This window comes from Lissotriton vulgaris, chromosome 2_1, assembly GCF_964263255.1.
Source record: "Lissotriton vulgaris chromosome 2_1, aLisVul1.2, whole genome shotgun sequence".
Taxonomy (NCBI): domain Eukaryota; kingdom Metazoa; phylum Chordata; class Amphibia; order Caudata; family Salamandridae; genus Lissotriton; species Lissotriton vulgaris.
Genome location: NC_141687.1, coordinates 1,947,361,363 through 1,947,433,451, shown reverse-complemented (window position 1 = coordinate 1,947,433,451; position 72,089 = coordinate 1,947,361,363).

The following is a 72,089-nucleotide window of genomic DNA, read 5'->3' as shown; positions in this document are numbered from 1 at the left end:
GGCTGCAGGGAGACGCCACGGACCATGTTGGACCTACAAAAGACAGAAAAAAGCTGTCTGAACAGCTTCGACTGACGTCAGAGTGGCAGAGACGCTGAAGTGTAGAAAAGTCACGGACGATCTAAACAGAACAGAGACAAAGAAATACTTAAAAAATGCACAAACAAAACCATTACATCTGAAAAAAAAACATTACATAAAATGCACAGAAAAAGTGTTCTTACCTGCAGAACTTGCCGGAAAGATATCGCTATCTGATGTTCCGTAAAAAATATCCCCCCGCCCGCACGTATTCAAATAAGGTATTCCACGTAATAAACGCCTTACAGCACTTTCGTGAAAAACACAAAACAAATATATTTAAAAAACACATTATTACCAGATAGCAAATAAAGTACCTCCTATAATATAAAAAGAACTCTATAGACTTACAAAAAACAGAAAAGTCATAAAAATAGAAAAAACATAAGATTATTACAATAGAAAAGATGCATGTGGAGAAGTGTGGCTCAGGGGTTAGAGGCGGCAGACCTGGAGCTTGAGTTCGGCCCTGGACCAGTGTTCAATTCCCCGCCTCGGCGGGTCTTGGGCTCAATAATTCCACGGACTCGATAATTCTCGCTCCGGTGCCTTCTCGACTCACAGGTTCACACTCTGCGACTCTGGGCAATAGCTTGCTTAATCTCCACATCGGCCCCTCGCGGTGGGATGCCTGGCTTTCACCTTGTGGATACCCTGCCAGGGTTATCTCACAGGGGAATACCAGGACGGGTTCCCTAAGCAAGCGCAGAGATGCCCCAGGGTAAGTCATGCGCTATATAAGCTTCATACATTTACATTTACAGCTTACCTCAAACTGCAAAAAAGCCTCAGGTCGGAACAACTCCGTGCACAGCAGTGCACATCGCTGCAGGGAGACGCCACGGGCCATGTTGGACCTAGAAAAAAGATAAGAAACATAAGATTAGCCTAAAAAAACAAACATGGCTTACTTTTAGACGAAAACAGCCACAACATACATACCCGTCTGAACAGCTTCATGCACAGCGGTGCACACGGCTGCAGGGAGACGCCACGGGCCATGTTGGACCTACAAAAGACAAAAAAAACATAAGATTATTGCAAAAGAAAAGATAGCTTACCTCAAACTGCAAAAGAGCCGCGGATGGGAACCACTCTGTGCACAGCGGTGCACATATACCCGTCTGAACAGCTTCGTGCACAGCGGTGCACACGGCTGCAGGGAGACGCCACGGGCCATGTTGGACCTACAAAAGACAAAAAAAACATAAGATTATTGCAAAAGAAAAGATAGCTTACCTCAAACTGCAAAAGAGCCGCGGATCGGAACCACTCCGTGCACAGCGGTGCACATCGCTGCAGGGAGATGCCACGGGCCATGTTGGACCTAGAAAAAAGATAAGAAACATAAGATTAACCTAAAAAAACAAACATGGCTTACTTTTAAACGAAAACAGCAACAACATACATACCCGTCTGAACAGCTTCGTGCACAGCGGTGCACACGGCTGCAGGGAGACGCCACGGGCCATTCTAGACCTACAAAAGACAAACAAAACATAAGAATATTGCAAAAGAAAAGATAGCTTACCTCAAACTGCAAAAGAGCCGCGGATCGGAACCACTCCGTGCACAGCGGTGCACATCGCTGCAGGGAGACGCCTTGGGCCATGTTGGACCTAGAAAAAAGAAAAGAAACCTAAGATTAACCTAAAAAAACAAACATGGCTTACTTTTAGACGAAAACAACAACAATATACATACCCGTCTGAACAGCTTCGTGCACAGCGGTGCACACGGCTGCAGGGAGACGCCACGGGCCATGTTGGACTTACAAAAGACAAAAAAACATAAGATTATTGCAAAAGAAAAGATAGCTTACCTCAAACTGCAAAAGAGCCGCGGATCGGAACCACTCCGTGCACAGCGGTGCACATCGCTGCAGGGAGACGCCACGGCCATGTTGGACCTAGAAAAAAGAAAAGAAACCTAAGATTAGCCTAAAAAAAAAAACATGGCTTACATCTAAACGAAAACAACAACAACATACTTACCCGTTTCAAGAGGTTCGTAACAGCGACTTCTAGAAGAGACGATCAGGGGAAAATGGCATTTAGAATCCTACGGCCAATTTCGGACTTGGGGGCGTGGTTTTGAAGTTCTGAGTGACAGACAATGTCACTGTCTAAAGAACATCAAAAATTACGCCCCCAATCCGAAAAGGACGGGGCTACATCGGAGTGATGGATCTCTCCTCCAATGGCTGGCCTCCGTTTAGGAAGCCAGCCAATAAAGGAGAGACAGGGCAGGGAGGCGGGACCTTCTGCGCTACTAAGAGTCATTAAATCTCCGGCCTAAGACTGCGCAAGCGCAGCCTTTTAGGCCTTCGACCTAAAAACGGGGACAGGTCATAGACATAGAAGTAGGACTACGGTTTGCAGTAACCATCGACAAAAAAGTAGGATTATTTGACAGCTGTCATAGACATAGAAAAGGGACTACAATGACAGCTCTCTCCACAGACCGAGATGAAGCATTACAGACAACAAATCCAAGGTCTTTTATTGGCACCCCTCTCCTTTAAACAGCAGCATTAGTACTTCTTATTACATTTACACTTTTAAGGACTATAGCATATATTTGCCAAAAGCTAGCAAACGCCAGTGCAAAGAGAGCTTGCGCGCGCTTGCCCAACAGAACAATGAAAAACAGGGACATTTCTGTGTTTAACCGGGACACTGTTTGAAAACGGGGACATTTGAGTCACTTGGAGAAAAGTGTCGGGACACGGGGACACTTCTCCAAAAACGGGTACCGTTCTGGGAAAACGGGGACGTCTGGTCACCCTAAAGAAGGTGCACCAATGGCATCCTCCTGGCGCCTTATTGTCAATCGCAAATATCAATTAAGGCGCCCAATATGTGGCCTGCTCAGACTACCTCTCACCTGAAGCTGGAGCTCCACTGGAAAACCAGCCCAGGTATTTGGAGATTCTTGAGCCACAGTCTAAAAAAAAAATCGTCCCACATGCTGGCCTCTGCCACAGGCCCCCTCGGGCAGGGGCCCATTGCCCGCCCTGCCAATCCGACCCTGGGTTCAGTACAGGGCAGGGATATCATCTGGTATTGTTTGATGCCCATTACATTCACAGATCCTGCTGTGCCAAACAACTGGCTTCGGGCATGTGCGCGCAATTCCAGGCCACAGTTGCTACACTGATAAGTGGGGGCATATATTGGGGTGTCGGCTAGTGTAGTTGTCACTCCTGCAGATTTTGCACTGCAGAGAACTACTGGATCGGAGTTCCCTTACTTATTTTATTAATGCAAACCGGTTTGTATACTTTGTAAAAAAAAAAAACATTGGCGTATGGCAGCAAACTTGTTGATTCTCTGCAAAGACTGTGTACAGCTGAGCATTGTCGTTTCCGCCACTCGATAATGCTAGTGACATTGTCTCAGGTGGCATGGTGCCTCCTGGTGCTGCAGGGGGTTCTTCTGCCAGGGCCCACGCTCTTGGAAGGAATGGATGGGCTCAGACTGTCCTGGGCGTCATGGAGGTTGTTATCAAGCCCGTCTGTTGCAGAGAGATGTAAAAGGCTGAGCATTAGCATTTGGTTTGCACATCAGAGCTTGAAAGGTCATCCATCTCTGCCCTGCTACTCTGGGTCACCTTTAATATTCGCCAAGGACGTGTTCTTTCCATCTCAAAAATTGTGACTTCTGCTTGTTTCACAAGTAAAACAGCGTTGTTCCTGGTGTATAGTTTTTGCGCACTTTGTTTTCCTATCTGGATCTTGTAGTTTCAGTTTGTCTACTTCATAGCTGTAGGTCAGTGAACACGTGAGCACATTATTCTATTTACTCCTCCCATGCTGACCCCCTTCACAGTTCCGATAGTTTTTTTAACTTAAACCATTGGGCGTGGTCTATGGAAATCATTTGCATTCTCTAAAAAGGCAGTCAAACGTCACTGTGGTTCGTGCCAGACATGTAGGGGGGCAAACCACACAGGTGTGGATTTGCACTTTCCACCTGGTGCACCAATTGAGTGCTGGAAAGGAAATGCCCTGGTTGGTGTTCCTACAGCTTCCAAACCTATGTTCCCGCCTTTCCAGGAAATTAATAATGACTTGTCTGTAATCCCTCTAGCATGAGATATTAATTAACAGCTGGTGACATAAAAATACCTCCCACGCAGTGGAACATCATTTTTGTGTCTGAAGAACCTCATCTTTTTGTGAATATGGCCTATTGTATTAATTCAAGCACTTGTAGATAAAGTTGTCTGAAATTAAAAGGCCTTGCTGCATGTGCTTCAGGATTCTTTTTGGAAGTAAATAAACGTACGCTGGTCACTTCCCTTCATTTTTTTAACATAACAAAAAAAATTCGCATGTGCATCTTTCAGGGCAGTCACTGCTCCCTTTACATCTGTCTTCACTGGTCAGCCAGCGTGACTGTAACTCCTTCACCGGGCTGCGCCTAATGCTGTCACCGTCTCTTAACACTGCTGCAATTTAGCCCTACTTTCAGAGCTCATGCATGGCGTAATGAATGGGTTTGTGTAAACGTCTTACAAGGAATATAACAAGGGTTAATTTAAACAAGGGACGCCTTTTGTGCAGAGAGCTGCTTAAGCACGTTGGCTATGAGATTGGATTTGTAACTGCTGAAATACAGAGTACAGAGGGTTTTCCTTTTAACGTTTAAGCCCTTCTCTAATGAGATGGAATGAATGCATGAGGTCCATGAAGCAGAGAAAACTGAAGAATGTTAAGATTTTAAGTTGAAATCCTCCAGAACTAAGCCCATCGCTTTAAGTTTGCTATGTTGAAATTGAGGGCCTCCACAAGGCACTATATATAATGGAGGTGGAGGTCTGCCTCTGTAGTTAAGGTTGACACCTCACTCCATAGGAAATTTCAATTTTGCACTTTAAATAGCTTTACCTCTTTAACCAGTCTGTGCCACGCATGGAGTAAATGGTGTTCAGTAGCATAAGAGTGTGCCAAATTTGGTGCAGATTTTCGATACAGCTCACATGATGAACCCCAAAAGAGATTTTCTGTCAAAATAAAATAGAATTCCCCACAGGTGAGATCTCCATTTATAACTCTAAAACCGCTGCACGAATGCCCACAACATTTCTATGGCATTACTGTCTTCACATTATTTGCGACTTTTGGCTACTTTGGTAAAAACACTTTTTTGCTCTTTAGGTCAAAATGTGAGTGGCCAGTGTCCATGTGAAGTATGCACATTTTTCACAGTTTGTGATCTACTGATAGTAGATCACAAATGATAAATGACATAGAGGACATTTTTGCTCATATGTATTGGACACTTGGTAACAACGCCTGATAACAGAGGGAGGAAAAAAAAACATAAGTATTCATAAAGTCAATAAGTCTGACCTCGGAAATCGTGTGCAATGGTTATTTATTTATTATATCACAAGCATATGGCACAAAAAAAATACAAATAAAATATGGCAGTCCTATAAATGAGTGCCCTACATTGCAACTGGCAGGAAATGCTATGAATGTTGCAAAGGGCTTCTTCCGAAGTTCTTCGAGAACAGCATGTCAGTACAGAGCATTACCTCCTCGTCCGTCTTCCTCGCCACAGTAATTACTAATGAGCATCCCGCTCCCACAGAAACTCCAAGCAAAAGTTAACTTACTAGTCTTCCTATCCCTCCAATATGGCCCCCAGTGGCAACCACCAATCACATAAAAGGATACAAGAACCACACCACAACCTGTTTTTTTGTTTCTGCACTACTCCGAGTGCTGTTCATGTTCCTGTTCTACAGGTGAGTTGGGAGTGGCGGTCCTGCTTTAGCGGACTCTTGGGCCCCATTCTGATGTGGGGAGGAGTTGGTTTTCACGCTTGTATTGCCTGTTTCAGTCCCCCCTTGGTTGGCGCTTAGGGCGTTTTCCCCTGTCCTGCTCTAGCGGACGCTGGGGATTGCTGTGCCATTCTCTTTTGTTTGTGCTACCGGGTCCTGCTGTTTTCGTGCCTCGGTGGGGGGGGCGCTGGTGTGTCTCATGCGGATTCCCTTCCTCCCACATGCTTGTATCTTTTTACTGTACTACCGAGTCCTGCTTTAGCGGACTCAGTGTTTTTTCACTGTTTTTATGCCTACGCAGGGGGGGGAGAGGGCTGTTGGTTCGCTCGCCGGTCCCCTCCCTCCCACATGCATGTTTCATTTGGCTGTACTGCCGTTTCCTGCTTTGGCGGACTCAGCGTGCCTTGCTTCTTTTCTTACTGTTGCAAGGGGCTCCCTCCTTCCTCGTGGTTGTCCCCGTCCACGTCTCCAGGGGCTGGCTCGGTGGGTTCGTTTGCCAGCCAGGGAGGTGGCGTGGCTTCATACCGTCTTGCTGTTGTTTAGCGCGATGTATGCGGCGCGCCTTCCGGCGGCTGGTGGAGGTGTTGTGCTTGATAAGGCCACTTCTTGGCTTGCTTGTTCGTATGTGGGTATTTCCCCTCTAACGATTCGGAGGGTTGTCGTCCTGCCTCTGGCTTCTGTCATGATTTTCATGAGCGTGCCGATGGCCGGTCTGGGATGTTTTTCTTCTGGTACATGCCTTGATGTAGGGGGCGGTGGTCCTGCTTTAGCGGACTCTTGAGCTCCGTTTTGGTGGGATGCAGTGTCATTTGTTCTGTTTTTATCCCCCCTTCTTGGGCACTTTATGCTGCGCTTCTTGGGATCATACAGTGACATGCCTGCAGCGTGCTGCTCCCGGACTGGGGCTCTTTTCACTGGTTTCCATGGTGATGGTACGCTTTTGGGGTGCTCCTACTTGCCATGGTGATGTTGCTGGTCATTCTTTTTCCGCAGCCGCGGAGGGTTCTTCTGGTTCTCTGGACTCAGTCCCTTGCCTTGCGTTGTTTCAGCAGCTGTTGGGTCCTGCGGTGGCGGCTGCCTTGCATGTTCGGGAATCTCCCTCCCCCTCCCGTGAGGTCCAGCTGTGTTCCGGGTCCTTCCCTTGTCACGGTGAGGGAGGAAGTTGTGGACCTGCATGGTCTTTTTATGCTGGGGTCGGATCTTGGGGTTATTCTTCGATGCATCCGTTCCTGCCTGTTGTTTCCCGAGTCCATGTTGTATTTCCCGCGGTTTCTGATTTGGATGTTGGGATGTCTCACGGAGGCCTATGTCTGGTGATGGCTCTGCATTGGTTGGATTGATGTTTTGGTTCCGTCACATGCCAGTTGGTGTCCTTGGAGGTGTTCCTGCCTCTGCTCATTCATTGGGCTTCTGGATTCCTTTGGTTTGCGGGATGCTTCTCTCCACGCCCCTGTCCTTTTGGCCTCTCATATTGGTTTGCCTTTTGGCCTGTGTTCCTCCCCTCATGTCTTTGCTGCGGTTCTGGCACCTCTGGTTGGGCTTTTTCATGGGAGGGGGATTGTGTTCTTCCTTACCTGGTTGTTTGGTTGAATCTTCTTCTTTTTTCTCTGAGGCAATGCTCCATGTCCGTGAGGGTTGCCTGGTTCTCGTGAGTCACGGTTTCTCTTGCTTCATGATTCCTTCTCTGGATCGGATGTACATTGGGGCTCACTTGGGACGCTGTTGGGTTTGGTTTTCGGGCATCATACACTGACTTTGCCTCCGGAGTCTGTTTTCAGTCCCTGGTGTCGGGGACTTGCCCTCCATTGTGACTTTGGTTGGGGGTCCGGGTATTCTGTCTGCCTGCTTACTGGTGAAAGTGCCTTGGGCTCCTCTCCCTTTGTCTCGTATGATGAGTTATCTTGTTTTTCTCATGGGGCTTCCTGAGCCTGCCCTGGTAAGGGTGGTTCTGTGTTGGTGGCTGGATGTCAGTCATCTGTTCCGATGTTGTCCATTTCTGTTTGTTCCCTCTCGGATGGTCACTGCGCGTGTCTGTCTGTGGCCTTAGGGGGCTTTTCTGGATGACTCTTTGATGCGGACTGGTGGTCGGTGGCTCTGCTTTTTTGTTCTCCGTTGCAGGGGGCTGAAGGCTGTTCTGTTGGGTCGCTGGACGTTTACCAGCCTTGTTGGCGGTTCGCCGTGTTGGTGTCCAGGCGGATTCTCATGTTGTCATGTTCTGCTTCTCTCTGTAGGTGTAGGGAGGGTTACGTTGTTCGTTCCCTCAGTTTCCTCTGTCGACTCCATTGTTCCAGGCCAGGATCATGGTTGACCTCACTGTCTGCAGTTTCTCTCCTGAACTGGGGGAGTGTGTTGACGGGCTGTCTGTGTGGGATCTTCCCTCCATGGAGTCTTTTTATCGGCTATGGATGATATTCCTGCCGTTGATGTGGTGTTTTGAATATCGGATGGTGGACTTGTTTGCTTCTTCGGTCCTTGGAACATTCTGTTGTTTCTCCTCTTTTATGCCTTTTCCGTGGGCTTGGAGGTAGATGCGATGTCCTTCCAGTGGCCGAGGGGCCTGTTGTCCGCCTTCCTCTGGTTCCCCTACTTCCGGCACTTGTGCTGGGGTCTGGGTGTGTTGGGGCTTTGGTGCCTCTGGTGGTTCCGGGTTGGCTTCGCCCCCGTGGTTTCCTCTGTTGTTGGTGCTCATTAGTAATTACTGTGACGAGGAAGACGACGGGGAGGTAATGCCCCGGTTGTTACCGGTAATCTTCATTACTCTGAGTCCTAGTCTTCCTCGCCACAGTATAGTTTCCCTTCCCTCCCGGCCCTTTGTTGTGGCTTCATGTATATGGCTTTGGTTTACAGGTCATGGTGTGGTTCTTGTATCCTTTTATGTGATTGGTGGTTGCCACTGGGGGCCATTTTGGAGGGATAGCGAGACTAGTAAGTTAACTTTTGCTTGGAGTTTCTGTGGGAGCAGGATGCTCATTAGTAATTACTGTGCAGAGGAAGACTAGGACTCGGAGTAATGAAGATTACCGGTAAGTAACCGGGGCATTACACAGTGCAAAGGTTGGTTAAGCGTGATCATTAGAGAAATGAAAACACATCATGGCTACGTTGAAATCCAAGATGGAAGTTAGAGCTAATATGAGCTTCTTTGAGTCAAGCAGCGAAAAATAAAGTACACATTTTTATTAAAAACAAAATCAACTTTCACGCAGACCTGTTTCAAATCATTCGGTTTTCAAATCGTCAAAATGTAATGTGCAGATACCACTCACATCATTATTACCATCTCGGATGATACCAACATTACCCGGGCACATTCTGAGCTTATTTGAGGGTTGTGGTCGAATGAATAAACCGGAACTGTCATCAGCTCAATGACAATAACACAGAGCTTCTGCTATTTGGAAAGCAGACATCAGTATAGCCACCTGACTGGTAGCCATTAGATCTTGGAAATACTTGCATTTCTTTCTCTTCTATTAGATATTCAGGAGTCACCTTTGACCACAGCTTCATTTTTGCAAATCGGATTAATCTGGTAACATCCAGTTGTTTTTCACTTCTAAGAACTCTCAAAAAAATCATTCCTTTTCTTCCATCATCCTCCCAGATATCAGTAGTACAATCTCTCACTAATGCCAGGTTAGATTACACCAACTCCTCGTACTTTGGTCTCTCTCTATCTCCATCATCATTTCAGGTTGTTTAAAATGCTATGGCCCACCCCCTGTGCAATTTACCCAAAAGTCAGTCTGTCTTCTTCCATCTTGCCATCCTTACTCCCTTCATTGGCTCTCTATTAGCAAAAGGTAATTTTTTTTAATCACTCTGTACAGTTCTGAACAGCCTTGTAAATTGTAGGCCATACTACATAAAGGAACACATTTTTCCCTACCACCCTACTCGAGTTCCTTGCTCTTCTAATGCTAATTTGATCATTATTCCACGGTTCTAGGTAGGGGCACTGGTAGGGGCTCTTTCTTTTATTTATCCGCCAGGCACTGGAATTATAACTCTCAAGATATTAGAATCACTACATCCCATTTATTGAGAAAGAAACTTAAAAATCTGGCTCTTTAAACTAATTTTTTTTCTCAAATTTTGGCATTGTTTTGGCTTTTCTTTGTGCCGGGACGAACCTTGGGACAGCAGTTTGCTTTACAAAACCTAACCTGATCTTTGTTGAACTCTAAACTGTTTGTCTCGCAGTAGTTTTCCATGACTCATAGTTGGGCCTGTCACCCTATCGAAAACTGTTTGGTCAAAATCAAGTCATCGGAACGCAGTAAATTTGGGACCTGAAAGCCTCTATAGCTGAAGCATCTTGAGCAGCTCACAGTACTTCCTTGAACATGCAATTTGCATATAGTAAGAAGAGCAGTGTGGTGAGTAGACAACCCTGCTCTTATTGACTCCACCAGTAGTTGGGAATACTTGACTCAGCTTTTGGAGTGGTCCCAGATTAAAACATTGTAATAGGTGCAAATAAGGCAGCCTCAAGTCCCTTGTTAGTCAGCTTCCCCATAGTCTGGCTCTAGGGATTATGTAAATGCTAAGGTCAAATCGACAAAAACCACATATAGTGCCATTTTGTTGTGCCATACTATATTTTTTTGTGATGTGCAAAAGTGTAAGTGTAAGATACTCAGCCATTATCTGAATTCTCACAAAATGGGGTTAAGTATATTTTTCTCCCCCAAGCCATCTCCCAAGACCTTCTGGAACAGTTTAGAGTATAACTGACTGTGGTTTTCAATAGGTCCTATAGGTTTATATGATTTTATGTGTTTTTAGGCCTTTCATATACAGTGGAATTAAAATTATATTTAGCACTGAGGAGAGGCATGTCTGATGCAAAAAAATCACTATGAAGTGTGGTGCCAATATAGCTGCCAATCATTATGCTACGTGTTTGTAGGGCTAAGAGAGTATCGTATTCAAGCCTGGGGCATTTTGCTTTGTTGATTCAAGGATTTCATTTATCAATTTGTCTCCTGTGGGCATTGCTTCATACTTGTATCTCTGATTTAAGCCTTCAATCAATTTATGTTGTTAAGTCTTTGAGGACGTGTTGTAAGAGTCCCAGTTCCTGGTTTTCTGCTTTCCAAGTCTGATACATTAAGGACACTTCTGAAAATAATCCATGTTGGACTTGGCCCTCTCTGCAGGTTCTTCCCCAAACTTTTTGTTTTCACCCCTTCTGTTTTTTTAACTTCATTTTTGTTGGCATTTAGACTTTGTTAAACATGCTAAAGTGCTTTTGCTCCTTTCCTAAAACATGGTACAATTGGCTTACACCTGATTGTCACATTTAATTTACTTGAATTGCTCTAGTAAAATGGTGCTACATGTACAGAGGGTCTGTAAATTAAATGTTACCAGTGGCCCTATAGCACTTATTGTGGCACCCAATGAAATAGCCCTTTAAAAAAATCTCAGGTCTGCCATTACAGCCTGTAGTGCAGTTTTAAACTGCCATTTCGTCCTGACAGAATAACAATTTTTGCCAGGCCTAATCCTTTCCCTTTAAAAGGTACAAGTCACCTCTAAATAGGGACCTAAACAGCCCAGAGGGTAAGGTGCACTGTATTTAAAAAGTGGGATATGTGTTTTCAAGTGTTACATGTCATGGTAACGAAAAACTCCTAAAATTGTTTTTCACGGCTGTTTAGCGCCCACCTCTCCCATAAACACTGCGTCACCTTATAAAATTCAATAAGTGCCAATGTTTGATTGGGAGAATTTAGAAATGTAACATTTGGACTTAAATTAATTTAGTTTAAAATCCTCTTTAATGGTAAAGTTGTATTTTAGATTACAATTTAGAAAATGTAACGTTTAGAATTTGGCATTTTCTTGCCCTTCTAAGGCCTTTTAGGAGTTTCCAGCTTCCTGGGCCTGTTAATTTCTCCACCATCAGGAATCCGTATTGGGCCCAGACATTGACCAATTGGACCTGGGTGTAAGTGGGAGAGATCCATCCTGCCAGGATGGGAGGCAGTGGAAGAAAGGAGAAGGAAGGAACTTTCCAGAACCAAATGTGGGAGTGGACTAGAAGTTATTTATTTTATTTTTTATTTTAAGTATTTGTAGAGCGCGACTGATACCTTGCAGGCTTCCTGGCGCTGGAGAGTACTCTACTGAAGGATAGACCGGAGTAGTTAGCAGGCGAGCAGAATTTTAGGGGAATAGCCAGGTCTTAATGCGCTTCCTGAATGGAAGAAGTTGTGAGATCTGGCGTATGTCAATGGGCAAGCTGTTCCATAACTTGGCCGCTGCGACCCTGAAGGATCTGCCCCCGGTTCTGGCTTTGTTGAATCTGGGCACCTTTACCAGACGGGCTGATGATGATCGTAAGTCTCTGGTGGGAGGGTACCACAGAAACAGAGCTTGCAGGGGTCTGGGCCCAAGTCCATGCAGAGCCTTAAAGACAATGCAGAGGGACTTGAATGCCACACGCTGCTTTAAGGGTAGCCAATGTAGCTCGGCCAGGGCTGCTGTGGCCGAAGACCTTCTCGTCCAGCCAAGAGCCAGCTTGGCGGCGGCAGATTGAATTCTTTGAAGTCGGTCCATCAGCGTGACTGGAGACTCAAGGAGCAGGGCGTTACAATAGTCGAGGCGACTGAGTATTGTACACCTGACTATCGACGCCCGGGCTTGTGCAGGGAGGAGTGGCATGATTTTACGCAGGGAGCGTAGCAGGGCTGTGCAGATCCCCACTGTTTTTGCTACCTGGGTTTCCAAACTCAGCTTGTTATTGAGCATGGCTCCCAGGTTGCGGACCGAGGAGACTGGCAGAGGTTTATCTCTAGTCTCTGGAGGCCAGAAATCGCTCAGAAACTGGCGGGGTATATTGGTGCCAGCACAGAACAGAACCTCTGTTTTGGAGGAGTTGAATTGGAGGGAGTTTCTGTGGAGCCACCCAGCCGTCTCTCTTAAACAGTCGTGGAAGGTGGTTAAAGGAATGGAGTCTTCACCTTCCCAAGAGAGAATGAGCTACGTGTCATCAGCGTAGTTGATCGTTTTTATCCCAAAAGACTTAATTAACGTGATCAGCGGGATGAGGTACACGTTAAAAAGAATGGGGCTGATGGAGGAGACCTGGGGAACTCCCTGAGGCACCGGTGCGAAGGTGGATTGGAATGGGGGGAGGGAGACAGCCTGTCTCCTGTCCCACAGGTAGGAGTGAAACCAGAGCAGCGCTGTGCCATCCACACCTGCCTCACCTAGTCTCTGCAGCAGCGTACTGTGGTTGACCGTATCGAATGCGGCAGACAGGTCCAGCAGTATCAGTGCTACTGGCTGGCCCCTGTCTGCACGCATGCGAAGGTCTTCCATGGCTGTCAAGACCGCTGTTTCGGTGCCGTGGGCGGGACGGAATCTGAACTGGTGATCGTCTAGAAAGTTGTTCTGTTCTAGGTGACAGGAAAGGCAAGAACTGACCCATCGTTCAGCGACTTTCGCCGGAAATGGTAATAAGGAGATGGGTCGATAGTTAGATAGACAATCTGGACTCAGGGAGGGTTTTTTTAGGAGTGGGGTGACCAGCGCCTGTTTCCACGAGGTTGGGACATAACCACTATGCAAGGACTGGTTGCATATTTGGCGCATGGTGCCAAAAAGTTCAGTTCCAAAACTTTTCCAAATATTTGGAGGCAGGGGGTCGAGCGGGGAACCCGAAGTAATTCCAAGCGCCAGTCTTTCAAACTCGGAGACCAGGATAGGAGGAAATTCCCGTAATCTGGCCGTCAGGACGGAGCCTGGAGGCGTCAAGTTTTGAGAGCTGGTGCTGGGTCCCTGAGTGTTGGGTGCTCCCAGAGAGGGGGGTGTTTTCAGGTTTTGAATAATGGTGTTTATTTTATTGATAAAGAATGCTGCGAGGTTGTCACAGAGGGCTTGGGTGGGGGGCTGCGAAGAAGTTACACAGTCTGGATGGGTTCAGTTTTTAAGTATCTGGAAAATACTTTATGAACTGTTGGTGGCATTGGTGATGGTGGAACAGTAATAGTTGGCCTTATTATGGGCAATGGCAGTTTTGTACGCCCGGAGGTTATCTTTCCAAAGAGATTTGTTGGTATCAGAATAGCCTTGCCTCCATCTTCTCTCAGCTTGTCTGCAGGCTAGTTTGAGTGCTCTCAAGGAGTTGTCGAACCATGGGGCAGGTGCTCGTCTCTTTGGTTTGCCCTTTTTCTGAGGGACGAGGCGTTCGGAGATGTTGGAAATCCTTGCGCAGAGGGACAGATAGTTGTCCTCTACTGACTGGGCGATGGAAAAGCTGTCTTCCACCTCAAAAACCGGGCAGGTCAGTCTTAGTTTATCCAGAGCTTTCCATTCTCTGTACAAAAAATCGGGGCCGGAGCTGAGTGACGATCTGCTGGCCCTGCTGCCGGCTATGTGAAATTTAATGAGCGCATGGTCGGTCCAGCACATAGGCAGAATGTCGCTCAGGAATACTAGCTGGGGAGAGGAAAAGATTAGATCGAGCTTGTGCCCTGCGGAGTGTGTAGGTTTATTGACCAGCTGGGAAAGTCCCATACCTTCACAGGAAAGTAGAAGATTGTTGAGAGCGGAGTCTAGGCTGCCATTAGGCCATAGATTAAAATCGCCCAAAATGATCAACTTGTTATGAGAGGTAGCCATATTAGTAAGGGTGGTGAGGAGCGACTGCTGCTGAGTGGAGTTGAAGGCTCCCGGTGGGCGGTAACAAACCACAGCCGTGAAAGTTGTTCCGGAGTGGCAATCGATTGAGAGTCCAAGTATTTCCGTGCCGGCCACTTGGTCCATATCAAGGGTTTTTATGGTCCAGGAGGCTCTATATATTATACCGACTCCACCACCCCGACCCTTAGGTCTAGGGAGATGCAGGATTTTAAAGTCTTGAGGACAAGCCCAATCCAATTCTATATTACAGTCGGAGTGGGTCCAGGTCTCCGTCAGGAATAAAGCGTCAAGATGGTGATTGTCGATAAGCTAGGAGATTTCGTTAGCATGTTTAGGCAGTGACCTGACGTTCAGCAGGCCACCCGACAGTTGACCTTTGCAGGCAAAGTCGTGCAGAGGATAGGCGGTGTCAGAGAAGGACAGATGGCCTTCATGAGCGTATTCTCTGAGACGGATTAAAGACTCACGCGCCAGAAGCGGGGGGCTAATGGTGGAAAGGGGGACTGGAGCCACGGGGGTCGCTCCGGGCGCTGCCGAGGTGCGGACGAGCGCAGACGAGCTTGCCTTATGCGCGCCTTCGACCCAATTCAAACGGTGGCACCAGGTATAAATATTGGACCTCCCGAACCACTCATCAGTACACTCCTGGACCTGTGGACATTGCAGATGTGGGATTGCCTTGTTCACCAGAGGACTGCCCTGCTGCTTTAAGCCTGCTTGTTCCCCAGACGGCTGCCCTGTAGCTTAAGCCCTGCCTTGTCCTTCAGAGGACAATCCTGCTGCTTGAGGCCTGCCCTGCCCTCTGAAAAGGAAGACTGGACCTGCTCTCTTCTTCCCAGGGTAACCTGCCTGATTCCAGGAGTCAGTTGGCTGGGCTCCTGTTCTGAGCTAGAAGGATTCAACAAGCTCCAGAGGCCTTCCTGCAACTGCCCAGCTAAACCGCTGCCACTGGCCCTGCTTGGAACTGCACCTGGACCTGCCTGGGCCTACAGATAGACCTGCCGGATCCCTGCTGGTCACTGCTGCAGTACGTTCCTGATCCCAGAGAGGTGCCTACACAGGTTTAAACCCTTGGTTGCCATCAGTTGAGTTCCTGCTTTGAAATCCTGAAGTTATGAACTCCGAGCCCTGGACTTTGGGAAGGTAATTTTTTCAGCGGTGCTAACTTGGTCCCTGTAACTGGCTCCCACTTGGCTGGCATCAGTTGAGCTCCTGCTTTGAAATCCTGCAGATTTGAACTCTGTACGCTGGAGTTTGAGAAGGTGAAAAGGTAACTTTTTTAGTGGGGCTAACCTGGTCCCTGTATCTGTCCTGCACTCGACTATGTTCAGCCTGTATTTGTGTCTTTGTGCTGGTCTAGTGTGGCCAGATACCCACAGATAGCACTTTCTTGTGTAATTTTTACTTAAGCCGTTTATAAAATGTTACTCTATTTTTCTAAATGGGTGTGGGATATCTCTTGTGTTGTGTTTTCATGACATTACGGTATGCTGCATAAATACTTAACACAGTGCCTCTAAGTTAATTTAAGCCTCACTGATTTTGTGCCAAGCTACCAGAGGGTGCAGCACAGGTTAATGTAGTGAATTTTGGTTCACCTTGACAAGGATGGTTGTAGTTGCTTGAGAAGGGGTTTACCCCCCCATCAAAATCCCTATTTCTTACAAACCTACCTAAGAAATTTCCACCACTAGAGTGCCATCCAGCCATTCTACGATTTTTCTCCTTAAAGACTGCATGTCTTTTGTCCGTTCTGCAGATTCCAAGGCATTCCATCTATTCAGTAAGAATTATTGTTTTCCCCTTTATGAGGGATTTGTATTTATTTCTTAATCCCTTGTATCCCACTGTGTTTCCCCTTTTGAGCACTGTATTCTTGAGATCTTTTTAGGCCGCAGTCTACCAGGTAGTGCAGCTGTCTGGTTTGTTAAAGACATCTTGGGAGATTTCTGAAAGTTGACCTAGGAATGCTTTCTGTCCATTGATTACCATTGGCTTTGTGGTTTATCACTTCCATTTTCTGTCTTTCTATTTGCTGGCTTTGCCTGGTCTAGGCTCGCCAGGTTCAGTCCATCCCTCTCGTTGCCTAAACTGTATTTACTGTATTCTTCTACGAACTCGCTTTCTGTAAACAGTCCTTTAAATCTTGTTCTTACCTTGGCACATTTGCTGGGCATTCAAAGACAATGGTTTGATTTCAAGCTGTCTTCCAGGGAGCTTGGTGTTTTAATTTTCTTTTTCCAACTTTAAAGTGAGAGGACTTATGTCATAGTAAGAATCATACTTGCTCTGGAGAAGTGTCTGAGGAAAGCTTTACAGTGATATTTTTTTTCTACCGCACACCAAAATGTAAATGTCTGTAAATGAACTGTGCTGACAATCAAAATAAATACACTAGGTGATGACATTTCCACACATTATTTGTGCGCTGTATATATGTTATTAATAAAACTATATGTAAGTGCAAATGTAAAGGTCATTTCAATTGAAAATGTGTGTCTGTAATGGCAGTGCACTACCATACCATCCATACTCCACATTTCCCCACTCCACTCTACTCTGTACCACTCCACACAACTGCACTATATTCTTCACCACTCCAAACTATGCCACTCCACCCCCACAGTGCACTCTTCTCTGCTTTACTACACTCTAAGCCTTTATACTCTACAGCACTCTACTCTGTGCCAATGCACTCTACCACACAATTCTATACTATGCACCACTGGACTCTTTGCCACTGCACTCTACACCGCACCATTCCACTCTATGCCACCCTACTCTGCTACACTGCACTCCATGCCACTGCACTCTACCCCAATGCACTCTGCTCTGTAAACCTACTCTATGCCAGAAACCTCTTTTCCACTCTACTCTGCCCCACTGCACTTTACTCTGAAAGAATCTACTCTACGTTACACCACTTTACTCAAAACAAATGCACTCTACACCTATCTACTGTGCACCACTGCACACTTCGGCACTCTATTCTACTCAGAGTCATTACACTCTACGCTACTATATTCTACTCTGCACCTCTGTACTCTATGTCACTGCTCTCAATGCCATTCTACTCTGTATCACTGCACTCTACTCCAGTCTTCTCTGCACAGCTGCACTCTACACAAATTCACTCCATGCCACTCTTCTATGCACTATAATCCGCAACACTGCACTCTGCCATTCTACTTTATGCCACTGTACTTTGTGCCACTCTACACTACTGTACTCTACAGCACTGGACTCTGCATTGCTCCACTCTATACAATCCACTTTAAGCCACTCTGACCTACTCTGCTCCACTGCACTCTACAAAACTCTACTCTGTACCACTGCACTCTATGCCACTTAATTCGACTCTGAAACAATCTTCTCTATGCTACTGCAGTTTACGCCTCTCAATTCCACTCAGTGCCACTCCACACCGTGCAACTCCACATCACTGCACTGCATGCCAATGCACTATATGCCACTGTACACTAAACCACTGCACTCTGCATCAACGCACTCTACACCCCTTTACTCAAAACTAATTCACTCCACACAACTGCACTCTATGCCAATCTACTCTGCACCACTGCACTGTATGTCACAATACTCTACACCAATGCACTCTATGTCACTTTACTCTGCATCACTGTACGCTAATGCACTCTTCACCAATGCACTCTACACAACACCACTGCACTTTAGGACACTCTACTCTGCACCACTGCACTCTCTGTGACTCAAATGTATGCTACTCTACTCTATGCCACTCTACTCTGCACCACTCTTCTCTGCGCCACTGTAATCAATGCGATTACACTCTACACCACTCTACTCTTCTCTACTCTACGCCAATGCACTCTATGCCACTATAGTCTACCTGCACTCTACACTTCTCTACTCTATTCTGCACCACTCTACTCTATCCCCCAATCTACTGTGCACCACTGCACTCTTTGTCAATGCACTCTTGTGAAACAATTTACTCTATGCAACTGCTGTCTGTGCCACTCTATTCCAATCTACGTCCCTCCACTTTATACCACTCCACACCATGCCACTCCACACCACTGCACTGCATGCCACTGCACTATATGCCACTACACACTATGCCACCGCACTCTGTACGAATGCAGTCTACACCACTTCACTCAAAACGTATACACACTACGCCACTACATTCTATGGCAATCTACTCTGTATCACTGCACCGTATGCCGCTATACTCCATTACAGTCTAGTTCACATTTACTCTGCACCACTGTATGCCAATGCACTTTACATCAATGCACTCTATGCCACTATATATTACACCACTTCACTCTATGACACTCTACTCTGCACCACTTCACTCTCTGCTACTGAACTCTATGCCACTCTACTCTATGCCACTCTACTCTGCACCACTCTACTCTGCACGACTGTACTCTATGCCACTGCACTCTACACCACTCTACTGAGCTCTATGCCAGTGCACTCTTTGCCACTCTAATCTACTCTGCACCACTGCACTCTACTCCACTTGACTCAATGCCTCTCTACTCAACTCTGCACCATTCTACTCTGCGCCAGTGCACTCTACACCACTCTACTATGCTTCTATGCACCACTGCACTCTTTGCCACTGCCCTGTACACCCCTCCAGTCTAGGCCACTCCACTCTGCACCATTCCACTCTGTAACACTGCATTCTACTCCAGTGCAAATAACACCATTACTCAGTACCACCCCACTCTGCCCTGAACCACTCCACAACACTGCACTCTACTCTGAAACAATCTATTTGAAGCCACTGCACTCTATTCCACTGCACTTCATGTAACTCTACTCCCCTCTGTGCCACTGCAATCAATGCTGCGTTACTCTATGTCACTACGCTCTACACCATTACTCTATGCCACTGCACTCTACTCTGCTCCACTATACTTTAGCCTGCACCACTCCATTCCACTTCATTCTACTCTGAAGCAATCTACTCTACAACACTGCCCTCTAGGCCACTCTACTCCACTCTGTGCCACTCCACTCAAAGCTGCACCACTCTACACCACAGCACTCTATGCTATGCCACTCTGCTCTAACCATTGCAGTCTATGCCAATTCACTCTACACCACTTTAATCAAAACCAATCCACCCTACGCCCCTGTACCTACACCAGCTACTTTGTACCACTGTAAATTTACTATAAAGAAATTGCTTCTAGAAAAGTTTGAAAAATCCAGAGCAAATGCGGCAAAAGCCAAGACGTCAGTAATTACATATAGGTTAGTAGCCAATGGGCTGGGCATGGAGCCTTATTTGTTCCTGATGCATAAACAACAGGCGAGATTTTTAATGTGTCGTTTTAGGCTCAATCTTTTTCCTAATATTTTAGCCTATCCATCTGGTTTTACCACAACGATTGAGCAGAAGGGTGCCTGTGGCTGCGACAATAGGTCTCCACAGGACACCCTTCACTTTGTACTTTTATGTTCATTTTATCAACTCCCTAGGCGCCGATTCCTGGTCCACATCCTTAGAAAACAGAAATTACATAATGCGAAAGCAGCCCTGCTATACTTACAGAAAGCAAATGATATGTATACCCTGTGTGCCATCTCAAGTTTTTTAAAAGTAGCGGTTAGACTGAGAAACACAAGAACTTGATCTAACTGTGAACTTGAACTCCGGTCTACCCTTTTATATGTCCTGCTGCTGGAGCTTAATTTTATCCAATTATTTTTAAATACTACTGTAAAGTTCAGAAATGTAATTTAATGATACTGTAGGGGTAAATGTATTGTTATAATGTATTGTTACTATGTATTTTTATGATGATTTTTAATTGTCGAAATAAAAACTAACTGAACTGAACTACCACTGCACTGTATGCAGCTATACTCTACAATATTCTACTGTGTGCCACTTCATGCTATATCACTCTACAACATTGCTCTCTTTGTCACTGTACTCTATGCCACTTTATTCTTCTCTGCACCACTGTACTGCATGTCACTGGTCTCTGCACCACTCTACTCTGCACCACTCAGTTTCACTGCACTCTATGCCACTGCACTCTAGGCCACTCTACTGCACTCTATACCACTGTAGTCCATAACACTGCACTCTATGCCACTTCACCAGTCTACTCTATGCCAATACACTTTATGCTGTTCTACTCGGCATCACTCCACTCTATACCACTGCACTCTACCCTGCATCTCTCCACTCCTCCCATCTATGCCTCTTCACTCCATGTCACTCTACTCTGCAACACTGCTCTCTCTGCCACTCAACTCAATGCCATCTACTCTGCCACTGTACTCTACTCAAAATCACTCTAAGCCACTCTAGTCTACTCTGCACCACCGCACTCTGACACTCTATTCTATACCACTGCACTCTACGTCACTTCACCCTACTCTGGAACACTCCACGCATTCTGACACTCTATTCTATACCACTGCACTCTACGTCACTCCACTCTACTCTGAAACACTCCACTCTAAGCTACTCCACGCTACGCCACTCTGTTCTGCACTGCTTTACTCTGTGCTGCTGTACTCTGCACCAATGATCTCTGCACCACTTTAGTCAAAACCAATTCACTCTATGCCACTGCACTCTATGCCAATCTACTCTGCAGCACTGCACTGTACTCCACTCTACTCTACTCCATTGCACTGTATGCCAATATACACCATTGCATTCTGTCACTTTACTCTGCACCACTCTGTGTCATTGCACTCTACTCTACACCACTGCACTCTACAACACTCTACTCTGCAGCACTGCACTCTCTGCAACTGAACTCTGTCACTATACTCTGCCATTCTACTCTATGCAACTTTACTCTATGTCACTGCACTCTAATCTGCTCTACTCTGCGACACTCTACTGCACTCTACACCACTACACTGTATGCCTCTCTACTCTACACCACTCTAATCTATGTCAGTGTACTCTACCCCACTCTGTTATGCACCACTGCAGTCTTGGCCACTGCACTCTACACCACATCAGTCTAGACCACTCCACTCCATTCGACACCACTCCACTTTGCAACGCTGCACTCTACTGCCACTGAACTCTGTCACTATACTCTATGAGATTCTACTCTATGCAACTTTACTCTACGTCACGGCATTCTACTCTGCACTACTCCATGACAGTCTACAGCACTCTACACCACTCCACTGTATGACTCTCTACTCTACACCACTCTAATCTATGCCAGTGCACCCTTCCCCATTCTGTTATGCACCACTGCACTCTTGGCCACTGCAGTCTACACCACTTCAGTCTAGACCACACTACTCTATACCACTGTATTCTACGCTGCATCACTCCATGATACACCACTTCACTCTAGTCTGAAATAATCTACACAACTGCAGTATATGCCACTACACAATTTGCCACTCTACTTCACTCTGTGCCACTCCACTCTATGCCACTGGAATGCATACTGTGCCACTCTACTCTACACCACTCTACTCCATGTCACTGCGCTCTATCCTGCACCACCAGCCGTTACCCTGCACCACTCCACTCTACTCTGAAGCAACTATTGTACACCACTGCTCTCTATGCCACTGCACTACTCTATGCACCACTCTACGCCTCTGCAGTATATGCTATGCCACTGTACTCTAAACCACTACATTCTATGCCACTTTACTCAAGACTAATGCACCCTACACCACTGCACCTATGCCAACTACTTTACACCTCTGCAGTTTATCCCACTATACTGTACAACATTCTACTCTATTCCACTGCACTCTATGCGACTGAATGCTGCATCACTCTACATCATTGCACTCTACATCACTGCACTCCTCATCACTCTATTTTAGTCTGCACCACTGTACTCTATATCACTGTCCTTTGCACCACTCTATGACTCTGCAGACTATGACCCTGCACTCTGACACTCCATTCTGCATTACTGCAGTCTGTGCCACTGCACTCTACTCTGTACCACTCAACTCCATGCCACTGTACTGCACTTTACACCACTGCACTCTATGTCACTACACTCTACACCACCATTGTTGACACCACTCTACTATACACCTCTGCACTCTACCCTGCACTACTCTACCCTGCACCACTCCACTCTATGCCACTTCACTCTTTGCCACTCTACTCCACTCTGCGTCACTCCACTCTACATCATTGCACTGCAACCTACTCTGCACGGCTCTACTATATGCCACTACACTCTATGCTACTCTATGTCACTGCACTCTACACCACTTTACTCAAAACCAATACTTTACACCACTTCACTCTAGGCCACTCTAGTACACTTCACTCTACAACACTCCACTCCATGATACTCCACTCTATGATGCTCTACTCCATTAAGCTGTTCTCCACTGACACTCTACTCCACTGTATGCCACTCCACTCTATACTCCGCTCAATGCCATTCTACAACATTACTCCACTCTACGCAACTCCCTCTATGCCACTTTATTCCACTTCACTCCACTCTGTTCTATCACACAGTACTCTGTGCCACTCCACTCTCTGACAATTTACTCTCCTCTAGGCCACTTTACTCTACAACACTCTATTCCACTCTTTGCAACACCCCCAACGCTACTCCACTCTGCACTACACCACTCCACTACACTCTGTGCCTCTCTACGAAACTCTGCTGAACTCTGCCATTGTACTCCACTCTACACCAAAGAACTCTGCACTTTACGACACTCCACTACTTTCTACACTACTCCATGACACTCCCCTCCTCGCCTCTCCCCTCCACTCCCCTCACCTCCTCTCCTCTCTCCTCTACTCGACACTCAACTCTACTGTACACCACTCCACATCACTCCATAACCCTCCACTCTACTTCACTTTACGACACTCCACTCCACACCACTCCATAACCCTCCACTCCTCTTTACGACACTCCACACCACTCCATAACCCTCCACTCTACTCCAATTTACAACACTCCACTCCACACCACTCCATAACCCTCCACTCTACTCCACTGTACGACACTCCACTCCACACCACTCACCTTTATTTACAAGCTTTTAGCCATGCTAAACAACAGCCATTCTAGTGTACAGCATTGCTAAAACATATTGACAAAGCCAATATCTTTTGCACAGGCGAAACCTATTGGCTTTGCCAATGCTTGTTTGTGTTTACATTCCTCACAAAGCCACCCTATTGTTAAGCATAACAATATTCGTTTTTTCTTTCTGCTACTTTGGTTACAAGAAACAAATTGATATAAAATGGCAAACCAATTTTCATAGTGCTTCACTGTACACTCATCCTTCCTTGCATTATATTTCCATGTGTTATCCAGTTCTTTTAATCTGTTACCACTGCAACACCACGTGCATTGTAAATAGGGATTTGTGAATAATGTTCTTTTAGAAATGTCTGGCTGAGATAAACCCTTCTCTGTTACAAAAGGATTTCATGCATTTCCTTTTTACATCTGTTCTCATGAAATCGTAGAGTAAAAAAACGAAGTTTACAGAGCATTCTTAGTTCTGTCATAGTTTCAGAATCGTTACCCTACTATCCCATCTTGCTGTTGAAATTGTTCAAACAGGAATGGAGGGCTTTGTATAAGCCAGTCTTTTCATTACTTCACTAATGAAATTTAAACATGTACAAGAATCTACTTACTTTCTCTGCTGGGCATGCATGTTTACCCTCCCAGTATTTTGCTGTCAGCTGGAGTGATGCAGATATGATTATATAAAGAATCCCAGTATACAACTTGTTTGTAGTTGTCAACTCAGAAAGCTATAAGAAGCCCCCACTGTTTCTTGCTCCTCTATTTTAGGTTGTACATTTTGTAAAATTTAGGTAGCCTCCATTCTGCAGTACTGCAGTCTGTGCCACTGCACTCTACTCTGTACCAATCAACTCCATGCCACTGTACTGCACTTTCCACCACTGCACTCTATGCCACTACATTCTACACCACCATTGTTGACACCACTCTACTCTACACCTCTGCACTCTACCCTGCACTACTCTACCCTGCACCCCTCCACTCTATGCCACTTCACTCTTTGCCACTCTACTCCACTCTGCGTCACTCCACTCTACATCATTGTACTGCAATCTACTCTGCACGGCTCTACTATATGCCACTACAATCTATGCTACTCTATGTCACTGCACTCTACACCACTTTACTCAAAACCAACACTTTACACCACTTCACTCTAGGCCACTCTGGTACACTTCAGTCTACAACACTCCACTCCATGATACTTCACTCTGTGATGCTTTACTCCATTAAGCTGTTCTCCACTGACACTCTACTCCACTGTATGCCACTCCACACTGTATACTCCGCTCAATGCCATTCTACAACATTACTCCACTCTACACAACTCCCTCTATGCCACTCCATGCCACTTCACTCCACTCTGTTCAATGACACAGTACTCTGTGCCACTCCACTCTCTGACAATCTACTCTCCTTTAGGCCACTTTACTCTACAACACTCTATTCCACTCTATGCAACACCCCCTACGCAACGCCACTCTGCACTACACCACTCGACTACACTCTGTGCCTCTCCACTCTACGACACTCAGCAGAACTCTGCCATTCTACTTCATTCTACACCAAAGACCTCTGCACTTTACGACACTCCACTACTTTGTACACTACTCCGTGACACTCCCCTCCTCGCCTCTCCCCTCCACTCCCCTCACCTCCTCTCCTCTCCTCTCTCCTCTCCTCGACACTCAACTCTACTGTACACCACGCCACATCACTCCATAACCCTCCACTCTACTTCACTTTACGACACTCCACACCACTCTATAACCCTCCACTCTACTCCATTTTACGACACTCCACTCCATAACTCTCCACTCTACTCCACTTTACAACACTCCACTCCACACCACTCACCTTTATTTACAAGCTTTTAGCCATGCTAAACAACAGCCATTCTAGTGTACAGCATTGCTAAAACATATTGACAAAGCCAATAACGTTTGCTCAGGCGAAACCAATTGGATTCGCCAATGCTTGTTTATGTTTACATTCCTCACCAAGCCACCCTATTGTGGTGCTAGTGTTAATCATAACATTATTCGTTTTTTCTTTCTGCTACTTTGGTTACAAGAAACAAATTGATATAAAATGGCCAACCAATTTTCATAGTGCGTCACTGTACCCTCATCCTTCCTTGCATTATATTTCCATGTGTTATCCAGTTCTTTTAATCTGTTACCACTGCAACACCACGTGCATTGTAAATAGGGCAGCAGTCCCTGTTTCTTGTAATACAAGAACTTTGAATTCCTCCATATAATCCATCACATATGGGGCTTCCATTTTCTGTAGTACACTTGCCAAATTTCCTCCAATTCATTTTCATGGGCTCTCTCCTTAATCTATGTTTTTTACCTCTTCTACCCTAGGAGGGGACTCATTTTAGGTCTCACCTGCCGACAGCGCATGCTCTGTCTTGTGAGAGATCCATTCTTTACAATAAAGGGCTTGGAGCCTTTGCATTGCTTACATTAGTTGGCATCCTTGTCACACTTCTTTAATGCATCCTAATTGGCCAGTGTCTGGCAGGCTTCACTTCCTCTTATTCCTTGTGGAGCATGGACCAACTTTGAATTAATGTCTTTGATTGGTGTCCATCTGCTCCTCACGCTGTGATTCAGGTACTATCTTTTTTAGGTTGAGCCTACACAATGCATCTGTCTCTTCAAGACATGTTGTATGTACTTTGTGGGCTTACTGCCCCGCCATTGCTTTTCATTTGTTTATATCAGAGTCCTTTAAATATTCTTGATCCCAAGTGGTTAATCTTTCCAAATTTGTCCCTCCTTTTTATCAGTTATTCACTCCCATGGAGCAGCCCGCAGTAGTTGTGCCCTTCCACTTGTCCCATTTTTTGCAAATTTAAAAAAGACTACTTTTTCCTCTGCCCAAGAGCACTGCACATGAGTGCTCTATCTTTTCAGTTACCCCAACCTCACAGGGCATTAACAATAGTGCTTGTGTCACTTGACTCGGCACCCACTTTCATATGTCACTATCGCGGCCACATCAGGGTGCTGCTTGCCTATTATCAGCAAGGTGCCCACTTCACAGCCACGCTTGATGTTTAAGCATGGCAGCCACACACCTTTTATCTACACGGCACACACTGGTTTAAATTTAAGTTAGCGTTTTTAAGGATATGTGTCTAAAGGTATGTGTACGCAACTGCTAGCGTACCTTAAAAATAAATTTTAACGCAACATTCGGCGTAGAGGGGCTGGAATTGGAGAGCAGAGTGTGAGAGCTCCTGCATGTGTGTGTTTAGTCTTGACACACTTTAGCACAGGCTCCCCCTCCTCCTGGCTCCTATACATTACAGCGCTTTGCTGCTGCTACAGTAAAATTAAGCACTGCTGGCTGCATAGGGAGCACATCTTCCGACTAGGCTCAGGAGAGAGAGCAAAAAGGCCCGCCATCAGTCAACTTCTTGTCAGCACTGCTAATTGCCTCCCTGTCGCTTTCCTCTTCTGCTGGTCTCTCTTTCCTTGGCCCTAACCACCGGCTGCCATGTCTTCCTCCTGTGGGTGCCGCCTACTCCTGGTCTGGTGCTCCTGCCAGCCCGTGGAGAGGCCAATGACTCTGACCTGGGTAAGGAGGAAGAGGACCCCCATGCAAAGTACCTCCACATCACTAAGATGTTCTCTAGCATGATCACTGAGGCACAGCATTACATCATGTTCTTTGTGCTCTGATATATATGAACAGATACTTTAATGCGAGAATAAATAACCCACCCCCTCTAAAAAATCTCCCACCCAGTGCTGCTGAATGAAAAGTACATGGATTTTCTTAACTAATGTGACATATTTCAAAGTCCCTCATTGCATTTTAGCTGAATTGCTATATGTGAAGTAAGAAGAAGTGTCGCCTCAATTTCTCACAACCAACCAAATTAAAGTAGATATCGAGTTGTCTTTAGTAAAATATCCCTCAAAACAACACAAAGCAAGACAAATAACCATCACATTTTCTGTACAGCAAATTCTTCTCTCACCTTTCGCAAGAATCTCAGTGACATTTAAGAACTATTGCCCAGGGGTTAATTTTTGGGGGTCTAGTAGTTTTCTCAAAACATGCCATGTACAGTTCTGAATTGTCATTAAATAGTAAAATTGAACAGAGGACGTTTACACACTCACAATATGGTAAACGTTCCGTGTACAAAGTGCCTGTTGGAACATTAAATCAGGCCCTAAAGCAAATATAATAATTTTAACTGGCCATAGGGAGCTGTCAAGATTTGTAAAATGGGACACTCTGAGCTAAAAGGTTGCCGTAGCTTCGTAAGAGTCCAATCTAAGGTGCAGAGCTGTTTTTCGGTATCTCTGCACTTAGCTATTGCCAGGTTCACTAACTCGACTATAATACCATACCCAACAAGAGTGTTACACATTTATACAAATACCACAGGAGATCTCAGCATACTGACCAGCCTAAAGAGATTTGCAACTCCGATCAAATCTATTCAATGTTTTTTAGGGGAAATGAAAATAAAAAGCAGTGACTCTTAAAAGTAAAAGGGTGTGATAAGTTTTTTTCCATGTTCGCCGATATTTTTTTGAGTGATATTGTAGGATTCAAGCTTGAGGAATAGTTACTGGGCGATTTATGTTTTGTCCATACATTCAAAGTGCATTGTGTTGCAGTGTGTAATTTTAAGTGAGGTAACCTAATTCAGGCATTCCTTTCTGGCTTGCACCTGGAAGTTTGCTCTATTACTGGTAGATCCTGTACCTCACATTCGCCCATCTTCTTTTGGCTGCTGAAAGTGTAGTGAGTGTGATTGTGTTCTGCTGTGTGTGTCTGGCTACCACTGTAGGTTGTACCCCCACCCAAGACTTCACTCCTACGATCAGTTTCTTTTGTGTTTCAGAGTAGCTTGTAATACACTCATGCTACATGTTCTGTGAACAATGGAAACTATCTGTACTGATGCCCATTTAGGATTTAGGGGTCAGAAGAGAGCTCATGTAACTGTTTTGTGTAGGGGGCGAGTATTTGCTGTTGTATGCACTGCACTTGTTCAATGTGTGCAATGGAATATGCCCTGAACACTGCTCAAGTACTTTTGTCATCCACTCACCTTGCTCTCTCTTGTACATGTGACTGTGTCTACCTTCTGCTTTGCTCCATTTTTTGTCTGAAGAACTCTATGCGAATACATGTTTTCTAGCTATAGAGTATAGATATAGAGGTAAATGAGCAGAATGCATTTAAGGGGATGATAGTGCACACCGCTCAGCCTACTTTGGAGCTTTGGTTGCCACTTTCCCAGCTGCATATCAGTTGGAAATCCGCTGCCTCTTCCTGTCGTCCTCCTCCTCTCAAAGCTCTGATTTCAATGCACATTCACAGCAGCTCCCTAGGGACTGTGAGGCATTTCTGCCGGCCCACTCTCACACTCCTTCCCTGCCTGCACACAAAGATAACCTGAGGTTACGACTTGGTGTCAGCATATCCTGCTCCCTAAGGAGATGAAATACCCGCGCCATCCGCTCTGACCGTGAAGGGAACTCTAGCCGCTGGCTCCATCACACCACAGTTGAAGGTGAGTCTGTGCCGTACATGCACTCTGCTTTGGAAATCTTTAGAAGTAAATTTGGTTATTGATCTAACCTCTTCACTCCTCAGTCACGCATTCTTACAGTTTTAGCACTTTTAGCATCTGGTTCCTTCTGTTGCTTTTTGCAAGTGTTAGTACATGCATTGTTTTTTGTAACATTTACCAAGAAAACAGTATCAAAATGGCCACACACAGAATGTTATAGTGCTGTTGGCTTGCATCGAGGCACTTGTGTTTCTGCCTGTGCATTAAAAAGCATTGGAATGTGTCCATATATGTTTCTTGAGGCAAGCCTGTATACCTGAATCAGACTGCATGACCCAGTGTGAGGCAAATGTATAGATCTCAAATCCCTGGCGGCACAGCACCCATGATAATGTGCTGCATGGCTAAACACATAGGGGCAGATTTACAAGGAAGTGCCGCAGCGCAACAACACAAGCCCTTTGGCTGCGCCACGCTGCGCCACTTCCAAAGCACAGGAATGCAACATATTTACACTAATATATCGTATTCCTGTGCTCTCCCCTGCGCTGGCCCACAAACAGCTGCCATGCGCCTGTGCAGGCACCCTTGCACCAGAGTGTAAGGATGCCTGCGTCATGGGGAGAATTTTTTTGTGCAGGAAGGAGCACCTTCCTGCACAAAAACAATCACTACAGGCATTTTCCTCTTTCAATGCATGCTGTGGAATGCAACACACTTTGAAAGAGGAAAAAACCAGGAGAAATGACAACATTTCTCCTCGTTGAGCTTCCCTACGCCTCCCTTTGGGAGGCCTAGCATTCACACGCATTTCCAGATTTACTATTCCTTATGAATCTGGAAATGTGTCTTGTTCCATGGGTGTTGCGTGGGAACACCCAAAGAATATGAATAACCCAGTACAAAATCAGTTGTAGACATCATGCAGACACCTTTTCACAGGTGTGAGAGTGGTGTTAGGCAGGCTAATTGTGCACCAGTTGTTAGGAGCAGAGCACCAGGGCAGATATGATGCTGTGCTGCTCACCCCCTCTCACACAACACAGTGCTACAAGGTTGGTGTGCTGCGTTTCATGATATATTAGTAAACTACCTAAATGTGTGAAGGGAGTGCATAGCTGTCTAAATATTGACAGCACTGAACTAAGGAAAAGAAAATGCTGAATTTTCATGTGAGAAGACAGATGGAGAGAGTGTGTGTGTGATAGAGAAAGACAGAGAGAGCGAGTGTGTGAGAGAGAGAGAGAGAGATAGTGCATGGTGAAGGGGATAACTGTTGGAGACGAAAGCGATGATGTGTGTTATATATAGATGGAGGAAATGTGTGAAGTTATTAACAAAATGTTAACATTTTCAATTTAAAATTCACAACACAATCATTATTGCTGATTGGTCTGGTACTCCACAGCATCAGCTCAGCACTGGCAATGCCATTAGGTCTGAATTGATTCAGGTGTATGTACATGGTTGTGTGCTATTTCTTGATACAGGCAGTACCAGAAATCTCACTGAGTGGCTCTCAGATTCTGGTCGTTGCCTTGATTTAACGAAATAGAAGGGGGTTCCCCATTGGAATTTAGAATGCTGGCAGGCAAAAGGGGATATAACAATACAGTAGAGTCAGCAAACACCCTGCCAGAGCATATATCACGGTCCCATAAGGGATCCTTCACTTTAAATAAATGGTGACAAAAATATATCAGAGCCAAGTACACATCACACAGTTTTCATTTTACTCTTTTTTGTTTATTTATTGTTTTGTTTAAATATTCTCAAGTGGCATGGCTCACGTTTAAATCCCCATAATATATTTAATAAAAAGAGGGAAAAATGCCTCTCATGATACATATATCAAAATCTACAAAGTACATACAAGTCCCACACACTCCCAAGCAACCAGACTAGAATCACACTCACTTTTAAACTAATAAACCAATCATTTCCACAAACACTTGTACATAACACTCATACTGGTACAGCCGGGCGTGGTTCCTGTGGATGGCAGAAGTCTAGTCATTGTTAACAACCTTTCCCCACATATCTGGCCTCCACAGTTTTTACTTGTGTTTATGCAGCTATATTTAATCTTTACTGCAGGCCCGGCTGTACCAGTATGAGTGTTATGTACAAGTGTTTGTGGAAATGATTGATCTGCTGCGGATTTGGGGAGAATGAAGGGGATATAGTGCATCTGTCATGTAGGGAGACCAGACCTCCTGGATTTCCCAAAACAGTTCTGATTTTTAGAGGACTGTGTCGGCGTTCCAACAGTTTTTCTAATTTTTAATATATGTCCCTAATTTTGGACAAACGTCCAAAGCAGAACTGAAAGGCACACTGGTCGCCCCTTAAGTCTTAAAAAACTCAGGCAATTTATCTTTATTTCAGACAACTCTGCTTTGTAGGATACAAATATACAAATGTTATCTATGGAGGACACTTCGGCTGCAGTTTCTAATTTATTTACAAGAGAGATACAGTGGACCTTAACCGGTCTATCATACAAAATTGCCTGGCACTGGATAGCGTACATAAAATTCCTTGGTTACAGTTCATTAAATCCACTTTGTACTGCCTAGGCATACATTATTTATTTAAAAACCAGAGCTCCTGCTCTACCTTCCCATAAAAGAGGCTAAAAGATCTTTTTCTAACAAAGGCTGCTTATGGGAGGAAGGAATCCCACGGTTCTAGCACTGTAGTTACATTTTACAATCTGATTCCTCTTCTAACGAAGGGAGAATATCTGATTTAGACAGTGTTAGAAACCTACAGCATAGGCTCATTCTTTTAAGGTTTCTTGCCAACTTAATACCCCTGATGCTAGGCTTTCCCGCAAAAAGGTATTCCTTTAACGACCTGCATCCATGCCCATGTGATAATTTCCCTGTGCAATCTGACCTGCACTCTTTTTTTCTGTCATTTTTACAAAGAACAGAGAACTAAATGCATTTTACCTCTCTTAAGGCGGCACCAAATTTAACCAATGCCGTACTGCCTTGTTTTCTCTTAAGAAGCTTTACAACCCTTATGTTTGCTTTTGTGTAGCTTCAATTCTTTGGGCCTGTAAGCGTACTAGCTATTTCTTATAAGAAATAATGGAATGAATCTTAAAGTATCTCGTTAACTGAGTTTCTAACCTAAATTACGTAACTTATCCTGGCATGATACTACATTGAAATTTGTACAGGTATATGTAAATTTTTAATGACTTGCAATGTGATCTGAGTAAAGGCTTTTTACTTTTAAGTCATTTTTAGTTATTTAATAATCAACTTACTAATTGGGTGTGTGTTGCATCTTACTTGAACCCCTTATTGCGTATTTTGCACAAAGTACTTGAGGTTGATTTTGCGAAACATTGAACTTTTTTTTTTCTGGTAACCTTAAGTTGCTCTGAGCCGGTGTTTGTAACACCCGTTTTTACCTACTGGTTTTAATTAACCCTCATTGTACTGTAATAAGAAAGATGATTTACTGTTTTTATGTACACTTTTATGATCTATGTTTCTAAATCAGATCGAATCAATTTTATTGAATTGAATTGTATACATATATATATATTGAATATTACCTACTGGCGGTTGCCAGTAGGTAGTTATAGTTAGGACCTATTTTCCATAGGAAATCCGCAACATTCTATTTGGAATAACTTTGGCGCCGGTTCATGAATCTTTGCGAAATCTTCAAAACTAATGGCCAGCTCTGGTCCGCTCCCATTCTGAAAGTCTCAGGGTGATTCGTGAAGCGGGGGCAGAGAAAAAGGGGGTCCCAAAACATGTTTTCCCCATGCAATTTTCATAGGAACCGTTCATCGCGGCTACAGCCCGGACGGCTGAACAGAATTACACCAAATTTGGCAAAGAGGTAGTCCTTATTTCAGACTTGTGCCCTTTGCTTAAATGGTGTGAATCTGTTCAGTAGTTCCTGAGAAAATGACAATTAAAAGTACATATATATCTATGGCCGCGGTGGATCTGCGCATCCTGAGCACCGTCCCGATCACGCGCTGAATGCTAATTGGCTGTCAAGTGGCTGTCAACATTGGAAACTAGGAAGTGTTGGCAGCCATTTTGTGCCTGGGTAGATGCGAGGATGAAGAATTCAGTGGAATAAGTGTGCAAAACGTATAAAGGGGGCAGGGTAGAAATACCCTGGCCCTCTAGACCTACTTAGGGGGTCCCACAAGAACGGCAAAGTGTGCGCAGGGTGTACGGATCCTGCCATAAAAAAAATAAAACGGAGCTTCTTTAATAATTAGCACCCGGGGGCAAAATTATTACATTTAATGGGGGGCCCAGAAGGGCCCCTCAGCCCCAGGGAATGCTACCCCTGGGGCCACAAAATAAATGGTTGGGGGCTCCAAGGCCCCCCCAGCAAAATACGTGGGCAGGGGGCTCAACAGCCCGCCCAAGCCCCGGTGACCACCACCCCCTGGGGCTTTGAAAATAAATGGTTGGGGGAGCTCCAAGGCCCCCCCAGCAAAATACGTGGGTGTGGGCTCAACGCCCCCCCCCAGCCCCAGGGACCACCACCCCGGGGCTTTGTGTATTGTGGAAGGGTGGCTGAGTGGCCCCCCTCATGGAGCCATTGAGGGACCTGGGGACCGCCACCCCCCAGGGCCGACTCCTGCAGTGTCCCAGGGTGCATGTATGCTAAAATGCACAGCATGCATTGAAGAAGGAAAAATGCCTTCACAGATTGTTTTTGTGCAGGAAGGTATGTCTTCATGCAGGGTCGAGCGCTGGAGGACAGTGTGGAGAACACCGCCCGAACAGGATTCTCCCCGCAGGTAAGTGCCAAGAAATCTTGCGAGTAACTGTCAGTACAACATCGCCCCCTCGAAGCGATTTGTGGAAGGGATCACTTAAACATATATCGTAGAAAACTGTTTCAAGCAATTCTTTGTTTCTGGCAGTGGTCTTCTGAAAGTAGGAACTTTAATGAACTATAAAACAAAATTGCCCCTCGTTCGTAACAGTGCAAACAGTTTTGAAAGGACACAACCCTTTCAATATTTACTGAAACATTTGGAAAGCACATTGCTATCTTTAATTCTACTTAACGATCAACAGTGTCTGGCATTTACACAAGGACATATACTTTTAAAAAATGGAAGCCAGGAAAAACAAACGTGCAGACAAAATCGCTGCAATGTTTACAACAAAAAGCGGCGGAGAGTCATTAACTAATACTGAATCGATACAACAACAAAACACCGATCCAACCATGAAACAACTCATTATTGCCATTAAGAAGGAGTATAAAAAAGAAATAAGCAAAAGCTGGGAGGCCTTAACCCTTCAAAAGTATTTCGAAGTAGAAAGAATACCTCGGGGTTTAAGGATTATTACCATGCCCACGCATCCAGACACCAGAACTGACATATTGGAGGACTGGGGATTGAACAACACTATGTGCAGCCAAAACATGATGCGCATATTAATCAAATATGCTGAAATGGATCTGGAAGAAATATATTCTCTAATAAAAGATTTGGAGGAAAAAGTAACCCTAAAAGACAAAGCGGAATCTGATAAACTATAAAAAGAAATGGATGATCGGTTGGAGAAATATGAAGATGACATTCAGCAACGCAAACACCGCAAATTCGCTCACGATGAAGCTGACTATAAAAACGGACAAATTCTTACTTTTGCGAAGAGATTCCAAATATTAAAAACAAATTACGCTAAAAAAATACCTAAACCAATGAGTGAACCCGGAAGTGAATCAGATGTAAGTGGCAGCAAAAGTGAATTTACAACCGGCAAGAATGCACACACTACTACTCTTCCTCATTTGTCTTTTTTAGATGAAATGCGTCTAGTAAACCCAGACCAGAGCATTTCATACAATCAAGGTCAATACAAGGTCAGAGGCAGGGGCAGAGGCAGAGGATTTGGCAGAAGAGATACAAAATCTTCAGAAGTAAAAGAAAAACCAGAAGATCAAGGACCAAAAAGATTCTATCCGTTGAGGAATCGAACCAAGAGACCTAGAAACCGCGAATTTAATCATTAACCTGTCTGACCACTGCCTGACGGAAACTGAGAGGAAAGCGTTGAATAAGGGACTTTCATTTTGCCCTGAACAACATTTCAACTATACTGACACCAAAATTGATCTATACAAATATGTGAGGAAATTGAAACTTGCCAAAATTCACATCAACAAAAAGATTCCTAACACTGATCCTTCAGGAATAAGCAAACCGGGTGCTTTTCAAAATTCAGAATCAATGACGATTGAGGAAATTCCACTCTTAAAAGACTTATACGATCTAGAGCATGATATAGAGGAGAATGAGAGCACAGAATTAACTGTATTGCAACTAATGAACATTAAGACAACATCACATGAAGCTAGTGGTTTAAAAAATAAATCCAAATTTTGTCCACATCTCTCACCGGGAAACAAAATAGATGCATTCTCTGAAGCACTAATGTGTGACCTGGAAAAAATTTACAAATTGAGAAATAGAGAAAATGGAGAAAATATGTCCAGCAATGAACGTTTAGCCACACAAACATTGGCTAAAAATGACAAAATTATAATTAAGCCAGCCGATAAAGGCGGAAATATTGTCATCCCAAACACAAAGGATTACATGGCTGAAGCATACCGCCAACTACGTGATGAGACAAAATACAAACTACTAAAAACAAACCCGATACAGAAAATGATTGAGGATATAAGAAAACACTTGGACGAATACAAGAAAATGGATTAATGAACAAAGATGAACGCTCATTTCTATTCAAGGAGAAACCAACTATCCCTACAATTCATTTTCTGCCCAAAGTCCACAAAACCCTAATAAATCCACTGGGCAGACCCATCGTTTCTTCGTGTGACTTCGTTTATTAAAATATCTCCTCGTACATTGATCACGACCTAGCACCAATGGTCAAAAACCTAACGTCACACATACAAGATACATCTGATTTCTTAAGAGTCCTCTCAAATATTACTTGGAATCCTACATACCAACTCATTACCATTGACGTAGTCTCTCTGTATACGTCTATTGAACACTCAATAGGTTTAAATGCATGTGCTCATTTTCTAAAACAAAGAAACATCGTAGAAATAGAACATTCTGCCATGATTTTAACCATGATTAAAACATGTCTGGAGAACAACATTTTTCTATTCAACCACAATTTATTTCACCAACTTTGCGGATGTGCTATGGGAATGTCCTTCTCCCCCAACTATGCAAACTTAACGAAGGGTTGGTGGGAGAAGGAAATTGCATGGGCCCCAATACACAATGAGGCAATGGACAAAATTTTCCTTCGGACCAGGTACATCAATGATCTGTTTTGAATCTGGAATGGCAGCAAATCAGAATTCAAAGAATATTTTGATTCTCTCAACCAAAACAACATTGGCCTCTCATTTACATACAACATAAATCGCAATTACATAGATTTTCTGGACATCAAAATCTATATACAAGACAACCAATTGCAAACAACCCTATATCGGAAAAAAACTGCTACTAACAGCATTTTACATGCCGAGAGTTTCCATCCGCAACCACTCATTCGCAGCATTCCCTACGGAGAATTTTTTAGAATGAAAAGAAATTGCTCACAAAATAAAAATGCTGAATTAGAAATCAAAAATAGTGCAAACAGATTGCGTAAAAGAGGATATCCTGAGAGAGAGCTCAAGAAAAGCAAGAAAAAATTGGACAAGCTTACCAGAACTGAGATTTTGATCAAAAAAACGAATACATCAAACACAGAAGAAAATGTACAGCAACCACCAAGACTCATACTAACATACAGTAAGGAATCTCAAAACATTTGTCAAACTGTACAGAGATACTGGCCACTCCTAAAACAAGATCAAGACATAAAGAAAATCATAGGTCCAGGACCACATATTACTTTCCGTAAAGCCCCTTCTATCAAAGAAGCATTGATTAGAAGTCATTTCAATTCGCAAAGTACAAAATCCAATTGGCTAACCAACCAACAGCTGGGTTTCAGAAAATGCAACTCTTGCAAAGCATGCAAAATCGGAACCAGCAGACAGAACATCAGAGATCCCGAAGGTAGATTGATCTCGATAGACAAAAAATCACATATACAACCAAACTTGTAGTCTATGCGATCCAATGTGACTGCACAATGTTATATATAGGCAGTACTGTCTGCATGCTCAAAAAGAGAATCCTTGAGCACATCCGTGCTGTTAAGAATCGGGATCTCACAAATGCCACCGCAAAACATCTTTTGGATTGTCAAAATGGAAATTGGCTAAACATGAGTTTCTTTGCAATAGATGCCATCGAAGCAAATGAGAGACTAGGAGATAAAAAAAAAATGACGACAACTGGAATCGAAATATATAATTCGGATGAAAACGAAACAGCCGAGAGGAATGAATTTCGATGAAAAAATGTATGTCCATCTGGAATGAACAAATCTAAAGACAATTGAACAGCTGTGAACTTGTGTAAATACAGACTCTAAGATATCGTTTCCTACCCCATTTTATTTGTTAATTAGTGTGCTTCTCAAACTCACAAATATCCATAAAATCCCTAACCCCTTTGTTTGCCCTTCTTGAAAACTCTCAAAAAGTAATTGGTATTTGGTTTTATAACATTAGGGTACTATACCCTCAATCGGTCCTTAACAATACATAAGGTAATTGGTTTTTAGCCAGAACCAAAATGAGTATACAATACATCGGAATTAATAGATTTGGTGTTTTGGGAAGGCATAACCATTTGAAAATAATTTGAAAACTTTAAAATCACAAAAATGTTATTGTGTAACGGGGATGTATAAACAAGTAATAATTGCACCTGTAAATATTTGTAAAAGGGTAAACACGCTCTAAATACTAGTTATATGTAAATACAATTCCTGCATTGTGGGTTAACTGTGCTAAAACATTTAAAACTACATGTCCCAGAATTCATGGGCATGACAAACAGGAAATAACATAAAAACAGTTGCTGAAGGTATTACCACTTACCGTGACCAAGGCCGCAAGGCTGAAACGCGTCGGTGTGCAGACTGGGCTCTGTTTTGAATAAACCTTGAAGAAAATCAAAAGTTCCTGAGTGCGGCGTTTTCTTGTTGTAAAAAATAAATAAATAAATATATATGTATAAATAGGTGAATATATATAAAAACAATGTTTAAAATACAATTGATTGTCCAATACTGTGTATTAAATCAAAAACTGTACATATATACCAGTATATCATGCATTAGAGATAAAATATATAAATCACATTGTTTCTAATATGCATACATTGATTGTTCCATAGCAAGTTGCATTTGCTTATTAGGCATATAGCAGGTAAACTATATCAAGTCCTGCTACTATAGTGTATGTTTAACATTTTGTGTATAAACATACTGGAGAAGTGTGGCTCAATGGTTAGAGTGGCAGACCTTGATGCAGAGCTCTGGCCCGGGACCAGGGTTCGATTCCCACCTCGACGGGTCTCGGGCTCAAAAATTCCTCGGACCTGATATTCTCGCCTCAGTGCCTATTCCAATCATGGGTCCCACGCTGCAACTCTGGGCAATAGCTTGCTTAATCTCCACAACGGCCCCAACAGCGCTAGGATGCCTGGCTTCACCCAGGGGGTGCCCAGGAGTGGACACTTCACAGGGAAAGCCAGGAAGGGTTCCACAGCGGTATGAGTAATAGCGCCACGAAACCGCTTGGTAGCAGTGCGCTCTACAAATACTTTACATTTACATTTACATTTACTATAGCACCACTAAAATTAGTGCTGATTAATGGCCACTTTTAGGTGCTATCACCACATAGTTCTCTAAATTGCCCAAAGGCCCATTTGGCCTTGTCAAATAGTGTGGCCACCCTTACAGTCTGTTTAAAGTGCTAAAGTGTAGAATAAAGTGCTGAGTGCCCATATACCAGATGCTTAAAAAGCTAAAAACACTTAAAGTGTTTGTGTGCGAAAGATAGCGGCAGGCTAATAATCAAAGTACTGGATTTTAATATCCCTATGTTCTCCCCATCATTTCATAATAATTATATATTTGAAAATCTACATAATAACTGGAAACTTCCAGGTTGGGAGAAAGAAGCAGGGTAATAGCTATAAAAACAACTTTTGTTTTTATTTGGGGTCTGATTCAGAAAGCATTGGTAGACAACAGGCACTGGTTAAGAAATAGAAGCGGCACCAGGTCTAAAGAGAGGTGTGTAAACGCTCACTGGCGTTAAGTCCATTGGGCGTCCTTGTATCAAGGTTGAGAATATACCTTGTTTCTAATTTTCTTGGGGCAGCCTCACAATTGCTACGTCGCCTTAAACTTGGTATGGTGTCAAGCACATAGTATTTAAGATGACTTAAATTATTGCCAGGGGTTTCTTTGAAGTGGCGAGCTACTGGATATGCTGGATCAGAGTTTGTGATTGCCCATATGTGAAGGAGTATCTGATTATGGGTTTGTAGCTTAGTGCTATTTACATAACACTCCACATGTGCACACCAACACATAGATTGCAAATTCAGTTTTGAAAATGAGGTATCTATTGATTTGAGTTGGTCTGTCTTGGAAAGGGGTTAAAAATGATGATGTGTTTCTAGTTCTGAAAAAAAAAAAAATGATGATGTGTTGATGCAAAATTTCCAGGCTTGGCACGCATTTCATTAAAAAAAACGTTCTTGCTGTAAGCCAACTATCTGATATTTCAGGACAGATTTTTACTAGAGCGTTGCTCATGGATGTGGCTCTCCTGAATGTTGTGGTGGGTGATCTTGGTAGGAGAGGACCAATAGTAGGATCACTGAGTATAAGCAGCCTGTTCTTTCTAATGATACTTCTTAACTGGCGCTATTGTTTGTTATAGGTCAAAATTAACCTGGTCTCATATTCTCCTTCTTGTTTCTTCACCTTTTTGTTGGCTAAGTTGTTGCTTTTATCAAGAGAAGGTTTCTCTAATAGTAGTCTGTGATTGCTAATTTAAGATCTAAATCATAGCTACAGATTTGCTTAAGTACAAGCATTTCCCCATAGGGGATACTGTGTATTACATTACTTGGATAAAAGCTGGTAGCATGAAGTACAGCATTACCAGTGGTCTCTTTTCTATGCAACTTGGTTTTGATCTTATTATTGCCAATGTAAACATGTACATCCAAAAAGTTAATTTATCGTTGATGTAAAATTCAGGTTAATGTAATTGATTGTTAATTTCAGAAATGAACGTTAGCATACTTTCTCTGGAAACCCTCCATATGACAAATAAATCGTCAATATACCGCAACCAGCAGATTGTGTTTATCCAAAATTTCATTGTAGTTTGCCATGAGGACCCTTTCCTCCCACCAGCCCATGTGAAGGCACGCGTAGGTGGGGAAGAAACTGGCCCCCAATCGCCCACCCACGGATCTGCTGGAAAATTTGATGCTGAAACATGAATAAATTATTTTCTAAACAGAATAGCGTCATGTTCACTTGCAGCTTGCTATGTTGAAATAACGAAATAGGCCTAGTGCCCAAGAAATGTTCTAGAGCTCTGATGCCATCTCTGTGATTAATGCTGGTATAAAGCATTGTGACATCCAATGTCATTACCAGGCAATCGTTCTGCCATGGGATGTCATAGATTTGTCGGAGAAAGTTACTTGTGTCTTGGATATACGATGGTAAGCTCCGGACATACTCTTGCAGGAAGTAATCAATTATCGAGATGTATTCTCCAAAAGGCTTTTGTGAGAATATATATACATATATATATATATATCTTTTGCCTCCCGTTATTGCTTCTTTAATCCTCCAAGAGACCAGGCGCAGACACCGGTAATTTCCAAATTATTTTCATCTTAAATCTTGCTTGTCTTACATGACGCATTTCAGTCAAAGCTGTGACCTTGTTCACAAACCGCGATGCGTTCTATCTGACCCTTAAATACAGTCACATGGCTTTACTTAGCAGAGAAATTACTATGCATTTTAGGTGCTATGTTACTGACACATTTCACATTTGTCATATAATTTAGTGAATTATTTACAATTTTTACAAATTGTACAATGTTAGATGTATTACCAGCACATTTGTACTCCTCATTATATTTTCAATGTATATGCACATACAATGCAAAAATCCCCATTTTTTAGCTTTCCATTTCTAAACGACCCTAGATTTCTGTCTGAAATGCATAACTTATTATTGTGTCACAACCGTCATTCAGAGTTAGATATTTAAGATTTAATAATTAAGAGAGACATCAATAGACATAGTGAAAAGAGATGCGTTTGTTATGATGGTGGCCACCAGACATATAGTGCTTCTATCAGTCTATAATAGACACTTAAAGGAGAAGAGTAAGGATGAAAAGAACACAGGGAACAAATGAGGGGGCAAGCAAGGCCAGAGGATCCAAAAATAAATACTGAGGGAGAGTTGGCGATGTAAGGCCTAATAATGGGACACAAAGTTACTCCTGTTCTCTGCCTTGCTGTTGGTTTCCTTCCAATTTGTTTATGAGGCCTATGGATTTCTGAAGATCATTGCTTCACTTTGCTGGTTGGCAATTTCGATCAATCAAGTTGGTATATCTCTGTTTAAATACATTATTCTACTTTGCTCCTCCGATTTTCGGCCCCTTCCTCCACCTCCACATCCCCCTTTCTCTTAAACCTTACATTTATGTTACTTGTTTCATTATTATGTGTTGGTTGGCCGCCTACACTGTTTTGTTGTCTGGCAACTTGGATGTTGCCCATCACTCCTATACAGTCTCGATCCTGCCTCTTATTATTTATGTTTTGTTGGAATTGTGTTTACACAAGATGGGTTCTTCCGATGGGGTGTATTTAGTTGGTGCCGCTCCGCAGTCCTCTTAAGAGGTTTTGGTCTTTCTCATTTAAGCTGCATGATTGATTTCAAAATTGGTTAGAGGAGCATAATTCTCTTTACTTCATGAAAATGATTACGGTTCCTCCTCCATGTTCATACCATTTAGGAATTTGGTGTTCATGTTGACAATGTATCTACTCTCAAGTTGTCTCAGCTTTCTTTCTTGGAAGCCTCCTTTCACAGAGTTTGAAACTGCGCCTATCACAAAATATGATAGAAATTATACATCACTGTTGTGTATATTATTGCTCTTAGGTGTTGGGAGTATCCTACAGTGCCCCTGTAGGACTATGCTTCCCACATATGATATCCACATTTGCACAATAGTACATATACTGCAAATTCAGTTTTGCAGTTAAAACCCCTCTTGATTTTTATCAGTTTTGTATTAAAAGGTGTGAAGTACTCTCTGGTGTTTACTCCTCGTGTGCAGGCTTTGCATTTGTGGCATTTGTAAAACCCATTCTCCTGTTGTAGCCAGGACCTTGGGCTTTCAACCTCAGGACTACTGCGTACCAATGCCTCATGCATAGACAGGGCTCTCCAAAAAGTTATTTGGGGTATCCTAGGCATAGAAGGTCCCATTACTGAATCTCCCTTGATTAGGTGCTAGTGTCATTGGAAGATTCTCCTGATCGCTACTTCCTGTTCTCTGGAAGTGGTGATCCTCTTTATGCACTGTTTAGTCTCCTTCCAATTTTCCACTTGGAAAAGGATGGATTTCCTATTTTCCGTTGGACCTTGGTTAGGGCTGTTTCCAACATCAACATGATAGTGGAGTAACCTCGTTGTTTGAAGAATTGCACCATTTCTCATTTCCCTACATTCCAATCCTCTCAGACTACTGTTTCTTCTTAATCTGAGTAATTCCCCATAGGGATACTTGCTTTTAGGTGGATGGATGGAAACTGTCTACATGAAGAGTTGAGTTGCCTTCTGTCTCCTTTCTGGATAATTTGGTTTGCAATTTGCCCTCTCCTATGAATATCATAAGATCTAAGAACTCTACCTTTGTGGTGCTGATATTACCTATGACATGCAGGTTCAAATTGTTGTGGTTCATTTGTAGTCTGAACCATGTGGCTGACTGATGAGACCTTTTTCGAATCACAAAGAGATCATCAATAAATCGCTGCCAAGTTATCACATATTCTTCCCATATTTTGTTGTGGTTTGCCATGAGTAGTTGCTCTTCCCAACATCCCAAATGCAAACAAGCATATCTGGGGATGAAATAGGTACCCATTGCCCTTCCCCAGACTTATCTGTACACTTGTTTTTTTAATAGAAAAAAGTGGTTGTTAAGGCACCACTTGATCATTGTAATTAACATGTCTGTGTGTTTGTAGAGCCTGAAAGATCTTGTTCAAAGAAAGTGTTCAACCGCCCTGATTCCATCTGTGTGGTTAAAACTGGGTACAAGATTGAAACATCCAGCATCATACCACTCCATGGTAGGTCATAAACTTGTTTAAAAAAATCCCCAGTGTCCTTGATGTACGATGGTAACTTTTTGACAAGCTCTGTGAATGGTACTCAATATAGATTGAAGTGTTCTCAAACAAGCTTTCCTTGGTGGAGATGATCAACTGACCTGGTGGTGTTTTGGCATCTTTGTGAATTTTGGGTATTAAGTATAGTACCAGTATCCTTGGGAGGTCATTTCTTAGATACCGATATTTATCATGACTGATTTATTCCATGTCTCACCACTCTATTAGATTTTTCATGATAGGCTGTTTTGATATAACGGATGCCTTCCATGTTGCTCTTCATGTAGCACCTCGGATCTCCTAGCTGTATGAGGGCCTCTGTGATTATATATATAATATATATTCCAATCTAGGACTATTTAATCATTTGACTGACACCAGTAATGTGCAGCAACCACTTGGAAATATACATCATTATCATGAGTTTTACTGACATAATTTTGATTAGATTTATCTACCTCAATTTTTATCTATTTTTGCATTTGGTATTGTGTCATCAATTGCCGCTTACACAGTACTTCCCAGTATTAATACTACATATAGTCTCTGTAACTTTCTTGCACTATTCTTGCCATCTTCCTTACATTGTTCACTAAACGATTTAAATTAACTGGCTTCTGTATATATTGTATGCATAGTGATGATACTCCTTTTTTCTCCAGCCTAAAATATTTGAAGCCACTTGGCCTTATTCTTTTACACTGTATTGTTCTGCTGCTATTATGAACGCTGAGGAGGACATTTTTGACTGTTATATATACAACTATATGTATTCAGTTTTTATGCGCAACTGCAATTCTATTCTGACAGAAGCTAGCTGTTTTTTATGTGTATTGTATTTAGAGGAGTGGCTATCTATGTTCATGCACTATTCAACAACACGCCTCATGTGGGCACGTCATGTGATCAAGACCAGGGTGTCCCGGTCGAAACGCGTCATGCTAACGAGGCCGTGGTGAAAATAAACAGCACCTGATTTTTCAAGAGCCTATTTGTGCTCTGTACCTGTTTTTTCCCTGCGTGCCCTGAGGGGACAACAGATTTATGCTGCTGGATCTGGATGCCTATATATATGTATGTATGTATGTATGTATATGTATGTATGTCCCGGCTGGGATAATAGTATAGTTTACTATGAATCTTTCGTTCTCTATTTTGTAAACATGCCTTATCATATGGTTTCCTTTAGCCCTTTCAATCACTATGAGCACTATTTGTATATACAACGTGCACACTTTGTCATTTGCCTTTCACTCACGTGAATGGATTCACGCATCTTCTTTTATTTATTTTTCCACTTACTTCTCGTTGTAATTGTATAGCACGCCCCGTCTTGAGATGAGTCATTTAGACATTTCTCTCGACCATTACCTGGTCAACTTTCCGATTTTTCATATTGGTCAAACTGCGTCACCACCAATTTCTGCTTTGGGCTCTCTCCATCCTCGGGTCTATTCGCACTATCAGTCCTGTGCTCACACAGCCCATTAGCCGGGTCCCCTTTTCTCATTTTCTTATCAGTTTCTCTCAGATTTTGAGACACGTGTTTTATTTTGGCCATATGTGGGAATCGCGACTGCTTTCCATTTTTTTGTCTACCCCGGTTTATATGGGCTCTGCGATTCCCTTTTCTCACCTTCTCAGGAGCTCTGCACCATCATTCAGCTTTATGCAGTAACTTGTAGACAACGCCTAATATACATTAGTATATTTCTTTTTCTTTTTTAGTTTTGGGTTAGTAGGATCACTAGAGAACCTTCCACCTCTATACCGGAGCAGTCCGCGCTCACACTGGCCGTCTTCTATTCTTTTCTCTATCTCTATGTCTGTTTACCTACCTTCCTGTCATGACTTGGGCCATAGTTGTAGGTCAAACTATGAGGCAACACTAATGTAATTACAGTAAAACATTTGCAAGTCATACCTGTAAAATAACCGTAAACCGTAAATTATAATGTGTGAATCTAACATAAAGCAACTTACCTGGCTACATACGTGCTACTTGCACGTAGTACGCTATGTGATCAAGGCTGCAGGTCGGCGGCCAAAACGCATTATGTGGACCATGTAACTATGGATTAAATACTTTCTGCAATTGCAACTGCGGTCTGTGCCCGTGTGTTGTTCTTTGCTGACAGACACCACAGGATTTCTTGGCTATATATATATATATATAGATATAGATAGATATAGATATAGATATAGATAGATGTACATATATATATGTATTAATGTATATGTAAATTTTTATCTTTAATTTTGAATTTCACACTTTATCTCACTTGAACTCACAATAAATTATTAATGGATGGTGCAATAGCAGTGCAGAGCCTATGAGTGACAACATAGTGTGGTGCGGGTTACTACCAGGAAGTGATACTCTGTTATAATATTGACAGAGTAAAATACGGCAGAACATAAAGCAAAGTGGGAAAAGGCAGCATTCGATTTTTTCAGTGGTGCCCTAACTCTAGCTGGCTCACGGCAGGAAAAATCAACAGCAGCAAGAACACCATATATTGTAATTAGAGAACTGGAGAAAGCTGACATAGCGGAATAAAAAAAATGGTGAGAAATGACATCTGAGGAGGGGCGAAAGGAAAGGGAAAAGGAAAGGGGAAGCAGACAATGGAATCCGAGGATTCATTTCCTTGAGTGATGTTATGTGAAAAAAAGTAGACACTGTTATTAACATCTCAGGTGTACCTTTGACACCAGGCCAAGTAAAGATCCTGAACTTAGGCCTTAGCATCTGCCCATCAGTAAGCCCTGACTTTGTTAATCTAAGATTTGAAGCCTATAATCTCAAAAGAAAATTGAACTTGTATGAACACTTTGCCATGAGAAATATGGGATTTTCAAGCAATGTCATGAATATGCATCAAACAACTGCCCAATTCACCATTGGTGACATCCCTGAGATTATGAATATTGATAATTTGGACAGAGCAGGAAACATGAGTGGTTCCACTAAGATAGTAACTGTTAGAAATGGGGGTCACTAGTCGGCTGAGTTAGATACCTTTGACAAAGTAGGGGCCCTTGCTTCTAGTCAGGGTAAGGGGGCTACACTCCTAAAATACCCCCTGCTCACCCCCTTGGAAGCTTGGCACGAGCAGACAGGCTTATCTCAGAGACAGTGTGCAAAGCATTTATGAACACATAGAGTAATACAGTGAAAACACTACAAATGGACACCACACCAGTTTAGGAAAATAAGTCATCTTTATCTAGACTTAACACTAGACCAAACAACAAAAATCCACAATACAGTAATAAAAATATGACTTTTAGATGGTAGAAATAGCTTAGTTCAATGTAGATGGTAAATTCGACACTTTACTCTCCAAGTACCTTGGATGCGTAATGCAACATAAACAAAAGGGTCGCAGGCAAGGCCATACATCAGTTCCTTGCTTCTGGGGAGGTGGCGCACCTGTTTCTTATTGCAGCGCAGGGGAGGCGATGCATCTGTTCCTTACCGGAGAGAAGCAAAGCGTCTGTTTCTTACTGTCATCCGGTGCGATAAGACAAAATGGCGCCTCGATGTGATGTGACGATCTGGTGATATACAAGAAAATGGCATCTTTGATGCGACAACTTCGATGCGATGCATACACACTGTACTGCCGCGCAGTGAAATCGATGGTTTCCTGAGGTGCAACACGCCCTGCAACCCCCCTCTCTGGTGATGCAGCAGTAACCTCTGCGGCGGCGGCACGCGTCTCCGGTAATGCGACACGCTTCTTCGGCGATGCGACAGCAAACAGCTACAGTGGCGGCACTCTTCTTCCTCAATGTGTCGCGCTTCAGCTCCCAGCGACACGCAGTTTATAGAGGGCCCAATACAACAGCAGGCACCACTGTGCAGGTAGAATTCCCAGGAAGGAAATTCAAGGGGAGATGGTGGTGAAGTCTTTGTGTCCCTAAGACTTCAGAACAGGAGGCAAGCTCAGCTTCAAGCCCTTGGATATCTTTCTCCAGATGATTAAAGTACACACAAAGTTCCTTTTCTCCTTTCCTTGGCAATAAGTAACCACTGCAGGCCAACCCCAAGAGCAAACAGCAGAGGGGCAGCCTCCTCCTTCAGCTTCCTTGTTTTCTCTCCTTGGCAAAGGTCCGCCTTGATTCTCAGAAGTGATCTAAAGTTCTGGGGTCTGGGCCCCAATATTTATACTGCAAAATCCTTTGTTCTTGGAAGGCAGAGAGTGTCTGTGCCCAGCCATCACCAGTTCTTTTCTCCCTGGTGCAGCTTCCCGGCAGGAGGTGGAGACAGCATTGTTGAAAGCAGACCTGGCCCAGGTAGCTGAATAGAAATCTCATCCCCCTATTCTCTATTCTATGAAGGCTCAGGCAAGTGAAAGGAAATCTTCTCCCCCTACTCTCCATTCAATGCAGGTTCTATTCAGCCCAGCCCTGACCTATCAGACTGCTGGAGCCAAGGCCCTCTCCAGCCTCCTGTCACTCACAAACCAGACATGGAATACACAAACCTAGCAGAAGCATACTGGATGGTTAGGCAAGAAAAGGCCTACTTTCTAAAAGTGGTATTTTCAAGCACAGAATGTAAAAATCACCCACACAAAAAGATGTATTTTAAAATTCTGAGTTCAGGTATACTAAACTCGTTTTTCTACCTTGTTCCCTGGGTCAGTTAGGATTATAAGATGTTATAATCAAACGGCCCATTCTGGCTTATGAGAACATGTAGCCTTGCAATAGTGAAACACAAAATTGGCTGTAATCCACTATCAGGATATGCCACACACACCAGGGCATGTCCTAACTTTGACATACAATGCACCCTGCCCACAGGAGTACCTTGGGCCTACCATAGGGGTACGAAAAAGAGAAGGTTTAGGGACTGGCACGTGGGTGCACTTGCCAAGTCAACATGGCAGTTCCAGACTGTACACAGGCTCTGTGATGGCAGGCCTGAGCCATATTTTACAAGCTGCTTCTGTGGGTGGCACAACCAGTGCTGCAAGCCCACCAGTAGCAGTTGATTTCCAGGCACTGGGCTAACATGGTGCACTGTACTAGGGTTTGACAAGAAAATCAAATAGCCAATCATGGAGTCACTAATCCATTACAACACTTTACAATAGGGAGCACTTGCACTTTGGCACTGAATAGCAGTGGCAAAGTGCCCAAAGCATCTAGACCAGCAAAAACATAGCAAAAACATAGGAGGCAACAGCAAAAAATAGAAGGGAGACCCACGCCAATGGTGCCAGGTCTAACAGTAACTCATACAGATATTCCAAAACTAGAACAAATGGGGTTTTAAACAAACCAAACAATTGAAAGTGGTCTGAAACTAGCAAGTAGGCTTACGCCACAGTTACCAACATGCAATCTGGTGGATGTATTTCACGAGCTCCTAATGGAGGACATTAACAAAATGAGGACTGCAGCACGCCAGAAATAAAACAACAACTTTACTGCAATGGACTGGTGGGAATTGAATGCTTTAGGAACCAAAAAGTCCATAATTTTGAAATCATCAAAGAAAGGTGGAAATATAGTGGTATAGAGTGTTGGCCAATACACCAGAGAAATGGCCAGACAACTTAGAATTAAGGAACATTATGAAAAACTAAAAAATAACCCCATTAGAATCCACCAAAAGAAATATCGTGACTTGTTAAAGAACTTGACTGATGATGGCCTACTGTCCAGGGAGGAATATTATTACCTAAAAGTTGATCACCCAAGGATACCGGTCATATATTGTCCCCCCAAAGATCCACAGCGATCTAAACAATCCTCCTGGTAGACCAAACATGAGTATGATTGGATCACTACTAGAAAACAGCTCCAGATTCCTAGATATGTTTCCATGCCACTATGTCACCAGCTTACCATTCCTACATACAAGACAAAAATGACCTCCTGCGGATATTCCCTGGCGGAATAGTTATTTATGGTAACTATGGATGTCTGCTCTCTCTATAACTTCATTTCTGGGCTTCATCCTGGACTCCTCCCTCACGATGACCAAGCAAGGCAACGCCGTCTCGTCATCCTGTTTCAACACCCTGCACATGCTCTGAAAAATCTTCCGGTGGATCCCCACTGCAACCAGGAAGACGGTCACCCAGGCCCTCGTCACCAGCTGCCTGGACTACGGGAAAACCCTCTACGCGGGAACCACATCCAAACTCCAGAAAAGACTTCAGCGCATACAGAACGCCTCGGCAAGACTCATCCTGGACATCCCCCATCATAGCCACATCTCTGCCCATCTGAAAGACCTGCACTGGCTCCCCGTCAGCAAGAGAATCACGTTCCGACTCCTCACCCATGCACACAAGGCACTTCATGACGTGGGCCCCAAATATCTCAACAACCGCCTCACATTCTACACACCCACCCGCCAGCTCCGCTCCGCCATCCTCGCCCTCGCCACCGTCCCGCGAATCCGAAAAACCACCGCCGTTGGAAGATCCTTCTCCTATCTGGCGGCCAAGACATGGAACTCCCTCCCCACCTTCCTACGGCTGACCCAGGACCATCTCTCCTTCAGGAAACCACTCAAGACCTGGCTGTTCGAGCAGTAGCGACTCGCCCCCCTTCCCCCCTTCCCCACTCCCCAGCGCCTTGAGACCCTAACGGGTGAGTAGTGCGCTATACAAATTCACAGGAAGACTATAATGTGCACCACACAAAGAAGATTGTGATGTGGGTGTTATATATATAGACAATATTTTCATGAAGCGGTATGAAAATGAGACATCACTGACTAAATATGTAACAACATTAAACAAGAAACCATTCAATATACAACTGACTGTAAAGTGCAGACCACCTGAGATAGATATTCTGGATGTGAAGCTACAAATCAGAGATGGATCAATACGTACACCTATTTTTCGCAAGAAGACTGCATGTAACTCAATATTGCATGGCAATAGTGGACATCCCCAATCTCGCAAATTGAACATACCATACAGAGAGCACGTAGGATATGCTCCATTTGAGACTAAAGCCAAGTCCATGATTTCAAGATTTATTGAGAGGGGATATCCAGAACAAGTTACTGAAGCAAGATCCAGAGTTTTGACCAAAGATAGAGAGCTGTTACTTTTTAAAAAAACAGACAGACACCACAGCAGAGAGTATAAATGACCAAGACCATGTGATAAGCTTTTTTATGGGGTACAATATGCAACATAGTACTATCTGTTCCCTTATCAAATGAAATTGGCACATACTGCAGCTCGATGAACATCTTACGGAGGTAGTTGGCCAATATCCAAGCATAACATATCGCAAAGCTCCATCGTTGGCCGACAAGCTAACTAGATCCATGTTTTATCAATAAACAAATTGGCTCACTATGGGCTTCAGGAAAAGCTTGCAAGTTTGGTCTAACCGAACCTCTGATACAACGTATGAGAGAAGAACATGTAAAATTAAGGAAAAGATCACCTGTGAAACTGAATTTGTGATCTATGTATTGGAATGTGGCTGTGGTAAGTGATATATAGGGAGTACAATCAATAAAGTCAAACTCACGGTTCTGCAACATACCTGGGCCCTTAAGCAGCAAGATAGAGCATGCCAATCGCAAACATTTTTTGAAAGTACATCAGGGCAATTTGACATCCTTGCAATATTATGGTATTAGACATGTGAGCAATCGCCCATGTAGAGGGATAGAGAACTTGAGCTACGGCAATGTGAATCAAGGCTTAGTGTCCTATTAGGGACTAAGAAATCATGGGGCCACAATTGTAATGCGCAATTGTATGTCTATCTTTAGGCTCCATTCTCCTAATAACTGCCTATGGCCCTGTTTGGATGAATTGACTTTCTAAAGATAATGTAAAGAACTTTGTCTGTATTTTGGATGAAATTGAACATTGTTGTTATCTTGAAGTATTAATCTGATGACCAGGTGATGCACTGATAAACTTTCTGGAGGAATATTTTCTATATACATGCTTTTCACATGATAACTGCACCAGCACTTCATTTTAATTTACTGATTCCACAGTGATGGAAAACATGGATCTAGACCAAGCAAGCGATACACCATATTGATACATGTTATATTGTGGCATTATGTGATTTATCTATATAAACTATAGCACTTTAACCAAGGAATAATGAGAATAGTTTATCTTGCAATTGCACTTTATTATTGATTACAGAGATTCAATAGGAACAAAAAACACAGAGTGCACCAAGGAATTGTATGTAATTATATGGAAAGAAATTGCACATAATGCATTTGCACTTTGAAAACATTAAAAGTAGGGCTCCCGGGTTTCTGGTATTTATTTTATGGCATTTCCATCTATATTTATCCATATTTATTTTTTGTTAATTTTATCTGTATTTATCCATATTTATTTTGGGTTTGGTAGAAAAATTTACCTGAAATTAGTATATTTCCACATTTATTTAACAAATAAATATGCACTTGTGCTTGGATCCCTGGCAGGTTTCAATACTGTGACCACCCGCAGAAGCTAAATCAATGCACTTATATGAAAATATATGAATTTCAGTATCAACCTTCCGCATATCTACCGGTGTTGAAGCCTCTTTACTAAAATTCCTTTCTTTTTTAATCTCCTTATCTGTCAATTCCCACATCTATTTGCCTGGCAGTCATGGCAGACAGTACTAAGAATGACTCAAAAAGCAACCCAATTTCTGTTTTTATCCACATTTAAAAATAAATACAGACAAGAAAATAAATGTTTTCTGTCTGTATTTATCTGTAAAAATCAGTAAAAATGGAAAACAGGGAGCCTTAATTATAAGTTACAGACACTATATCCAATCTGTTTTCCTGCCCGCTGTTAGGCCCCGGGTGATGGGGTGCCCGGTGCCAAAATTGGTCCAGGAATGGGGGGCATGAGGAAGTTATAGTTAGGTCAACGTTTTCATAGGAAATGTGTTTAATATGATGCTAGTAACTTTTGCACAGCGGGACAGATCTCCATGAAACTTCTTTCTTGCCTAGTTTGTGCATGGAAAGTTTTATGGTGATCTGTCAAGCAAGGGCGAGAAAAAAGTGGGGTCTCAAAATGCAAAATCCCCATGCATTTTCCATAGACTTCTTTAAGAAGTGCTACACCACATTTGGCAGGAAGCTAGATATCGGTTGTAGGAAGATGGCTCTTTATATGATATATCAGAAATCGGATATATACTGTGTAAATAATCCATAGATTCCTCTATGAGTGGACACAAGCTTGATATGGCACTCCCAAAGTGCTCTGTTAGGGGGTAGTGTGGTCGAACAGACGTAGGCTTAACACAGAGGAGTGCAAGACATCTGAAAATGGACACAGTGGTCAATAGATGAGACACTGAACTCAAAAAGGAGATCCACACCAATTTATAAAAAATAGCAAGTATCTTTCTATATGTTAGGCATCAGAGTGAAATCATTCAGGTAAGTACGTTTTTAAATATAAATTATTTTCAGTTCAAAAGGTAGACACTGCAATTTCTGAGTTCTGCGATGTTATCCTATGGAAAAAAGAACAAGCTCTACAAACAGGTATGATACCCTGACTTCCAAGACCAATTTCGAGGAGTTAAGGAGAGTGGTAATGAAGGTCCAAGGCAGCATCAGTGGTACACCACTAGCGGCATGAGGGGGGCCAGGTGAAGGGTGCAATAGAGAGTCAGGAGCTTAATGGTTTTTTATGGAGATCAGTCACTGCACAAAGAGGCTGTAGGCACTAGCTGGAAGGCCATTCAGGCTGAACTAACAGGGAGGCTCAGGCCTTGCAATTCTCCGGGAAGTAGGAACACCTTTGGCCATCTTTTAGATGAGGGATGCAGAGAGAACCAACAGGGTTGGTGCCAGGTCAGCTTCTTCTTCTTCTCTCTGTTCTACTTTGTGACTCTTCGGTGTCCTATCTCTTCTTAGATTGTCAGGATATGCTTGTCTGGTGCAGTGGGCTCCCTTAAATACTGAATTCAAGAACCTTAGGGGAGTGTAGAGTAGTAGCCAAAAGGCTACTAAAACTAGGGGCCACTCCTCCCCGTACATAACCATAGGCCATAACCCTGTCCCAGAATTCCTAAGAATGCCATCACTTCTGAAAAATCGTGTCCACCACAGAGTAGCACACCGATGGGGTGGTCCTAGCCAGGCAGTGGAACTAGCCTGGAGGTGGAACGCCCACCTGACTAGTTAAGTTTCCCCCCAGTTCAGGTACCAAGGGGGTTCTAGACAAAGGGAGCAGCTCCCTCTCCTGTGAGGGGAGCCACGCTCGCATTCCAAAGGTAGCGAAGCTAATCAACAGGTCATCCTTTGGGAGGGAGAGTTATACTCTCTTCCTTTACAGGCTTTTTTCTGGGTCTCTCTCACTCCAGAAGGTCCTAACAGCGTCTCGGTGGCAGGCAGGCACAAAGGTGACAATGAGGACACTAGAGGCTGATAGGTTTTCGGAGGGCACCTCTAAGGGCCCTGTGTTGGTAAATCAACACTGGAATCAATGCGGATTTATGAATACAAAATGTTTGATAACAAACATCCCAATCTTCAGTAAAGCCATCATGTGGCTGGGGAACTCGTTTTCACCAATGTTTGACATGTTTTAAAATGGCTTCCTTGGTCACTAGTCCTTGATCTGCACTTGTAATAGGACTGACCAGCACAGGGGCATATCTGCTCAAGCAGGTATGCCCTCACATGTAACATTTAGCACCCTGCCTTAGGGCTGTCAGGCCTGCAGTAGGGTTAACAAATATTTATCGGTTCGAGAGAAAGACTTCACACTCCAGCATGCAATTGGAGAACGTAACTCACCTGAGAGGCCCACAAGGGGTCATTTAAGTTTATGCCGTAATGGTGCCAGCGAGTGTGTCCGTGAAACCAGCGTCAGCCTATGAGTAAGGAGCGACTGGCTCCGAAATGCAAGAGGAAGGATTATGAGATGACTCTCAATGAAAATGCTGGTTTTCGTTTTAATAAAGGGTTTGAAAAAATGTATTTGCTGCCAAGTGCGTCCTTGCCTTAGGGCGCTTTGTTTGGATGATATATATATCTTCGCTTGCTGCGTCCTGGGGAGCCCACCCACGGAACACAGTGGTTTCCCTGGCAGCACTGCCGTGGGCCGGAAAGTGTTCTTACTCCCATCTGGGGTGAGCATTTTCAAATCTCTCGCCAACTGGGAGCAAATACAAAGTCTTCTCCCAGCAGGCAGGATGTTTAAAAATGCTCTCACCGGCATGGAGCAAACTTGAAATTTGTTTCCCTGCCCGAACAGAACAAGAGATTGCTTCTGCCTGGAGAGAACAGCAAAAACAGCTTCCACACCATGAGTCCCCCAACCCCATGGTTCTCAGAGCCTAGGGAGTCTCAGGGAGGGGAGCCACTCTGCCCCACTCCCTTTTAAAATAAATACTGCTCTGTGTAATCGGGTACCCAGGGCATAATGTGGCTCGGGAGGGGAGCATGTGGCCCCCTTTCTCTTTCAAACAGTAGATGCCCTGGGTACTTGGGTCCCTTGGGCCTGAGAAGGATCAGGGAGGGGGTCTGCGCAGCCCCCCTACCCTTTTAAAAAACACTATAGCCTGGGGAGGGAGACCCCGGGGCCAAACAAGGCTCCCCTGACCCTCCCCTTTTGTCTTATATTTGGGCCTCAGAGCTGCCGTCTTCCTGACCTAATATAGGCTAAGGGACATGGCCACCCAGCCCCCCTGCCTTTTTAAATATAAAACAGCCCTGGGAATTGAGGTACCGGTGCCTGATTAGGCTCAAAGAGGGGGTCTTGCATCTCCTCTCCCTTTATTAATTACTCTTCCACAGAGAGTGTGGTTTCAGGGGCCTAATAAGGCTAGGGAAGGGGGCCAACCTCCCTTTGTCATTACATTTACCCCAGGGCATGGGATCCCTGCACCCCAAAAAGGCTCAGGTAAGGGGGCCGCTTGCCCCTCTTCCCTTTTTTTTGGCGTTGGACCCAAAGGATGGGATCCCGGGTCCTGATGAGGTTCAGACAGGAGGGGCCCCCTCCCCTTTTAACAAAAAAACAGCCTCAGGGATAGGGACCTGCCAGAAAGTGCCATCTCTCTTGCATTGGTATGCCCCCACGTTTTGCTGAACTGCTTATGTGCTTTGACTGGGTGTGCCCTGGGCTCCTGCCAACCAGGTACCCAGAGCCTGTGTTCCTTCCCTAAAGCTGTGTTGAAACAAAACCCAATTGGCCCGACCAGATCTGACCCCCACTCTGGAGGGAAGACGGGCGGTAAACCCTACATCAGGAAGGGGGGTGTGCCAGCCTGTGCCAATCCCACCCCTCAGGTGGGGGAGGCGAGGTGAAGCACGACCCCGGGCTTCGGCCATCTTGAAAATGGGGAGCCCTGCCCAATCACAGCTAGGTTCCTGCCCCACTCTCACCGGAGAGGGGCAGGCTAGGGGTGTACCCACCCGAGGACAGGGACCTAGTGGTCCCTGCCCTTGCCCTACCTGTAACACCACTAAATTCAATATTTAGGGGCTCCCTGAACCTTCCTTCCTCAGATCCTGATAAGAAAAGAAGAAAGAAGATCAAGAAGAGGAAGACCCGCCGTGCAGCTGCTCACAACAGGACGGCACCCTCTGACTTGGCCCCAGCCCAACCGGCCTGTCGATCCTGGAACCTTCTCCTACGTAATCCTGGTGACTCCTGCGGACAGCAACCTTGGGACACCCGGAGGACCTGCCTGCCTTGACCCCCTTCAAGACTGGGACTCCCATAAGCAGAGGCTCTGCTTCAACAACCAACCCCTGGTGCCAGCCAGGAAGCTCAAGACCTGCCCACTCTGCACCCGCCGAGCCCGGCCCAGGCCTGAGTGATCCAAGACCACGAGGACGTCCCTCCGGCAACTGGGACCCGAAGTCCAGTGTCCAAAGACCCTCCTCGAGAAACCAAACGTAGCCTGCAGCCTCAGAACCAGGGACCCCTCCAACCGAGTCCAGCCGAGGGTAAGATTTCCCGACACCCAAAGACACCCCTGCACCCGGCGTCCTGCGCATCCCTGTGCCTCCCTTTGGGGTACCTACCTGTTCTCCAGGATCCCAACTTACCTCTCGAAGTGGTGGTCGCACCTGAAGAATCACCGTCCCCGAGTCTGCAGCCTTTGTTCCCTTTTTACCTTTCCCATTGAATAACATTGAGCGGCTCAAAAGCACCCTGGACCCAGCCGCCTGAGTGCCTCTGGCAGTGCAACCTTTGCCATATCCTACTTCCCCATTTGCCCTGAGCAAGTGACCAGGAGCCCAGCTCCCAAAGCCGCGTGGCCTGCTAGCTAGCATCCACAAACCGAAGGCCCCCTGCCCCTCATTGGCTAACACTGGGCCTAACTACCTCTGCACCCGGCTGCCCCTGTGCCGCTGAGGGTGAACCAACCATACCTACCTGATCCTGGGGGACCCCTGAGTCTATGCCCAGATCCTTAACTTCACCAGCCGAGTGCTCACCTGGACACTGGTAACTCACTTACCTGCCATTGGATAACATTGACTTTTTCGATTCAAAAAGTCTTCTGTGTGAAGTTTTGAAAACTTAAAATATTCCTATAAATCAGCCGAGTAACGAATTCTGAAGTACTCACCTGTGATCAGGAGAGAAGCTAGTACTGTACCTTGTAGACCAGTATTGAACCACAAAGGTAATCCGAACATGGGTTTACCATTAACCTGTATTTAATCTACAAAGTAGTCAACTGTAATTGTGTAGAAAAACCCATTGAGCTCAATGCTAAATTGTGTGTAGAACTGTGTTGCCTATTGCAACCCCTGTACCTATTGTGTTTACAAAGTCATTGCCTTTCTGCAAAGCAATAACCTGAGATTACTCATCACTGAGAAAAGTATATTTTGATACTAAAAATAAAACAGCTATATCTTTTGATATAAAAACAATTGGCCTGGAGTTCAGTCCTTGAGTGTGTGAAACCTTTTGGTGACTGAGAGTGTACAACAAATGCTTTACACTGTCCTCTGGTACTGCCTTACTGCTCGACCAAGCTACCACTTTTGAGAATAAGGTCAGCCCTGACTTTAACCTCTGTTATACCTCTGGGGTTGGTGGCCTCTATACACACTGCACCTTACGTTGGTCCAGTGCATATAGAGCTACTTTCTCACAGGTCCTCAGGGCTGACGGAGGCTTGGGGAGGGGGGGCCACAGAGCACACACCCTCTTTTTTATTGGATTTGCCCAGGGATGGGCTACTGGAACCAATTCTTGTTCAGGCAGTGAGCTGCAAGCCCCTTCCACTTAATATATATATATTTTGGCCCCTGGACTCCAAGGTTTGTGCACGCCAAAGGATGTGTGCAGTGTGGGGTTGGCAGCCTGCTGTGGGTTTAGCCAAAGGGCCTAGCGGCAGACCAAGCTTGTGACCCCCCCATTGCACACGGCCAAAATCTGTGCACAGCATGGGGTTGGCTGCCTGCAGGTAGTTGGAAGGTGGGCCTAGCTGCAACACAAGCCCTTCTGCTAACCCCACGCCATGAACAAGCAAAGGCCAAGCGTGGTGTGGTGTTGGTTGCCTTTGGGGCGCTGCCAGTGGGTAGTTGGCCACAGGGCCTTCAGCCATGCTCTGTAGTGGGTCAGCTTTATGTATGGTGATAAAATGCTAGAAATTCACTGAAAAAAACAAAGGTTAAAGTAATGGTATTGTAAGGTGTGATAAAAAGATCTGTTTTTGTTAAAAAAAACAACAACAAAAAACTTAGATGTTTACTAAAAATCCAAAGGTTAAAGTAACTTTATAGTTAGGTAAATATGTCAGTTACACCATTAACATTTTTAACTCATAAAACAACAGAAATTCACCAGTTATAGTTAGCAGTTAACTTGGGACAAGTACCGTTGCCACCCCCCCTGTGTGCGTAAGCATAGTGGGCTGGCCTGGTGTATGCCTGTCCAGTGTAAGGTTTTGAACAATGACCCCAGGTCTCTGAGCATTGTTCCATACAGGGTTTGACAAGGAAGTAACAAATGCTTGTGTCCCTGTTGTTGGGAAGGCGCCACCCGGACAATTTTCAGCAATGAGTACTTTTAGCCTCTGTTATTTATGTATGTATTTATCTATGGTTTAGGAAAAATACAATGCTCTTACAGTATTATTTTATTCTACTCTTTATACTGTATGCATTATATTTTACAACCAGTTTTACGATTGTAGCAGTTCATTTCTTATGCTTGAGAAAGAAGACTGTTCAATAAAACCTTTTCATTGAAAACGCACGTCTATCTATTTCTCTGCACCTCTGGTGAAACGAAGCATGCACGATTGACTCTGATGATCAGTTTTATCTTGGGGACACCGGGGCTCTGAACATTGTTCCATACGGGGCTGGACGAGGAGGTAACAAATGCTTGTGTCCTTGTTGTTGCGAAGGCCCCACCCGGACAATTTTCAGCAATGTGTCACCCTGTGACCCAAGTCCAACAACATGAGCCACATGGACGTAAGAGGAATACACTGACCCTACATTCATCCATACTACCACACTTAAAAGATCATAGACACAATAAATCTGTGTGATTCGGAATGTTTAACGCACATTCAATAGAGTGTTGCATCTGGAGCAGTACAGGGCCATGCAAACCCCACTTTACAATGTTGGCCAGTGGAGGGCCAGCCAGAGTCCTTCAGGGAATGACAAGTCCAAAGGTAAAGGAGGAGTTCAGTCCGCAGTCTGATTGCTGTGTCAGTGGTGATCACACAGTACATGGCAGTCCATGTCGAGGTCCATGGTGGGTGTTGCAGGCTGCATTGGGGGACAGTGGAAGGTGATGATGCAGAGGGCAGAACCAAGCAGATACCTGCCATATGGCGGAGATGCATGCTACTGCATCCTTCTCATCACTAAGGCAGGTTCATTTGCACCTTCGTCCACTGCTGTTTCATGTGCCTCACATGTGGATGGTGCTGGCCTTTCTCCAGCACTGTGTGGCAGTGACACCTCAGGGGCCGGAGGTGGAATGTCTGCTGTACTGTGTGGCACTGACACTTCAGGGGGCGGAGATGTGGATGTAGTGGTAGCAGCAGCATGTATCAGTGCCAGGCCTTGTGGCAGCAATGCCATGAGGATGGTTTTGAGATCATTGAGGAACCCAGCTACCACTCGCTGGTGTGCAGATGCGGCTGCCGCTGTTGCTGGTTTTCACAGATTTTTGTATTGCGATTGGCCTCATCGCAGCTTTTTTTACGTTCGCTTTTTACATTTTTGCGGCGTGGCGTTGATTTTAACATGGTCAGTTGACGCATTATCTGGAGACAATCGCATGGTGCTGCCTTGTTGAGAATGCTTCGTTAACACGGCGTAATTTTCCCACAATAGATTGTGATGTTGGATGTTGCGTTAAGTAACTTTTGCGTTGGTTATCACACGTTCTTGAGAAAATGTCCCATTATTTACTAACACTGGCTGATGAAATAATAACTCTACAAGGAGTTCTTATCCTTCTTATCCACATTGCAAAATGTGACAGAAGGAGCCACAGGAGATTACCTTTCTACATCCAGGCAATTGCAGCTTCTGCTGCTCCCTGAGACTGAAAGCCTCTAAATGTCGAAGGCTGCCTATGAATGCCCCTGTCCTTCCCCAGGGCAGATTGGTACAAGAGAGGGGGATGGATCTAACTTTTGTATTTTTTTCTCCCACGTTAGCCTTACTTTCCTCTCATCGCATTTAGGCAGGAATTAATGTAGTGGGCGGATGAGACCATGAACCAAGATTTCTGTCGACTGCCCAGGATCACTTTTGTAATATTTCCCCCTGCCCCTGATCCCTAGTTGCGACATGTCTTGCTGCCCAGGCTGTGGAAACTCCAGCAGCCTATCAGTGTTAGGTGACTGACAGGCACTTTGCAGCTTGGCAACCACTGGCTCAGTGTCTGCCTACATATGGTCCGTCCACATTACCTATCAGAGCAGGCAGAAAACCAGACGTCTTGCAGCAGCGTCGGCACTGAATGTATTACAATGCAACCAGCCCTTCACCTAGCCTACAAATGAATAGTGATCCAGTTATTCAGTGATGTACAAATATGTTTTGTGTCTCTACTGTGTGTCTGAGGAAAACGTGTGGTTCTACTGTATATGATGTCTGTGTACCGCTTCCAAGCTGCATTAGTATTGAGCATGTGATGATTGCATTACTACTGTCTATGATGTTGAAGTATTGTGTGCTTGTAAGCTACTTTTCATGGTGTACGTGAAATGTTTGTCTGAGGCAAAATTGCACTGCTGCCTGTATTGTGTAAGGGAAGCTAATACTGAGCCACATGCTGAAGCTAGGCTCTGTGTTGAGACGCTTGCTCTGACTCTCTCCATTCTATACAGGTTTTGTGCATGAAGTGAGTTTACACCGCTGCTTGCCATGCTGTGCCATACTGTACGTGCTATTTCAAAACGAAGAAGCTTGAACTGCTATTGCTTGTGTACTGTTCCCAAACTGTGAGTGTAAGGAAGTTTGGGCTTCTGCTGTTTGTACTAGCCCTATTTCTGTGTGGGAGGGGAACTTGCATTCCAGCTTCAGTTGTTCTTTGTGTGTAAGGAACTCTATTGCCTCTATTGCTACTTATGTTTCATCCACTATATGTATTAAAGAAGCTTGCACTGTTGCAGGCCATGCTGTATTTCTAGTGTTTGTGAGGCAAAAATCATCTGTGTCTGGAGATTCATTTGCTTCACCAATGTTTGTTTCTCCGTGTTTTTTGTTTCCCAAACAAATTCCTAATGCTTCAAAGCAAGTTTAGGATTGAAAGATAACAGTCCTGATTGCATTATCTAAGTGACAACCTGTTCTCAGTCCTCTTACCAGTTCTCTTTATGCTATAGTTTTTACCATCAGAATGTTGGACTGTATTGGTGAGTTCACCCAATGTGGTACTCTGTTTCACAACCAAATGAAAAATCAAGCCATGGCAATACAAATATAGCTGCTTACAACGCATGTGATTAGATCGCATGCCATTACAACGCGGTTGTTACAACGACCGCGTTGTTAGTAAGCAATACCATTACATCGCAAGTCATTACAACAACTTAATGTAGGGGGAGCATTGGGCTTAGGAATAGTATTATTTACTATTCCTACTCCAGTTTGCGCAACAGCAGGGAAGGTGTTGGATTTTAAATCCAATACCACTGCGCCCTTTACAGCAAGGGGTTGTAATGACTTGCGATGTAATGGTATTGCGTACTAACAACGCGGTCCATGTAACAACTGCGTTGTAATGGCATGCGTTGTGGAGACAGCATTGTAAACACTGTTTCACTGGCAATATTAATGGTTGTTGGCATCTTATTTTAATAGGGGGAATGGGCATTTTTAATGGAATTCCAAGTATTATACAATGACTTGGCTTCCTCATTCCCTATGGCCATATGTGGGGGGTGCCTTTGTTTACTTTGGCATCTTCTGAGGAGTGGTTCCCATGTAGCCCATTAAGTTGCAGTTTGCTCTGTAGGTGGCTAGATTTAGTTTTACCCCTCTTCCTGCACGTCGCCTTATTCTGCTCAATAGTTTCATGCTCCCACTGCAATTCACCGAGAAGCAAGGTGCAATATCTAGCTTTGAAACATCTTCAAAAGGAGAGCCCCTTTGCTACTGGTATCAAAAGTGTTCCAGTTGGCCAACATGTGACCTGGCCATAGATAAACAATTTGACAGTAATTGTGGCCTGAACACATGACCTGAGACACATCACCTGCAGAAAGATTTGGACTAGCTTTTCTTTCCTCCACATCATATGCTTTGGGCTGAGAGTACACACTTTCTTTGTAGAATCCAAGAAAGGGTTGGTAACAGATTCATTTTTTTAAATCCTCCTTTTTTGGGTGGTCAGCCCAGATTGCCCACCTTTTGGTAGACCATATATTTTTGCAGGCTTTAGTAAAATGCCTGTTCTCCCCCTTTAAACATGGCTTAATAGGCATACTCTTAATTGGCTATACGTCCCTAGTATATGGTACAAATTGTACCCAGGGCCTGGTAGTTAAATGCCACCAGTAGGCTGCTGGATCTATAGCACCATCCACTATAGGGGCAGTGCAAACATGTCTTCAGTACTAACATGGTAGCCTGACTGTGGTAATGTAAAAACTGCAATTCAAGCTGTTAAAATAAACCCTGTTGACAAGCAAAACCTCCCTTTTAAATATTACTAAGTTGCCCCTATGTAGGACTTGTCCCACAAAGCAGGGTACATGGTATTGTTGTGAACCATTTTAGCACACTATTGTAAATTTCCCGATTCAAGTCCTGATATAGGTATAAATACTATATCCTTATATAGGCATAAGAATCATAACCCTATTTAGTCATAGGTCATCCAGTTCAAATACGGCAGGGCTACTTCCACTATTTCCGAAAATCTACAATGATTTCTTGGAAAACTTGTCCAAGAACTCATGGAGTTTTCAAAGAACTGAGAGTCTCTAATGACGTTGTTATGTCCACCTTTACATCAAACTCTGCAACTTCAAGGTATAAATATGCCCACACTTGCCTTAGCAAACACACGGTGGTTTGGAGCAGTTCGACTATCTACTTGCCCGGCTCATCCTGCTACAGCAAGTGCCGAAGGAAGCCGACCCTCCAACAGACACACTGAGAGAGACGCTGTCTTTTCTCCTGCCGAGAAATCCAGCTCCAGTGCTTCCAAGCTACCCTTGCGGGTTGCTGGGAAATCGATTCCTGAGCCTGACCTTCTTCATTCCAAATTAAGGTATAGAGCTGATTAGACCCTAAGAGAAATCTTGGACAGATTCTTGGCAAAAGAATACTACATTTATGCTACACCTCACTTACTTCTTCCCTCGTACTAAGCTTAGGTTAGGTACATCTGGGTAGACGTATTTTAGAAGCACCATTTGGGTACTTTTAACCTCTGTTATTTATGTATGTATTTATCTATGGTTTAGGAACCATACAATGCTCTTACAGTATTATTTTATTCTACTCTTTATACTGTATGCATTATATTTTACAACCAGTTTAACGATTGTAGCAGTTCATTTCTTATGCTTGAGAAAGAAGACTGTTCAATAAAACCTTTTTATTGAAAACGCCCGTCTATCTATTTCTCTGCACCTCTGGTAAAACAAAGCATGCATGATTGACTGAGTGAAATATCTATCTATTGTTTCCACAACTCTGATGATCAGTTTTATCTTGGGGAAACAAAGTTGTAATGTTTATGCGGTTGTCAGAAACTAATCCCTTCTTGTAAATTCGAGAAGGTTTTTAGTGACCTCCGAGCTAGCTGGCTCTCATAATTAAGTCTAATATATTCAATAGAGACCTAGTAGACCTCAGTCCTCCGTCTAAGCAGAGTCTAATGGGAATATAGGAATTACACTACATGTCGCCCAACGTTTGGTAAGGCACTAATTTATTGCTAGATACTAGAGTAACTCAGTCGTGCTTTTCACAGAGACCCCTTTACCAGTAAATACTCCAATAGACATCTAGAGTGGGTTAAAGGATAAAATATCCGCCATAAAACTGAGTAGGACGAAAAATCTTATTTATTAGTTTTTGATTTGTTCAACGTTGAAGGATACAGTGTTCCAAAATATTGTGCACCTTATCTTTATTTCCTTGAAACTTGCTCTGCAAGACTTTCAACAAAATGTCAAATAGCAACTCCGAGAACGGTGGAGCTGCAGGAACTGCAACCCGACCAGGTTTTGACACCACAAGGTTTAGTGAAGACGACCCGGATGCTATAATCATCTCAGAAAATGTAAGGAAAACAATAGCTATCAAGCTTATAGAAAATGGCCTATCAGCAAGAGGGCGCGGAGTCATATTTCTCATAGAGGCACATGAATATCGGCAAACAGAGGTATTCTATTCATGGATTAACTTTCCACAAGCAAATCCAACAACACATGTGTTCCCTTTCTACAACATGGAGAAATGTAATGGTCTTATCTCCTATAGTTGTTTTAATCATCATCCACGTGCATGTTAGATACAATTCTGTTTTAGAATGTTGTTAGTGATTTGTGTTCTGTAAAGCAGTTGCCTTCTGATCCTATTTCTGCCGGTTGCTGCTGGGCACCTGTGCAAAATAAATATCTATCTTCTCAACAATCAACGTGTCCCGGTGTCGCTTACTACAGAATATTGTGGTGATGATGCACAGGTGCAAGAAGAACCCATGCGTCATTCAAAAATAATTTTTGTAGAAATTCGAGTGAAGAAGACGAGTTGATTAACAGCTTACCTTCGAGAGGCTGAAACGAGGTGAATGATTTCCTTTTCACAGCGTCAAGTTTTGAAAGTACTGCGGTTGTCGATCGACTCGGTTAGCAGCGCAGGCAAATTTGGGGATGATCATTGTTGGGACAGTGCGTTACACAGGTCGACTGACGTAAGTGAAACGCATGTGGAACGCAGTCAGTTTCAATGCGTACTTCACGTGTCGGCCATTTTGTAACTATCAGATAGCATTTACAAACGAGGTTGAGGCGGCCATCTTACAGTGTACAAGAATATTCGTTATGAGTTGTTTTAAAATAGTAGGACAATTTTATTCTCGCTGCGAGTAAATATTATCTGCACATCGTGTTACGGACATTACGTGTGCACATCGTGATATGAAAATATATGGCATATTTTTTAAATTGCGTTTTGGTGGATCTGCAATTTTATTAAAAGTAACAACAAAGCATTAAGTCATAATGCCACAATAGAGTCTACTTCAAGAAAAACGACAAACTTAAGTGAATTGCAGCATTAAAGAAATAACAATATTTAATGAGTGGAAGTTTCAAAACGGTCAAGCATATTTGTACAAATGGAGATTACAATATAGTGAAATACCCACTCACAACTGCAGTATTGGAAAGAAGTAAAGCATATCCCACAATTCTTCAAACACTTAACTTGTGGTTGAAACAAAAGTGACAGACACTCTTGCTTATGCGTGTCGAAAATGCTTAAAATGTTCACTTGTGGGTGGAACGACAGTGACACGCACACTTACTTATGCGTGTCAAGTTACAGGGATACGCACACTCAAAGAGAATATACAGAGATTGAGTGGCTGTGATACGCACACTTGTAGAGATTATTTTGTGTCAAGCAACAGTAACAGTAGAACGCACACTTAATGTGATCGTTGTTACGTGTCAAGAACAGTGATACGCACACTTTAGTAAAACATGTGGTGACATTGAATTGCACACTTAAGGTGTACGTGTGTGAACACAGCTATACACTCACTTATTTATTTTCTGCGCTAAATTTATGACGTATTGTTAAAATTTTAATATAGTGTCACAAGTGTATTGTATAGTATTATTTTAATGTGTGTTATTGTTTAATTTTAAAATGCAATCGGTATCTCCACCACCTCCTTTTCTGGAGTCACTTGGTAATCCACCAATACCATGGAGGAATTGGTATGATGCATTTGTGACATATATTGGTGCTATAGGTGCATCACGTTTCAGAGCTGAGGAAAAAAATACCTTCTTCTAAATTCTCTGGGATTTGAGGGTAGGTCTGTGTTTAAACACCTTCCGGAATTAGTACGTGCAGAAAATGAAGTGGAACTTGATGAATATGATGAAGCTGTTAAGAAGTTGGAGATTCGTGTTGGCATTCAACCCAGTATCATTGTTCTTAGGCATAAATTATTTAAAAGGGAACAAAGGTCAGGTGAAGATGTTGAAACTTTTATTTCAGCTTTGCGTAAACTAAGTGCAGATTGTCAGTTTGAAGGTTTCAATGAACAATTGACTCGTGATCAATATATCTGCAAATGTTTGGCTAAAAATATTCAACAAAAATTGTTATCAATGGGCAATCCAACCCTTGAGGAAACCATACGCACAGCCAAGAGCATTGAACTTTCTAAGATTTCTTGACAAAAAAGTAGTGTCAAATGAGACAGTTGCTGTTGTTAAAGCAAAAGATGTTAAGAGTAACAATCCCACACGTGTGGAAAACAAACAATTCAAACAAAGCAATATATGTTATCGTTGTGGAAATTTTCCACATTTTAAATCTGGTCGACCATGCCCTGCAAAGAATGTTGTTTGTAGAATTTGTGGGACAATGGGGCATTTTGCCAAAATTTGTCAAAGTGGCAAACGTGTTTTTTCAGATGTACAGCATGTTCCTTCTCCTGTTGCGAATGTGTCCATCATGGAGGGTAATGATGTTAATCTCAGTAATATACAAGATGATTTAAAAGACATGGTTGTGGTGGTGAATGATTCATCTTGTAATACTGAAGAATGTGTTAACCCTTATGTGAATATTAACATTGGAGGAAAGATTGTAAATTTGTTAGTTGATTCAGGAGCAAGGATTACGATGCTTACGCAAGACTTGTTTGCTGAGGTCTGGGGTTCTCGTTCTTTGATGCCTCCAGATAGAGCTCCGGTTTCTTATGAAGGGAGAAGGATTGAATTGGCTGGGTTCTTTGAAGATTCTTTGAAGTTCAGAGGAAGAGTGATTCATGGTAAAATTTACGTGGCCATTGAAGGATTGTAGATTCAAGGTTGGTACCACCAAGGGTTGTTCAAAATGGTATTGCGGCCAGGCACCAAAGACCAAATCTCTGTTGTTGGTTTGAATGATTTTTCTGTCAAATTATCAGAACACTATCCCTCAGTTTTTAGCAAAAAAGTGGGTAAAATAAAAGGGTTTACCCCTGTCATTAAGGTGAAGGATGGTATCATTCCCGTCAAGCACAAATTGAGGAATGTACCTTTTAGTGTCAGAGATCAATTAGAGAAGGAACTTGATGATTTGTGCAGTAAAGGGATCACCAATAAAATCTACATTGTGGTTGTCTTCCTTAGTGGTTGCGAAGAAAAAAAATGGCGATCTTCGCGTTTGTGTTGACCTGCGCAACTTAAATAAAAACATTTGGGTTGATTTGCATCCTCTTCTGAAGATTTCTGACATGCTAAGTTTGGTTCGTGGTTCTAAATGGTTTTCCAAACTAGATCTGGCATCCGCATATCACCAGGTTGTACTAGATCCCTCATCTAGACATCTTACAGCATTTGTGTCACCTTGTGGTTCTTTCCGATATTGCCGTATGCCATTCGGACTAGCCTCTGCAGCGGCTGTTTTTCAGAGGATTATGTCAGTTCTATTGAAGCACATAAAAGGTGTAGTTGTCTTTCAAGACGATGTGTTGATACATGGTGACTCTAGTGATGCACATGAGGAAGCTTTTTTCAATGTACTTGAAGTCATGCAAGACAGTGGAGTTGTTCTCAAACAAGAGAAGTGTGTTTTCAAAGTAAAGAAAATAGAATATCTTGTTCATGTCTTATCTGAACAGGGAATTGAACCTAGACCTGCTCTTATCAAGGCTATTGTTGATAGTCCAGCTCCTGTAGACAAAACTGGGCTTGTCATTCATAGGATTAAGTGAGTTTTATTCTCGATTTGTACCAGATTATGCTTCGAGAGCTCAACCTCTCACCAACATGTTAAAGAAAAGTGTTCCTTTCCTTTGGGACTCAAGTGCTCAAAAAACGTTTGAGTGGATTAAAACACAGTTGATTTGTCCTAATGTTCTTAAACCTTTTGATTCCAGTGCTATGTGCACTATAACAGTGGATTCTAGTGGTTTGGGTCTAGGTGCAGTCCTTACCCAATCTGTTAGTGGCGTTGAGAATACTTTAGGTTTTGCCTCGAGAGTTTTGTGTGGCACTGAATTAAGTTTTGCTGTTATTGAAAGAGAACTTTTGGCATGTTGGTGGGCTGTGAGGAAGGTTAACTCCTATATTTAGGGCAGACATTTTCAATTACGTACAGACCACAGCCCACTTGTCTCCATTTTGTCAGGTGAAAAACTTAAAGAACACACTCCAAGAATAGCTCGCGTGTGAAATTTCCATTGAGAAAAAAACTGTTTGTGGCACAAAGGCTGGCAGGTACAAGGTTTAGAAGCATTGTTCTGAGCCTGCATCATCCCAGAATAAATACTGTTCTTAAATGAAACTGTTCAACAGACATCTTGTCTTGGCCTGGCTAAGATAAAAGATTTAAACAAAGCGTCCATACCTAAGCCCACACCTGAGAGTAATTTAACTTTAGGTGAGGAGGTAGACATAAATTATATTTTTCTACAAAACAGAACACATCCTGAATGGAAACAATGGTTAATCTGGCCCACAGACACGAATAACTGTCAAGATAGATTCCTGAACAAGACACAATGGTTCACAGTAACTCAGCCAGATCCAAGATATATCCAAAGACAACATCCAGGGATAATAACAACTTACTGTGTAGGAAAATTATGCCTTGAATGGATGCAGAGATCCACACTTCCAGAAATGAAACGACACTTATCTTTGCTTAATGATGACGTTAATTTGCGAGAATTCTTACTAGGACCTCATAATCCACGTCATAACCGTTTCATATACACCGGTATTTACGCTGCATACAATGAAGCATGAAAGTCACACAAATGGAAACAGCTGAAAGAATACGAGAAATTGATCATATTAATTTTGAGAAATCACTCTCTGTAGTTGACAATGGGTTAACAACTCTGTCGTCCAGAATATATTCTTTGGACAGAATTCTATCCTCTGCCATTGACATAATGGAACAGGACTTGCTAATGTTACAAAATGGCCAGTCTCAATTACGATCTATAATGCTGTTAGGATGGACGTTGCAAAACCTTCGTTCTGGCTATGTGCCTGGGCGTTTAATCAACACTACGTCATTGTTTACTGTGTTTAACCTTACAGATCAACAAATCTCGTTGGCACAGAGGGGAGCAGACTATATGTGCTGAGCATAGAAAAACTGGAGCGATTACCATTGACTGTTTCTGAGAAACCATCGGTTGAATGGATAATACATGGTACCATCACGATACCAGTGACGACTTTCCAGTTTCAGTATTGCTTAAAACACATACCAGCAGGTCTGTGTGAAAAGTTGGGTACAGAATACATTAAGTCGACCTGGGATTTACCATACACACACAAATGTTGGAGTGTGGGAAAGGAGGTATTTCTTAGTGGTAAAAATTATTTTAAAACTCACCAAGCGGTACACTGTTATGTCAAGGTATTAATTTACACGGAGCCTGCAAGGGTTCTTCCAATAACCTTTCTTGCCACCTGCAAGGTTCGCCCACAGCAGTGATAGATCCAATTTTTAGGCAGCTTTCCAATGGTAGCTACATTATGTTAAATGATCACAGCTGTTGTGGAATGATGCCAGGAAAAGGCTATCTCGTTAGTGTGTCAGCCAGGGTCACTTGTTGTATGCATGTATTGTTTCCTAATACCAAGACAGATGGGGAGTCGCCACTATGGCCTTCACTGAACATCTCTTTTATACGAATTGATACTTTAAGCAGAATGAAAGCCATTCTTTTGCAAAAAACTGTGCCACTGACCTCGTCCCGAGAGACATATGATCTGCAAATTGCAAGGTCCTCTGCAGAGATACATGCATTATTATCAACAAACTGCCCAATACATTTCCCAGAAATGTTAGGTCGTATCTTTAACATGTCTGATACCAGCCGTTATTGCAGATGTATTTAAGATGATTTTTTCGGGATTGTTAGCACCCTTTGAAGCAGTCCTGGGCATTTTTCCTAACTTCGTACACTCTGTGTTCGGCGGCCTGCCTCTCATTTTGGGACTTGTAGCAGGAATACTATTTTTATTCCTCCTGCTCCGTTATGGCAAATCCGGCCACCAGCGATACCCAATTCAGCATGGAGAATGCGCTCCAGGCCATGAGGTATCGTGACAGAATAACACAGATCCTTGGCTTGGTTCGTTTGAGAGATCTGAATACCACATGGATCTAGTCATTCAGACCAATCTGGCAAGATTGCACCTTACCTGTTCTACGATGCCTGCTTTGTGGAGAGGAATGCGTGTTAGATATCTGTCTAACACTACCATCGGCTATGCCAACGGATGTTGATGCATAACTGGGTCCGGTAACGGCTCATGTGTTGTGTTGCCCCCAACTGCTACCAATCCTGATGATAGCATTCATTGAGATCTCACCGGCAAATCCATCTGGAGGTGAGATACGCGGACCGACAGGCACACAGGTACCATCTGCTATGAACATTGCTAATGCGGCGGCTGACGCTGACGACAATGCTTTACATCTGTGTACAATTGACCTTCTTAATGAAGTAGTTGAACTTTCATCTACTGTGGTAGACGATTTCTTTGCCAGCCTGGATGACTTAATGTTTTCTCCTGACACCAAGAGTAACTTTTGAAATTAGCACACAGCATTCTTTCAAACTCTGAAATTTGACCTTCACTTTTTTTCAAAACAAAAGCTTCCAAGTTTGGAACTCTATTTCACTACAATTTCATTTGACTTTTTTCCAAAACAGACTGAACTTTGGCACAAAGCAATCTGCTTAAAGTAGAACTATTCTTAAAGAACAAGAATTCTTTGAATACTTCCTAGAAACAATAGTGACCTAATGCACAAATCGAACTAGCTTGTATATTCTGCTGTGGGATGGTCTCAACCTTTTTTCTGTATCTAGAGCCATTTCATAAATGTAAATTTTTGTGATTCATTCAGTTAGCATTGCTAATATCATATCATTGCCCTTAGAGGCATATTGTTCAGATGCTCATTTTGTGTACGACCATTTTTTTTAATACATTTCATGTATTTTTAGGGTGGGATTGTAAAAACACATGATCTAGCTTTTATGTTTAGTACTTAATCTTAGATGAACATGATAACGTGGAGTGGGTGTTGTGAACCATTTTAGGACACTATTGTATATTTCACGATTCATGCCCTTATATAGGTATAAATACTATGTTCGTATATAGGTATAAGAATCATAACCATATTTAGTCATAGCTCATGCAGTCCAAATACGGCAGGGCTACTTCCACTAGTTCCAAAAATCTACAACGATTTCTTGGAAAACTCGTCTTCAGCAGCTAGGGACTTTCCCTTGCTCGATAACTGACTTGTCCAAGAACTCTTGGAGTTTTCAAAGAACTGAGAGTCTTTAATGACATTATTATGTCCACCTTTACGTCAAACTCGGCATTTTCAAGGTATAAATATGCCCACACTTGCCTTAGCAAACACACAGTGGTTTGGAGCAGTTGGACATCTACTTGCCCGACTCGTCCTGCTACAGCAAGTGCCCAAGGAAGCCGACCCTCCAACAGACGCACTGAGAGAGACACTGTCTTTTCTCCTGCCGAGAAATCCAGCACCAGTGTTTCCAAGCTACCCTTGTGGGTTGCTGGGAAATCGATTCCTGAGCCTGACCTTCTTCATTCCAAATTAAGGTACGGAGCTGATTAGACCCTAAGAGAAATCTTGGACAGATTCTTGGCAAAAGAATACTACATTTATGCTAAACCTCACTTACTTCTTCCCTCGTACTAAGCTTAGGTTAGGTACATCAGGGTAGGCGTATTTTAGAAGCACCAGTTGAGTACTTTTAGCCTCTGTTATTTATGTATGTATTTATGTATGGTTTAGGAACCATACAATGTTCTTACAGTATTATTTTATTCTACTCTTTATACTGAATGCATTATATTTTACAACCAGTTTTACGATTGTAGCAGTTAATTTCTTATGCTTGAGGAAGAAGACTGTTTAATAAAATCTTT